The sequence below is a fragment of the Stegostoma tigrinum genome, chromosome 12 (genome assembly GCF_030684315.1).
Source record: "Stegostoma tigrinum isolate sSteTig4 chromosome 12, sSteTig4.hap1, whole genome shotgun sequence".
NCBI lineage: Eukaryota > Metazoa > Chordata > Chondrichthyes > Orectolobiformes > Stegostomatidae > Stegostoma > Stegostoma tigrinum.
Window position 1 is genome coordinate 56,231,244 of NC_081365.1, and position 72,089 is coordinate 56,303,332.

The 72,089-nt window shown below is 40.2% G+C and overlaps 1 protein-coding gene across 1 annotated transcript; it reads right to left on the bottom strand.

The window, feature by feature from the left end:
• Positions 1–27,528: 27,528 nt before the first annotated feature.
• On the bottom strand, positions 27,529–41,311 carry nr0b1 (nuclear receptor subfamily 0, group B, member 1). The gene is made up of 2 exons (XM_048541015.2): positions 40,707–41,311; positions 27,529–27,859 (listed from the first exon to the last, which is right to left on the bottom strand). Exons 1-2 carry the CDS (start codon positions 41,263–41,265, stop codon positions 27,612–27,614), a joined length of 807 nt encoding a protein of 268 aa, XP_048396972.1. The 5' UTR covers positions 41,266–41,311; the 3' UTR covers positions 27,529–27,611.
• Between the last annotated feature and the right edge of the window lie 30,778 nt (positions 41,312–72,089).

Genomic DNA, 72,089 nt, shown 5'->3' on the forward strand with positions numbered 1-72,089 from the left:
TGTACAAATAATATGAGTGGTTGTTGCTGCTCTCAGAATGATGTTATCAAACTATAGAGAAGTTCTGCTTGTAACACAAATGAGTAATGTGGTATTTTAGTGTAGTTCTAGGCAGGACACCACAGATCCCAATGACTGTCAGATCGTATCATTCAGCATATGCCATCAGTTTTTTACAACAATCAAGACGTTGACTATACCCAACCAGCACAAACTTGCTCACAGCATTAGATGTGATTCCACAATTAAGATACATTTGCTCCAAAATCCTGAGCGTGTGAAGAATTATGCTGAAAACCAATATAGGATTGACTGTTGTGCTAACGATATAGCACACATATATGTTCTGGAAGCAGCATTATTCTTATTCTTTGGATACAGAAAGAACACGTACACACACTGCGCCTATTTCAATGTAGCAAAATAAGTGGCAGCCATCGTCTGATTCATTTCTCAGCGTAGTACCATGACTAATCAGAGTCAAAGTATGCTGTTTAAAATTTAGCAGGGCTTAGTAGTTGACTGTTAGTCATCATTAATTGTGCATTCTTCATAAAAATTCCTCTACTAATCAGGGTACACTTGCCAATCAAAACTCTCTCATTTAGTGGAAATATTGTTTCCCCTTTGCTTTGGTATTTCTTGCAAATTGTCCCGACAAGTGTGAGATGAAAAGCTTCAACAAAATATATCTTTTTTCAGTAATATGAGGGATATATTTATTTGGAATGGAGTTTCAGACGTAGCAGCAAACATATTTATTATCTCCTTGGAAACTGATTCTTAAGTTCCCAATAAATTGCTATCAGGCTTCAAAAAAAATGTGTAATGTTTGAATGTATGCCTTTTGTTTGCAAGATTGGACCTTTCTGCACATGAAATTATGTCACATCTTGCAACTGCAAATGAGCAACATTAGAAGCTCAACTCCTTCTACAGTTAATATAACTATTAAAGCACACACATTTGCTTTATCATTTGAAGACTTATAGTTATAGTTATGTATTAAGATTTTTGAAATGACCAACTAGTTAAACAAGCCATTTCACACAGTTTTGCGAATGGTATTATCCACTAATGGGATGCTGCTTTCAATCCACAAAGGATGTTATACCCACCACACAACTGAACAATGAAATCTATTCGAACATATGTCCCATATGTCCCAATGATTGGCTAATCAAATCAACCAGTATGTTCCTTCATTTTAACATAATTGGCAGGGGGGTGGATCATAATCAACCAACATGCACTCATGAAATTCAAAATAAAACCTCTAGAGTTAAATATGTTTCTGTAACTGCTTAACCATTGTGTGTGCACTAATAGTTACACAAAGTGTAAAATGAATTGAGCTCATAATGTTGTCCATTTGCAGTTGTGAGATGTGACATATTTTCATGTGCATAGATGTGCAGTCTTGCAAACAAAAAGCATACATTCAAACATTACACCTTTTTGATATAACAGGGAGCTCATGGAGCCTGTATTCCTGCATAGCTCTCCCCATGACAATGCTTCAAGTAAAGTCAGCTTGTCAATCAATCAGTGTCCTTTTGTATTGTGGTATAGATTGTAGTGATTATTCAAAATTGGACATTCTTGAATTCTGCTGTTGAATGAACATTGTTAATTTTCAGCAAGATGTCTTTCTTTTCTAGACATTCAAGTGTTGTATGGACAAATGACAGTTATAATTGTTTTTAAACTTATTACAACCTAGATTTTTCTGCTAAAGTAACTGTGGGATAATGAATATGTACATGAATAAATGAATTAAGGTTGGAACCAGGTCATTTGTCTTCTCTGTCATTTGATGAGATCACAACTGATCTGATTGCACACCGATTGTCCTCTCCCTATCTTGTTTGAATCCCATATCAGTCAAGAATCAACAGCCTTAAACTATTCATGACCCTATGTCTTATTTGCTTACAGGATAAGAGAATCTGAGACAAATAAATTCTGCTCATCTCTGTTTTAAATGGAAGACTCCTTATCTGTAAACTGTGTTCTCAACTTCTTATCTCTCCTACATGGAGAAATATCATCTCAGCATCCCAAGATAATAAAATGTGAGGCTGGATGAACACAGCAGGCCAAGCAGCATCTCAGGAGCACAAAAGCTGACGTTTCGGGCCTAGACCCTTCATCAGAGAGGGGGATGGGGGGAGGGAACTGGAATAAATAGGGAGAGAGGGGGAGGCGGACCGAAGATGGAGAGTAAAGAAGATAGGTGGAGAGAGTGTAGGTGGGGAGGTAGGGAGGGGATAGGTCAGTCCAGGGAAGACGGACAGGTCAAGGAGGTGGGATGAGGTTAGTAGGTAGCTGGGGGTGCGGCTTGGGGTGGGAGGAAGGGATGGGTGACAGGAAGAACCGGTTAGGGTGGCAGAGGCAGGTTGGACTGGTTTTGGGATGCAGTGGGTGGGGGGGAAGAGCTGGGCTGGTTGTGTGGTGCAGTGGGGGGAGGAGACGAACTGGGCTGGTTTAGGGATGCAGTAGGAGAAGGGGAGATTTTGAAACTGGTGAAGTCCACATTGATACCATATGGCTGCAGGGTTCCCAGGCGGAATATGAGTTGCTGTTCCTGCAACCTTCGGGTGGCATCATTGTAGCACTGCAGGAGGCCCATGATGGACATGTCATCTAGAGAATGGGAGGGGGAGTGGAAATGGTTTGCGACTGGGAGGTGCAGTTGTTTGTTGCGAACCGAGCGGAGGTGTTCTGCAAAGCGGTCCCCAAGCCTCCGCTTGGTTTCCCCAATGTAGAGGAAGCCGCACCGGGTACAGTGGATGCAGTATACCACATTGGCAGATGTGCAGGTGAACCTCTGCTTAATGTGGAATGTCATCTTGGGGCCTGGGATGGGGGTGAGGGAGGAGGTGTGGGGACAAGTGTAGCATTTCCTGCGGTTGCAGGGGAAGGTGCCGGGTGTGGTGGGGTTGGAGGGCAGTGTGGAGCGAACAAGGGAGTCACGGAGAGAGTGGTCTCTCCGGAAAGCTGACAGGGGAGGGGATGGAAAAATGTCTTGGGTGGTGGGGTCGGATTGTAAATGGCGGAAGTGTCGGAGGATAATGCGTTGTATCCGGAGGTTGGTAGGGTGGTGTGTGAGAACGAGGGGGATCCTCTTGGGGCGGTTGTGGCGGGGGCGGGGTGTGAGGGATGTGTTGCGGGAAATACGGGAGACGCGGTCAAGGGCGTTCTCGATCACTGTGGGGGGAAAGTTGCGGTCCTTGAAGAACTTGGACATCTGGGATGTGCGGGAGTGGACTGTCTTATCGTGGGAGCAGATGCGGCGGAGGCGGAGGAATTGGGAATAGGGGATGGAATTTTTGCAGGAGGGTGGGTGGGAGGAGGTGTATTCCAGGTAGCTGTGGGAGTCGGTGGGCTTGAAATGGACATCAGTTACAAGCTGGTTGCCTGAGATGGAGACTGAGAGGTCCAGGAAGGTGAGGGATGTGCTGGAGATGGCCCAGGTGAACTGAAGGTTGGGGTGGAAGGTGTTGGTGAAGTGGATGAACTGTTCGAGCTCCTCTGGGGAGCAAGAGGCGGCGCCGATACAGTCATCAATGTACTGGAGGAAGAGGTGGGGTTTGGGGCCTGTGTAGGTGCGGAAGAGAGACTGTTCCACGTAAACTACAAAGAGGCAGGCATAGCTGGGGCCCATGCGGGTGCCCATGGCCACCCCCTTAGTCTGTAGGAAGTGGGAGGAGTCAAAAGAGAAGTTGTTGAGTGTGAGGACGAGTTCGGCTAGGCGGATGAGAGTGTCGGTGGAGGGGGACTGGTCGGGCCTGCGGGACAGGAAGAAGTGGAGGGCCTTGAGGCCATCTCCATGCGGAATGCAGGTGTACAGGGACTGGACGTCCATGGTGAATATGAGGTGTTGGGGGCCAGGGAATTGGAAGTCCTGGAGGAGGTGGAGGGCGTGGGTGGTGTCACGGACACCTTCCCCTGCAACCGCAGGAAATGCTACACTTGTTCCCACACCTCCTCCCTCACCCCCATCCCAGGCCCCAAGATGACATTCCACATTAAGCAGAGGTTCACCTGCACATCTGCCAATGTGGTATACTGCATCCACTGTACCCGGTGCGGCTTCCTCTACATTGGGGAAACCAAGCGGAGGCTTGGGGACCGCTTTGCAGAACACCTCCGCTCGGTTCGCAACAAACAACTGCACCTCCCAGTCGCAAACCATTTCCACTCCCCCTCCCATTCTCTAGATGACATGTCCATCATGGGCCTCCTGCAGTGCCACAATGATGCCACCCGAAGGTTGCAGGAAAGCAACTCATATTCCGCCTGGGAACCCTGCAGCCATATGGTATCAATGTGGACTTCACCAGTTTCAAAATCTCCCCTTCTCCTACTGCATCCCTAAACCAGCCCAGTTCGTCCCCTCCCCCCACTGCACCACACAACCAGCCCAGCTCTTCCCCCCCACCCACTGCATCCCAAACCTGTCTCTGCCTCCCTAACCGGTTCTTCCTCTCACCCATCCCTTCCTCCCACCCCAAGCCGCACCCCCATCTACCTACTAACCTCATCCCACCTCCTTGACCTGTCCGTCTTCCCTGGACTGACCTATCCCCTCCCTACCTCCCCACCTACACTCTCTCCACCTATCTTCTTTACTCTCCATCTTCGGTCCGCCTCCCCCTCTCTCCCTATTTATTCCAGTTCCCTCCCCCCATCCCCCTCTCTGATGTAGGGTCTAGGCCCGAAACGTCAGCTTTTGTGCTCCTGAGATGCTGCTTGGCCTGCTGTGTTCATCCAGCCTCACATTTTATTATCTTGGAATTCTCCAGCATCTGCAGTTCCCATTATCTCTCATCTCAGCATCCGCCATGTTATGTCATTCTGAATTGTTGATACATTAATAAAGTCACCTCCCATTTCTCCAAATTTGAACAGCCTCAAGTCTAACCTGTACAACCTCGCCTCTGAAAATAATCCCTTTAATCCAGAAATCAGTCGAGTGAACTTCCTTTGAACTGCTGTATTCAAATTATGCCTCTTCTTAAATAAGGATCCCAAAACTATGCACAGCATAGGTTATCTTACCAATGTGCTGCATGATTGTAGGAGAATAACCTTTTTTTTCCTTTCCCTTGCAATAACCACATCATTCTAATTGCCTTATTAATTATTTGCTGTCTTTTCTGGAAGTTTGATATTTTCTGAATACTACCTTTTCTAGACCCAGATAACAGAACATCCAAATCGCTCTGCACCCAGAATTTGGCAATCTTTCTCCATGTAAATAATGTACTATTTTGCTATTCTTCCCATCAAAGTGAAGTTCCCTGCAACCTCCCAATTTATACAAGATTTTTCCACTCAGTTAAACTATCTGTATCCCTTTGCAGACTCCTTGGGCTGAATCTCGCCATATTTTGGCTAAGTGTCACTTTGTCAAGATTCATGAAAGGCTTCTCCCCTTGAATCAGGTCTCTGATGAAGGGTCTAGGCCCGAAACGTCAGCTTTTGTGCTCCTGAGATGCTGCTTGGCCTGCTGTGTTCATCCAGCCTCACATTTTGTTATCTTGGAATTCTCCAGCATCTGCAGTTCCCATTATCTCTCCCCTTGAATCATAACAAGTTTACTCACACAATTGTCACTGAATCACATCAGTAACTACCTACATGCCCATACTTTATCTGTCCTATCCAATGCTTGCCCAAATCTCTCACCAAACCATAACTGGATGTATTTGCCACTGCTGGACTGACACATGAAACGCTGGCATCACTGGCACCATTGCCATTTTGACCATGCATGCACCCAAGCATTGGCAGCCTGGAGTTGCCCTTTACCATTGATGTGGTGGTACAGCAGTCACAAACTAATGTTTCCCATTTTATATGGTGGAACAGCTGACACAATCAGGCATGTATAACTATGTAACCCTTCACATGTAAGCACCGGGCCACTCAACATACCTGTTCTTCGCCACATTCTCTCATGCACTCCTCTAAGTCACTTGCACAACGCAGCTCAGCATCTTATTTTTATTCACTGTTGGACCATCTCATGCAGGGAAGACTTCAAGTGGTTCAAACATTAATCTTTATTAGCCAACCATCAAAAGTGAATAGAAATCAAACAATCAGAAGTTGCATTTGCCTCATGGAGCAGAAATTAACTGTTTGCATGTCGTGCACAAATAATTTCACAAACAATGAATGACCACTGCAGCCAGCACTCATCTACTGGAGCTAGATGTCAATCAAGCCCTATCTGGCTAGTAGCGCACTGCACATCTGTGCTCTGTTATGCATGATGTTCCTCCTGCTCAATTTCCTCATCGTCTTCTTTGGAAGACTGCTCCCCAATGCTGCGACTCTTTATCGAGTTATAATCCAGACTAGGATTGTGCGGCACGCTCTCAAATAATTTCGATAATAGAACAACCTCATTGCTCCCAAAGCAACATTTTATTCATTTTATCTACAATGTCTTCAAAGGAGTGTAAAATGAACTGCCAATTTAATATATCACCCATTCTGTGCCAATAGCCTAAACAACCTTGTATCCCAAGAATCCTCATACAACGTTGTACTTCTCTTGAAAACCTCAAAGCATTGGTGCAAATTCCTGCATCAAGAATTTTGTATAAATGCTTCAATTGCAAACCCAAAAGGATCACTTTTACTTTAGGATTAACCCAAAGGAATGGAAAAGCATTAATGCACACAAAAGATAAATGGTACAAGTGTTTTGTTCTCTTGTGTAGTGTGAGTGTTTGAGCCAAGGCCATCATTTATTGCCCATCCCTAACTCTTCTGAGCAGATGACAGAGAGCCACCTACAATTCAGTGGCCATTTTTCTGAGAGCAGTTAAGATCAACCACATTACTTTGAAGCCATTTGTAGTCCAGACCACCTAACGATGACAGATTTTCTACTCTGAAGGACATTAATGAACTAGATTGGATTTTACAGCAGACTGCTAAGTTCACGAGCATTATCAATGAAACTAGCATTTTATTTCTGATTTATCAATTAACTTAATTTTAATTGGGGGTTACCAGAACATTTGTTTGGGCTTCTGAATTACTAATCCAGTAAAACTATCACCATCCCACGCTAGCAAAATGAATAATCTTGGTAGATCCTTCCTGGTATGTATTATCAGCCCAACTAACACACAAACTATAATGCTAGATCCCTGTTGCATCCACAGCTTTGCTTTTTCTGACAATTAGTTGCCTTTTTATTAGTCACCCATGTTATTCTTATTTTTGAGATAGTAGGAACTGCAGATGCTGGAGAATCTGAGATAACAATGTGTAGAGCTGGATGAACACAGCAGGCCAAGCAGCATCAGAGGAGCAGGAAAGCTGATGTTTCAGGCCTGGACTCTCCTTCAGAAATGCATTTCTGATAATGTACTTCTGAAGAAGGGTCTAGGCCCAAAATATCAGCTTTCCTGCTCCTCTGATGCTGCTTGGCCTGTTGTGTTCATTCAGCTCTACACCTTGTTATCTCTTTATACTCATTATTGTTGCCTTTATGAAACCAGTGAAAGGGTGTTCAGTTGGAATGTATCTTAAAACAATTCATGAAAATCAACACCAGCACAATCTCCCACTGATTCCACTTTTTTCACTAACATTCTGGATTTACAGCAGCATTGATAGAGGGCTTAATGAAGGTCACCAGCTGCCTTCTTCACAAATGAACCAAAAGAAGAAAAAGTAACTTCAAAAAATCCCTGAGAAATGTGATTGTCTTTATTTGAACAATGCTGTGTGTTTGAAAGGGATATGCTGCCCCCTACAGTATTTAAATCAGCATCAAAATACATGTGTCTGATCAATCATGTTCAGCATGGCATTTGTTATTTCTGTTAAATTTTTCATACTATAGAGGCAAGGGGTGTTAGATTTGGTTTGTCAGCACGTAGGGAAAATCATCAGAACCACCTTGATCAAAGTATTGCTTCAGGAAACCTGATGAATGAAACAAATTTCTTCCAATGGCACTAAGACTGAGATAATACAATGCATGTTTATGTCGGTCTTATGAGATTTGAGCTGGGAATTTAGTATTGAAGGAAATAAAGACTGATTTGGCTAATGCTTCTGATGTAGAGGTATCATTGGAATGCCAGTTAACATGTCAGTTATTAAGGGAAGTATGGAGAGTGATTTCAGAGAGATTGATGGCTATTTTTACTTCGAAGTTGGAAGAAAACCTGAACACCAAACCAATCACAATAATAATCATGAAAGTGGTTTGCTTTGCTGAAATGTAATGTAAAGGTGTATGCAGGAAAACCTAGTGTAGCAAGTCACTGCCCTAGATTAAAACATCTATCACTTATAGCCCACATGTTCTGAGTTGTTAGACATAGGACAACATTTTAACATGTGTGTGCTATTCCCAACGGCAGAATGAAGTATGTGTGTGGTATTTTCATTCTCATGCTGGGACCTGGCTTCCATAGATTTCCAACTACAATTTACAGGTACCATTGATAGGCTGGGGCAAATATTCATTGTGGATCAAATAACTATGGGAGGTATGAATTATGCAAAATGTAAGAGTCACAACAACATCATGAACACAGGCCTGTTTGGTTCTTTTGCTTGTGGTTTCATGCCAGTTGCACTCTTAAACAGTGAAAGCCTTTGTAATTTGGAGATGCCACTAGGTATCATCAGAGAGCACTAATGGCCATGGTGTGCAACACTTTTGACACACAGCTGTCCCGTTCCATAGTATATTTGAGTTCATTCACATGATACCAGAGGACATTGGTCACTTCTTTTATATACCTCTTTCTCGCAGTCAATGATATGCCACATATCTTGTCTGTGGATCCCTGGAAATCAGCAGTGGAGAATATATTAGTGCTGCTAGGATTACCATCAAATTCATATCTGCAGGTCTTGCTCCACAATCCCATATATTTCTATGACCACTGATCAGAATAGCTTCAGTTGTGTTTGGCAATGCCTTTCCAACATCTGCAGCTGATTAGTTCTTGATTTGACTGGGAGAGCTGTGGATAATTCAGAGGATTGCTGGAGGATACAGCAGGGTATAGATAGGCAGGAGAATTGGATGGAGAAACGGCAAGTAGAGTTTAATCAAAACAAATGTGAGGTGATGCATTTTGGAAGTCTAATGCAGGAGGGAAGTATATAGTAAATAGCAGTACCCTTAGAAGCATTAACATACAGAGGGATCTAGTGGCACAGATCCACAGTTCCCTGAAAATGGTAGCACTAGCGGATAACTGGTCAAGAAGGTATCTGGTATGTTTGCCTTCATCTGTCAGGGAATGGAGTATAAAAACTGGCAAGTCAGCTGCATAAAACTTGAGTTCAACTACAACTGGAATATTGTGTACAGTTCTGGTCACTACACTACCAGAAGGATGCAGTGGCTATAGCGAGAGAACAGAACTCTGCCCTTCCTTGGATTCTCCTTCAATTCCTCAATCCCCCCAACTCTCTCTACATTCTTGCCCTCATTCGTCACTGACTCGCCCCTCATGGTCTCAACCCTGTATTCAAGCAGGCATCGGCGTCCACCCCTCCTTTGTGCTGCAGAGTTCAATAAGGCATGACTGCACAAAGCCAACTGCTTCCTGGTACCTTTCATTTAGCAAGAACTGGGTTCCAGGGGATTCTCATGCACTGTAAATGTTTACTTGAAAGTAGAACATTCTTCTATAAATGTTTTATACAATTCAGTGTTTGTGCATATGTATTACAAACAGACCCATCACAGACTGGTGTGAAGCTACTAATTTAATCTTTGTATCTCAATCTGTCATCTGGAAAATCTGACATTTTGGCTTCTATTAATTCAGTCATCTTGTTCACCAGCTTTCCAGGCTCTTTCAGACTCTGTACAATTATACCTGAAGTTTGTGATTAGCCATTGGACAGCAATGAACTAAATTAATGTTTGTTTTGATAATTTGATTTAATTTTTCTGTGTATTGGACAATATGAACACCCTGCAATTTTCCAGTGAAATGCTGAGATGAAGGGGTTAGTATTATGAATTAATATGCTGCAGTCGACAGAAGTTTAATTACTCAACATTTCAGATAATCAAAAATTTGCAGACAAGGTTGGGAATGGGGTTGAACTGGGGTGGAGAAATAGAATGGGAAGGACGGAAAAGGACAAATGGCAGGAAAGGCAAGGATGGCATGTCACAGAAACAGAGGCTTCTGGACTGCTTTTCAATTTGTTGATGGGAAATTGGTGTTGCTGGCTCAGCCATCATTTATTGCCTATCACAATTTCCCCTGGAGAAGGTAATGGTGAACTGCCTTTCAATTCTTGGTGTGTAGGGATATCCATAATGCTGTTAGGAAGGGATTTGACCAAGCAACAGTGAAGGAATTGCAATATGTTTCCAAGTCATGCAGCCCTTGTCCTTCTGAATGATAAAGGTGACAGTTTTATAAAGTGCCTGTCAGACCTACAGTGCATTTTGTACCCCTTGCTGCTACTGCATATCAGTGGTGAAAGGAGTGAATGTTTAAGATGGTGGTTGGGTGCCAATCAGCAGACATATCATCAGGATGTTGATGGCAGGTGATTCAGTGATGCTAATGCCATTGCATGTTCAGGGGTGATGGTTAGGTTCTCTCTTCTTCAAGATGGTCATTGCCTGGCACTTGTGTGGAATGAGTGTTACATGCCATTTATCAACCCAAGTCTAAATATTGCTCAGGTACAGCTTGAGGCTAATTGCTTCAATGCCTGACATGTCATTTATGGTGCTGAACATTGCGTAGTCGTTGGCAAACATCCTCATCTCTGGCATTATGTTAGAGAGAAGGTCATTAATGAAAAATCTGAAGATGTTTGGGCCTAGACCACTACCATGAGAAACAAGTGCAAAGATGTCCTGGAATTGAGATGATTGAGCTCCAAAAACCATCACAATTTTCCCTTGTGCTCCATATGACTCCAACCAGCAAAGAGCTTCCCCAATTCCCAATTGCTCTAGTTTTGCCAAAGCTCCTTGTTGTCATGCTTGGTCAAATGTTGCCTTGATGTCAAGGTTAGATACTCTCTCTCTGAAGTTCAGCTTTCCCGATCTTGTTTGGACCAAGGTTGGAATGAATTAGAGCTGAATGACTCAGGCAGACCCCAGTATTGTGTTAGTGAGCAGATTATTCAGATATGAGCAAGTATCATTTGATTATTCTGTCAATAACTCCTTCCGTCACTTTGCTGATGATCACAGGTCGATTTGTAGGGCAGTAATTTTCCCTGTTGGATTTGTCTTGCCTTTGAGTACAGGACACACCTTGGCAATTTTCCACATTGTCAGATAGCTGCTAATGTTTGAGCTACACTGGAACAGCTTGGCTAGGGCCACGGTTAGTTCTGGAGCACAATACTCAGTACAATGGCCAGAATATTTTGAAGACTAGAGCCCTTTGCAGTGGCCAGTACCTTTAGCCATTTCTAGATATCATGTGATGTTAGAGACATCTGGCAGAAGTTGAAATAGACCATTCCTTCAGCACTTCTGGCTGAAGATAGATGCAAATATTTCAGCTTTGTCATTTGTGCTGATATGACAGACACCCCTATCATATTTCTGCAGGTACCGCTTTAGTTGTTTAATTGTCCAACATAATTCACGTCTAAATGTGGCAGGACTGCAGTGGTTTGTTGTGAACTGTTCACTGAATGAGCCTTGAATAGCGCTGACAACAGGTCTGAAGGTGTAGAGTCATGTCTCCAACAACACTAAGAATCAATGGCTACAGTTAAGCAGACAATAGACAGACCAACTAGCTGGGCATAGTGAGGAGAAACCGAAGCTGCAGCACCAATGGGAAAAATGGTCCAGCCACTACCTCTCACACACTGGTGATAAAGGAAAAACACCAGCAGTTGTAGCCATGAGACTAACGTTAAATAAAAGAGGCTGACAAGCCAAGAATTCATGTAATGTAAAAACTATCTGCGTGTGAGGAACACAAAAACACAATTGTCATGGACTCCAAGATAAGGAGACCAGAAATATCTTTCCTTCAGAATTTTATTTGCCTTTGGCACATCTGTCAATTTCTGAAATGCATTGCTGTGATACCACATTCTCTCATCCATGAATATTAAATAATACAGCTAATACTTAGTGGTAGAATAGTGGTGACAAAGGCTTGACTGCTTGTGATTGACAGTCACATAACATTAGGTGCCATAGTATTATGGTTGCAGCAAGATCTATATGTTCAGTACCATTAAATTTCATTGAACATCAGCTATTTTTAATCTATAATAGGTGAACAAATAGAAAATGAAGAAGGAGTGCATGGCGAAAACAATGATCACCTCCTAAATGAATTAGCCATCACGGTCTGAGTAAAATCGTATAACCAGTTAGAAAATTGCCCTCCAGTTTAAAAAAAAACAAAATTAAAGTAGTAATATTTCACAGTCCTCAATAGAAAGTTATGAATGATTGAAACAGTGTCTAGGCTTAGAAAAAATCAAAACACATATCTTTGTGTTGGCTTAGTCAACCAAAACCGAACATGTCCATACAATATATTTCAGAGAAATAAAATTAATTCATCCTTTGACTGTAAATCCTTTGGGATTAACGCTCATCTGAATCAGCTCTTCTCTATCATTGGAAACCCCATACTTTTACTGACCAAATCCTTAGCTTCCACAGCAACCACGCCAACATCCACAAATAAAGCTGCGTTAGGACACTATCTGAATGGGCCACCATTCACTGCAACATGCCAGAACTATGCAGGAAAGAGGAAGAGCACCTCTACAAAATCTTCGCTATGAACGGATATCCCCTCAACTTTATCCGCAGAGGCCTGGTAAATAGGCAACAACAAGAGGACACATTATGTCCTAATACATGGGCCATGCTGCCCTAGATCAGGAACATATCGGAACTGACAATGAGACTCCTACAACTACTAGGGATCGTGGTGGCACACAAGCTCACAACGATATTACAACAAATACTCACAAGGATTAAAAACCCCATGCCCACGACATGCAGAACCAACGTAGCTTACAAAATACTATGCAACGACTGCCAAAAACATTACATGATACACAGACAGGAAGGAAACTAACCATCAGAATACATGAACATTGGATAGCAGCAAAACAACACGACGGACTTTCCCTAATGTCCGTACACTCAGACAATGAAGGCCATCAGTTTAACTGGGACAGGGCGACCACAGTAGCCCAAGCCAAACATACACACGCACAAGAATTCCTAGGGGCATGGTTCTCAACCCATAATGCAATCAACAAACACATAGAATTAGACCTCGTATGCAAACCTATATGGACCAAAACTGGAAATGACACAATTCACCAGAACGGACCAAACAGTATAAATTCCAAGCAGAGTAGAATAACATCGCTTCATCAGAGGCTGCACTGATGATGTCATCTAGCATATTGACAAAATGTCTGAACGAGAACAAGCCAGCTCAGCGAGCAAGTCAACAGCCTCACCATGCTTTTACTCCTAATTAATTAATGGCATTGTTCAATTAAAGATGTATCAAAATAAACAAGGTGGTACTGAAAGAGATATTGATGTGATTTTTGAGTCCAGATTTACTGGCTTGTAGACTAGATTGCTCCTTGTCACACACTCTGGCAAGAATTGCCTAAGGTGTGCAGGGAACAGATGTAGGATATGGGGACAGGCACAATTTAGTTGTCAGGACACAGAACTAAAGGAGCCTCAGCCTTGGTACATACATAAACAAGGGGCCTGCACAAGACTGAATTGCATTAAAAGGGTTCAGAAAGACCATTATCTGACCAGCCAGAGGTATTAAAATGATCATAGTAGGCTGTTGTCAAAAAGATGTCTTCATAATATTACTGAGCTGAATGTGAAATGCCTCTGCTTTCCCTGACACCATTTTCAAATCATTGATCACTTCGAGTCACTGTTCATTTTTTTTCTCTTGATAGCCACCTGAAACATTTCTAGAACTAATTGTTGTATTAATTCAATTTCCAACGGTCAGCTCCAAATTTGTGTCCTGATCTTCCTTTATTCTCTGATCTAAGCCAATCAATCATCCTCCTCCCTCAAAAAACCCCAACCACCTTATCGCATTCTGTTCAACATTTCCCTCCATCCTCCAAAGACTCCAAAAACATAAAGTGGGTTTGGCACTTCAGAGGAATAATGAGTAAGTATTGAACTTTGGCATAACATTTATTCTTTCAATCTATACCACTAAAACAGATTATCTTGTCAGTTATCTTGATGCTGGTTTTAGGACCTTCCTTACTTTAAACATATTTATTGTGATATTTTCCAATAGTGATTACACTTCAATAGACATTCATTGACTGTGAAGTTTTTCAGTGATCCTGAAGACATGAAAGGAGTTGCATAAAAACAAGTTCTCCTTCTTATTGAACATTTAATACTGGTGTCTAAATATTATCCAATAGTCATCTCAAGGTTGCATTTAATTATCTGGGTCCTGCCCTGAGTACTATGTGGCAAATCAACTAGGATATTACGACTGAGGTCTTCCTGAGTATTACATCACATTCTCATTAGTCTGTCAGAATCAGTTATCTGTTCTAATAGTCTCATACATTGCTCATGCATTGCTGTGTAATGATGTGTTAAATTCTCATGAATAATCTTCATATCTGTTTCCATTGTAAATATGCTGCAGGCCACTACTCTTTAATGAGATATTGACAAATCTTTCAAACAGAGCCTCTTGGGATGAAGTATCAATGGTTATTGACTCTAAATGTGAGGCAAACATTGCATTTGTACAAGATCTCTTGAGTTATTATTAATTTCAATGGTTGCAGATCCTAAATGTAATATAACAATCATTCTGCACAGTTTGTAAACCTAGTGATACTGATCATCTAACTAGCTGGCCAGATAACTAGTTGGAGCATTAAAGAAACAACAGCTGTGATTTTATACAGCAGCATTTAAAAACCCATTCAGTGCAGTTGTTTTGAATTTTGATTCTTCTTTCTATTTGCTTCTTGCAACTCTTGTTAGGAAATGTTAGGAATGATATTAATAGTCAGCAAGACTGCTAAGATTTTAAACCCCTACAAAGCTCCACTTGTACTTGAGAGACAAATGTCAAAGTTGGTGAAAATTTTTGAAGAAGTTGAGCAACTATCTCCACTGATGAACAATGCTTGATCCATGTTTGTCCCAGTGATGATGTGATGCAGGTCCTGATGATGTGCAAGATTAGCATCAGAGTTTTGATGCGCTGATGATAGCAATGACACAGTGAGAAGTGTGTGCTCAAGGCAGCTCCTAGATATGAGTACTTTTGGAATAGGTGATGGGAGCATCAAGGGAAGGAAGTATATGCACAGGACTAATTGAATAGTTCTTTCTCAGGCACACGTACAATGGATCAAAAAGCCTTCTTATGTGATGTATGATTCTATGATGCTGACCCAATCTAATAGGCTGAATAAAAACCTAAAGAACTGCAGAAGCTGTAAATCAGGAACAAAAACAGAAGTTGCAGGCAAAGCTCAGCAGGTCTATCAGCATCTGTGAAGAAAAAATCAGAGTCAGCATTTTGGGTCCAGTGACCTTTCTTCAGAACTGAGGATCAAAAGCTTTAGGAAATCTTCTGTTTTTGTTCCCAAAAGGCTGACTTAGAGACCCACTGGCATTCCGGATGAGGAATTGCCTTCGGATGATTCATCACCCAAAAGATGACAAAAGCTAGATGTTGAAAGTGGATCAAAATGTCTCTGGACAAAGGCTTAGGAATTTTTAGAAACTATTGTTCCATGTTAAGATACCAGTCTTAGGAACTGTTCCTCAAAAACCCAAATGTTTGAAGAGCATCCAAATCACCAAGGTGCCACACCATCTGATGATATGCAGCAGTTTCCAGAAGGGATGATAGAGTCTAATACCATCTCTGCAGCACTATCAGAGAGGGCATCTCAATAACATACTGCAACTTGGTGTAAGAGGGAGCTCAACAGAATAGAACAGAAGACAGGGACTTCTCAACCATTAACTTCATGGATTCAAGTTCTAATCTTCTGAGGTATAAATCTTAATGGCTGGGTTACCTGTAAGAGGTTCTAAATTTCCTGACTTTGCTGCTGGTCCTGTTCTTTTACAAACAGTAGACATTATAGAGGGAAGTCACCAAAGTGAAAATATTTTGCATTCTTCCTCATTTTCTGAACATTTCTCAGATTAGGGGAAGATTTTCAAATAAAGCTCATCAATGCCATTTTCACAGCTATGCATTCATACTAACATTTTCAAAATGCATAGCAGTCAATCAACCTTTAGTTAAGACCCTCTATCTGATAATTAATGAAATACAGAACTTCATTTTTAAGATTCCAGCATCAGGTTTCCACAATAGTTTCCACTTACTCTATCTCATCGGTGTTTGGTAGATCCCAGGGCAGAAATATTGGAGTATTGGAAATATTTACAGAGCTGGATTCTCATACAAACATATGAGCAAGTGAATCGGCAGCAGAAGTAGGCCATTGGGGTGGCATGGTGGCTCAGTGGTTAGCACTGATGTCTCACAGTGCCAAGGATCCAGGTTTGATTTTGCCCTCAGGTGACTGTGTGGAGTTTGCACCTTCTCCCTGTGTCTGTGTGGGTTTCCTCCAGGTGCTCCAGTTTCCTCCCACAGTGCAAAGATAAGCAGGTTAGGTGGATTGGCCATACTAAATTGTCCATAGTGTCCAGGGATATACATGTTAAGTGGATTAGTCATGGTAAATGCAGGGTCATAGGGTTGGGTGGTAGATCTGGGAGGGATACTTCTTTGGAGGGTCAGTGTGGATTTGAAGGGCTGAATGGCCTGCTTCCACGCTGTAGGGATCCTATGATTTAACCCCTTGGGCCTGCTCCATCATTCAATTCCCCTTGTGATAGATTATAACATTCTGCCAGCTTTCCTAATTACTTGCTGTACCTATGCAAAAGCAATTTGCAATCCATGAACTAGGGCACCCAGATCTCCCTGCATCTCAGAGCTCTGTCACCACAGATGATATGCTTCTTTTTTTATTATTTCTTCAAAAATGGATAATTTCACATTTTACACATTATACTCCATTTTTCACATCCTTACCTATTCACTTAACCCATCAACATCATTTTGTGTCTTCTTGTGTCTATTCACACCTATTATCCTCCCTACCTTTCCGCCATCATCAAATTTGGTAACCCTACTTTTGTTTCCTTCCCCTAAGTAATTTACAATAATTACAAAATAGTGCACCTAGGAGAAGCCAGGTATGTTAGCAAAGTCTACTGCCCGAGTCGCAACAGTAAGCCTCCTCACAGGGAAATGAACTGCAATGGTGCAATCTGGCACAACTTGTATCAGTAACAGCTTTGATACATTTGTGGACCGAGGATTCTGAGTCACCGCACTGTCTCCAGGGAATCGTTGGAAGCAGTCAGTTGTCTAAATGTTTAACACAGCTGTCATGTTGACAGCCACCAGGACAGGATAGCCACCCACCCTTTTTGTCAAAGCTCTTACTTCAGCAGCTGACATTGTCCATGACAGTGTCCAAGGCTATCCTCAGTTGATGACATCACTGCATCTCATTTATTTGGGGGAAATGGTGTCAAAGATAATAGACTCTGGGACTCCTATAGCACTTGCACATCCTGAGAGTACCTTTACCTGGATGTCTTCATATTGAGGCTGTTTGATATCTTTTAGAGGTTGCTGCTGGTCCTGGACTTGCTGGTTTATTTGGTGCTCCTCAATTTCTCTGCACTTTGTTGCAACCCCAATTACTCTTGATGTGGCTAGATCCATTGGTCATGCTTCGAATTAACCTGTGAGGGGCACATAAGAAATGGAACAGTTTGCCCATACTGTAGACAGTCAGTATTCCCATTACTCATAAATAGCATTTTAGCATACATCTCTGTGCATCAGGATGTGGAAGACTCTGACAGGGTGGACATTGGGCTACTTCTACATGTAGCTTTGACATAAAGGCCTTTTTTCCAATGAGATGCAGCACATGCCATGTCATGCAAGTACAGTTGGAAGTTGTAAGTGCTGTATTATTACACGTACCTTGCTCTCGAATCCCCACATCACTCAAGACTGACAGCACTGCATTAAAGAGCATGTTGCAGAACACTTACACTTCAAGGTGAGAGGAAATTAGTTCTGTGGCTTTCAGCCAAGGTAGATCTTGGATTGCTATTGTGCTTTGTGGCCCCCAGGTGCCTCTTTTATTACTTCTGCTTCACTGAGATGACTATCTTCAATCAGAACTTACGAATGGCATGGTCAAGATTGCTGGTAACCAAGATTTGTATCCAACACAGTTGCACACTACATGCATCACACATTCAGGGTATAACTATTACAAAAGACTTCAACAAGTACTATGAAAACTCCTGATTAATGCATTTTGTCCTTAAAGGTCCTCACTTCAGTTATGAGCAGAGTCTGCTCCTTCCAAAAGAAAAATCACTTACTCTGCCCACTCCAGGTGTGGCTACAGCCATTTCCTTTCTCATATATACATTTATGAGTCAGATGAGTCTGGGCAGCAACTTAGGTTATATGTGGTGCAGTGAGTGATAGATCCAGACTAGGAATTAAAGGGATCCTCAAATGCTCCATGTTCCTTTCTTCCTGGCAGTCCACTCAAGGTCATCAGTGCTCAGCTTCCAAACATTGTCACACACCTCTTTGAATTACGACTTCATCTCTCAATATTCCCTCATAATCTCCAGTTCCACCACTTAGTCATCCCAATAATCATGTTACACTGTCTTCCCAATGAGGCTAGAGTGGTTGTGACAACTAATAAACCACCTCCCCCTCACCCCTGCAAGAGCACATATCCTCCAAAGCACTACGGTCTCCATCCCACTTTATATGTTGAGTTGCCCACTCCTCTGGGGTGAGAGAGAAAATATGGAGGAGCAAGGTTGGAGAAGGTTTAAAGGAAAGCATGAGGGGGATGTGAGGATAAGACTGTGGGGAGGGACAAATAAAGATTAGCTATGAGGAACCAAAACATAATAAGAGAGGAGAAGATGATCGAATGGAGATGGAAAGGAGAAGGAACAAGCTAACAAAGTGTGTAGCTGGATGAACTCAGCAGGCCAAGCAGCATCTCAGGAGAACAAAAGCTGACGTTTCGGGCCTAGACCCTAGACCCAGTTTATCTATGAGAGGAAGTTTCTTAGATCTTGAGTGTATATTGTTGCATATACCTCTGAGTAGGTGATTACTAATTAATTAGCATAAGAACTATCCACTGTGATTGGTGGGGACGTTAACCAAAGATTTTGGAGGAGTCAGAACTAAGAGCAGACTCTCCTAACAGTTATAGCATCATACAGCACAGAGACAGACCCTTTGGTCCAACTCATCCATGCTGACCAGAAATCCCAATCTGACTTAGTCCCATTTACAAGCATTTGGCCCATGTCTCTCTAAACCCTTCCTATTCATGTACCTATCCAGGCGCTATAAAATTGTTTACCATATCCTTGTAAGACGTAAATGCTTGCTAAGATAGAAAAAAAAATAAATCTTGTTTACTACTTAAGACTCTTCAAGTGAAGTCAGAAGGTGGCCTCCCAACCAAGCATATGAGATCACGCCCGACTTCTCATCTGAGGGTCACCAGACCCAAAATATTAACTCTGTTTTTTCCTTCACAGATGCTGACAGACCTGCTGATCTTATCCAGCAACTTCTATTTTTGTTCCTGATTTACAGCATCTGCAGTTCTTTCGGTTTTCATCTCAGCTGAGTGGTTAGGGCAAAGCCATTGCGTCCACAAAACATTCTGGCCATTAACTCTGTTTCATTCTCTGGAAATGTTACCAGGTCTACAGAGCATTTCCAACATTTTCTGGTTTTATTTCTGTAATGTTTTGATTTTGTTTGATGGATTGCTTCAAAAGCAAAACTTAAATATTTTTATTTCTTAAATACTTTGCTTCCTGGATAATTAATTAAAGCGTTCTCTAAAATGATCAGAATTCCTTTTTTTGCAGTTCTATTGACTCAATCCTCAATTTTGTGCTATTTCCCAACAAGGCGATATCATAGCCTTTGGTTCAGTACAATTTGATTTAGAAATAAACCCTTCTCTTCTTTCTTTGTAAGAATACAATTTTCACTTCCAGAATAATATTTTGTATCATAGTTAAACCTTGTGAAGCATGTGATCGGACTGCCTAATGAGGAGAGCAGATTTTTATTCATTGCCTTCAATTTAGAATTCAGTGGGGTCACATATATAACTGGAGGGAAATAATTCTATTTCCTTTTCCATCATTCAATAAAATGCATGCGTAGTCATGTTGAAAGCTCAAATCCATCTTTGTTAAAAATGAAATGTACTTGTTGTAATATTGCCATTGTTTAACATCAAATTAACTGCAAACATTTTCTCACAGTTAACTGTTTGTTTTATTTCCAATATTTACATATCTTTCCTGGAAAAGATGTAAATAATAGCATTTTTTCGCGTTGACTATCCAAATCTATTAAAATTTGAATGTCCCAAGATAGTTTTTCTTTGTTTGCTCTTGTGATGTGGGCAGTGTTGGTAAAGATGCGTTTGTTCCTTACCTTGAATCACTCTGAAATTTATGGTGAGACTTGTTCCTGAACCACTGAAGTTATAATATTAATGATGTCTCACTATCGTATTAGCTAGGGAGTGTCAGGTTTTTGATTGAATGACAGTGAAGAATTGGTGATATATATGGCTTAAAAAGAAAAACTCACATTTCTATAGCACTTTTCGTGACCGCCAGATGTCCCAAAGCACTTCCAACCAATGAAATATTTTTAAAATGCAGTCATTGTTTTAATTGGTAAAACATCATCAATTTGGCACACACAAACTTCCATAAACAGTAATGCAATAATGAGTGATTAGTTGATGGATAAATACTATTCAGGACATAAGAGAAGAAAGATCAAGACAGGATTGTGGAATCTTTAATGTCTACTTGAGAGAGCAAATAGAAATCACATCTGAATGATGAAACCTTCAGCAATCCATCACAATACTGTGCTGGAATCTCAGCCTAGATGTTTGTGCTTCAACCTGGAGTGGAACTTGAACCCGCAGCCTTGTAACTCCAGTTGACAATGCAACCAAGAGAGGCACAACTGATACAGCACTTAGAAGCGAGCTTAGAGGTTTGAAATGAATTGTTTTAGATTTAATGTCATGAACTCATGAGTAGAGTGAAAAGTTTACAAGTCGCCACTTACGGTGCCATCCTAGGTACAAATATAGGTAAGATTCTGGAGTACATAGGTTTCAGAAAAATATTTAGAAAAATAAAGAAATAAGAAGTCCAGCAATACAGACCTTTAAAAGTGCAAAGTCACAGCATTAAATTATAAAAATAAAGAAATAAAGAGTTTAAAATAACTTGCAGAATGTCATTTAAAAAAGAAAGGGAATTTAAAAATAAGGGGACTCCATACAATGTCCACTTAGTCCATTTCACGGCTCTGGGCTCAGACACCCAAACCCCTCGGCTGGAATCCCAGGCTGGACCCACGAGGATGCTGAAGAAAAGTCAGCAGGTGGCACAGACTGACGGAAGCTGCCACAAAGAGATCCCAGACCGAGGCCAGTGAAAACAGCGACCGAAAGAGCTCCCAAGCCACTGCCAAAAGGAATCCCCGGCTGCCACCGAAGCCGTCTGAAGGAATCCCAGGCCAGAAGGAATCCCAGTGACGGTAGATTCCTCAGACTGGTACTTCTGTTCTGTTTGGTGGTGCAAGTTATAAGGAGAATGTGCTGTCATTGGTGACCTTGATGAGTTTCAGTCATACATTGTACAAGTAGTCAATTCTGTAGCTACTCACCCAACACTTGGTGCACCTTTCAGCAAGATACAAAAGGACTTGCTTTTAGCTGATTTAACAGAAATAATTATGAGTTGCAGATTTCTCATGGGAAATTCATGCATTTTATTATTACTTTGACTTCTTCTACAGTACATACAAAGACTGAATATTAAGGGCTCCAGCCTAATATTACATAACTGAAACCAAGGAAATATTAAATATTCTCTGAGCCATCTCTACAGATTTCGCAAAGCTATGGTTAGGTTGGGACTATTACAGGAAACTATAAATGAATAATACAACACGTAACATGAAATATTGAAAGATTATGAAAATTAAAACTATAATCATATTTTAAAGACTTCTAAGATGATGCTCCCTCCTGCGTTTAGGTTAAGAAGCTTTTCAAATTATGTGTTGTTACGACAGTAATCACAGGCATGCATCTGCAATGAAAATTAGAGTTCATTATATTCAATGGTCTAATCCTGTAGTTCAACTGGAATGCTTACTGGCCTGACTAGGCTATTCGGTGTTTGAAAGAAAATGCTCCTCCCAGTTTGGGAGCTGTTTTATCAGACGTCTTTTGTTGGATTCCGAAATGAGCGAACACCCACACTTATTCCTGGGATATGGGATTTGTTGGCATTTATTACCCACTGGTAGTATCCATTGAATTAAAGGCCCTTGAGCTTCTTAAACCACTGCAAACAGGTGAACTACAATCATTTGGGTACCTTTCACAGTCGAGTGATGTGATAGCTCCAGTAGCGTGGTTCCATTCATAAAATACCATCTTTACCACAATAACTTCCTTTTTCTTTGTAAAGTTTGATAGAACAATTGATTTTATGAAATAAAGTGGGCTAAAAGTTAAGAAAAATTGTAGAGCAGATTAATTTGCAAACCTTTGTGTACGACAATACGAAGGTGAGTTGCGTTGTGGATAGTGCGGAGGGCTGTTCTAGGTTACAAAGGGACATTGACAGGATGCAGAGCTGGGCTGACAAGTGGCAGGTGGATTTTAACCCTGAAAAGTGTGAGGTAATTCATTTTGGAAGGACAAACTTGAAAGCAGAATACAGGGTTAGGGGAAAGATTCTTGGCAGTTTGGCAGAGCAGAGGGATCTTGGGGTTCATGTCCATAGTCCCCTTAAGGCTGCCACCTAGGTGGATAGAGTTGTTAAGAAGGCATATAGTGTGTTAGCTTTCATTAATTGAGGGATTGAGTTCAAAAGCCGTGAAGTTATGCTCCAGCTATACAAAACCCTGCTTCGGCCTCATCTGGAGTATTATGTCCAGTTTTGGTCGCCTCATTACAAGAAAGATGTGGAAGCCTTGGAAAAGTTGCAGAGAAGATTTACCAGGATGTTGCCTGGAATGGAGGGAAGGTCTTACGAAGAAAGGTTGAGAGAGAAAGGCCTTTTCTCTTTAGAACAATGAAGGATGAGAGTTGACTTGATAGAGGTGTACAAAATGATCACAGGTATAGATAGCGTGGACAGCCAGAGACTTTTTCCTAGGGTGGAGGTAGCTATTACAAGGGGCCACAGTTTTTAGATGAGTCGAGGTAGATGTAGGGGAGATGTCAGAGGTAGGTTCTTTACTCAGAGTGGTCGGGGCATGGAATGCATTGCTGGAGAGAGTAGTGGAGTCGGCCTCATTAGGGGCATTTAAGTGGCAATTATATAGGCTTATGGATGATAGTATAGGTAGGGGTGGAGATTAGGTAGATCCTAGGTTTAGGTTAAGAATTCAGCATAGCATCTTAGGCCGAAGGGCCTGTATTGTGCTGTATTGCTCAATGTTCTAAATGTATAATAGAAGGGGCTTCAGCATTCTTCTCTCTGTTGTACTGCTGATTGAATTGTTATCTGTTTAATTGTGATACTCCTACGGTTAGATTTATACAGCAAAATTCTTGTGGAGGTTCTTCAATTAATGTCCACAAAACCCATTAAGATAAATGTATATTGACCACAGTAACATCTAAATGATTGTTATTCATGTGAGACAATATGATTTTTCTGTTGAGCAACCCCATGAGCTATATAATAAAGTTAAATTGTCCTGCCAGAACCCGAGGGAGATTCGATCATGGTGCAATGAACTTTTAGTAAAACTGAAAATAAAATGCTTTCTGTTTAAAGAATAAAATTACTTATTTTCCCTCCATAAACAAAATGGCATAAATGCTTTTCCATTCTGAAGGTGTATAGACTGAAGTATGTTATTATGACTGTACATTATTGTAATGAGGCCAGTCAGGTGGACCTCATGGAATGAGTTCCCTGAATGGGCTGTAAATCTCATCCAGTTAGGGATCCCTGGCTGACAGATATAAACAGCAGTGTTGGACATCCTGTTAGCTCTGAGAACTGGCTCTGAGGAAGCCAGACCAATCCAAGTGTTATGCGTGTGAAAAGAAAGGGTGACTTGGTGACTGAATACCAGCTTCAGTGGAGTTATTCCAATGACCTTCATCATTTCTGAACAAGATACCCTCAGGCCATTAATTAGTATTGGACATAAACCTGGAGAAACAATGGCTCATATGATCTCAGATTTCTCAATATCGCTATTCAACAGATGTCTATACATAACATAAGAATATTTTCAAACAAGTATTTTAGCCATCATGCTTAATTCTAAACATAACAAAATTTTTGAATAACATCGTAACAGCTATCCACTGTAGAGTTTTCTTTAAGTATTTCTGACTGGAAGGTGTGGAAAGATGTGTTTAGCTGATTGAACACCTGCCAATTGTTCATGCTAAGGTATGACTGGTTAATCTAGATTTGATAAATCAAGTGTTAAACTTCTGTATAGAGAGAGGAAATCTACACTTCTAAAAAATTACACATGGGCACAGACACAGTGAAGTAAGCAATACATTAACCCCTGTCTGTTTACTGATTTACACTGTTTGTAACAAACTGTGATCATTATCTGCAGCGCTCAGTGTTCTAAATAAATTTCCGATCTTTAAAAACATACTCTAATGGTTCAGATCAAGCTTATTCCCTAGTATAGCGAAAAGCAAACTGCTATAGCTCTGGGAATTTGAAGAAAAATACTGGCCAAATTATATCTGTGGGAGATGGAAGGAAACTTAAAATTTCAGCTGCAATGATTATTTTCCAAATGTTACATGGTCTCTTAAGCCTCCAGAATAGTCAACAGAAAAACCATATTCAGTAAGAGCTGAAACAGGTTTTAACCTTCTTGCATGTGCCAGAAAAAAAACAGCCCAGTACCCATTTGAGGCTGCTGATTGGCTTGCTGAGAAAACCAACTGTACTGAGGGAAACCAGGTTCGCATACAACCTCATGTACAGGCTGCTGCCAAAAGATAACATTTTAACTAAATGTGCAGTTATCACATCACTGTCTCTTTGTGACTTCCAATTACTTCTTCCAAAAAGTTTCCTCCTTCCAAAAAGATCTTCTTCTTGACCAGAACATGTCCTCTTCCAGTAGGTCACACTACCCCATTCCTCCCATCTTCATCATTCTCTTTTACCACTCAATAGAGTAAGTAAATTATTATCTCTTTCGCCTCCCCATTTCGATGCAGTGATCAATTCCTATGCGCACATATTTCTAGAACTTGCCTCATATCAATTGTTTGAGTTTGGCTTAAACAAACTAATCTTGAAATTTGCTGATGACACAAAAAAATGTGTTTGGCCAACAGTAGGGAGAAGTTTTAAAGGATTTCTGAAATACAAACAGGTTCATGGAACGGGCAGATAGTTTGTGTGTGCAATACAATATTGTGTCTAAATGGGTCATAGACACTGTGGAAAACAACAATGTAAAAACACTATGATGGCAGTGACGAACAGCACAACTTGAAGTTCAAATACATAAATACCTGAAATTGTGAATGCGAACACCCGATGCCATAAACTCCTAACCCCAAAATTTTAGCTGTTATATAGAGGGGGATAGGACACAGCAGTAAAGGTGTGAAAGCAATTTTATATGTAACATTGCATAGGGTGTATTTAGAATATTATGTATAGTTTTGAACACCCGTTGTAAATAGCCAAAGTGTAAAGCTTGAATTCACTAAGATGATGCTAGGAATAAGAACCTATACTTATTGCATTTGAGAATTTTATCGACATTGCATTATTGTGAGGAATTAGTGTAACAGCAAACAATGAAGACAGAAGCGAGGAAGAAGTCTACGTGTGGATGGTTGATAGAGCATGGACTGTTTTGCTGGGACAGTGATGATAAACAGATCATTACACTTTTTGATGGAAAATTGCAAAAACATTTGAGGCAAAAATAAAGAGTTTGGGGACAAGAACAGGACAGGTCCAGCAAAACACCAACAAAAACATAGGGACAGTAGTTTTCCTTTTATGCAGCAAATTTCTATATATTTAAAACCATAAAATTAAATTTACAACTTGTATTCATTGACTGCATACGTTTCATTTTCATGTCTTTGCTTCACTCAATTGGTAGCTTTTTAAATCGGTGCAAGTAAAACTCTTGAGAGATGTAAAACACTTGTCAGCATCTGTGTTACTCACTTCCCTCAATTGAAACTTCTTAGGTCCAAACCATGTAGAGATTAGCCAAATAATCTACTCTATGCAATACAGATAGATGTTTCAATGTAATTTGATGCTATTTGTCTATCCAAGTAAATGCAAGAAATTCGATGGCACTAATCAAAGAAAAGCATAGTGTTTTCCTAGTATCCTGATCAATCTTTATCTCATCGTTATTAACACCAAAACACATCAATTAATTGTTTGCCTTGTTGTTGTTGTCTGTGGTACTGGTTTGTGGCTGTTACATTCCTTTACACATTACCACACTTAAGTTCAAAGCAACTTTGATGAGCATGTGATAGAGACAGGAATGGTGTGATATGCTGACAGAAATAAATGATGTAATGTCAGAAGGAGCTCAGGTGGAGCATAAATATTCAAAGATCGACCTGGTGAGTTGAGTGACTTCTTCCTATGCTACGTCTCTCGTGAGTTTTACTTGCACTGATTTAAAATGCTACCAAGTTAGTGAAGCAAAGACATGAAAATGAAACATATACAGTCAATGAACACAAGTTTTAAATTTAATTTTATAGTTTTAAATATATAGAAATTTGCTGCATAAAAGGAAAACTACTGTCCCTATGGTTTTGTTAGCGTTTTGCTAGAGCTGTCCTGTTCTTATCCCCAAACTCTTTATTATGCCTCAAATATTTTTGCAATTTTCCAGCAAAAATTTGATATAATTGGACATCTTAAGAACATGAAATACACAGTTGTCGGTTTCTGACAAAAAAATGAATCAAACACCTTGTCTGAGATGTTGTTATCAACTGTCAACTGTAAACTAACCCCAACACAATCACACTTTCTTTTAGTATTGAGATACAAAGTATAAAGTGTCAAGTTCATAGTCTATTGGGAAAGCCATGAACAAGATAATGGTTGAACGAAACGAAGAGGAGTTTGGTAAATATTATCATACGACATTAAATATTCTCAGACTAAAATAAATTTTAAAAAATGTTATATTGGAAAATTACATAAGTTTATAAGAGCTCAATTGATCTTGATAATGTTCATTTATTCAGAATAAATTTTACATTAAATTTGAGATTAGCAATATACTATATACATTACAAAAATAATGTCTGCAAAAACACAAATAAATTAGTCTATTTTACAACATATTCACATCAACCAATGTCAATATTCAGTATGCGTTCGTTTTCCCTCTAGCTTAAGTTTTGCTGTGGGCACACAGTGTGTCTAGTAACTTGTCTTCTATATTGACATTACCAATGGGTCTGAAAAAGAGTTCAGTAATAACACCTGCTGTGATGGATCGCAGCATGGAAAGCGCAATGATCAGGCTGAAAAAGCGAGTCTGATCTTGTGTATACATGGTTTTCACATATTCATTGAGAGCTTGCCGTGCTTCTTGCTGAAGGCTCTGTATATACTCTGTACAATGCAGTCCCGGGAGCTCTAGAAAAAGAACACAGCAATATTTTGGCACCAGAGAAATGAGGAATCTGCACTAGCATTGATAAGTCACAAACCCGAAATGGGCCTCAACTTACATTGAGCTATTTAAAACGTTCTCATTGCACACCTTTCCATTGTGAAAATTTGAAACAAAAGCATATGTAGCATGCACCCTGTCAAGATTATCTGTAGGTTAATATGTTATATCATCTTAGCATATTTTTAATATAAAGGGAAGGCACTGATACTGAAACACAGAGTGAAAAGAGGAAATTTTATAGAATTCGCTATTAAAAATGACAGATTTTGACTGAATCAAAAATCTATTTATTTTGTTTGGTGAATCAGCATTGACAGATCATGAATTTAAACCTTTTCCAAAGACAGTGAAAGGAAAGGTTCAAAGAAATTTCTCTAAGGGACAGTTGACGGAGCCTGGATCAAGAGATCGTGCCCAGTGCAGAGGACAGAGCATGGCTGTTGGCGGTGAGACGGCAGGGCAGAGGGAAGGGGAGTGACAGATTGAGCCCAGTGCAGGAGAGATCGAGCCCAGCGCTGGGATTGAGAGATCAAGTCCAATGCAGGAGAGAGATTGAGCACTCGTGGGGAAAGCCCAGTGTTGGGTGACTATTGGCCCTGAGGTAAAGAAGGGCTATAATTTGGAACTTTTAACTTTATTTATTTCTTATACTTTATACTGACGAGGGCCATACTGTACAACTTATAACTTATTTCTTTATTTTTCTAATTTTTTAGCTAAGGTTTTGTATCTTGGTACCTCATACCTAAGATGGTGCCATGAATGGTGATTTTGTATACTTTTCACTGTACTCCTGTATCCCTGCACATGTGACAACAAACCTAATTCTAATTTTATGTGTACTAAATGTCTGGATTATTTAATGCTATGACTCTTATATCTTGGTTTCTTATGTTGTTACAGGTAACAAGATAAGCATTGCTACATCAAGCAAAATACCCTGCCAGAAGCAAAATCCATATTACTGCAGGTTAAGTAAAATCATTTCAGTTTCTGAAATGTTAAGTGTGGCGTTGTAAAGAAATGTGGTCATGGACAGTCTGTCTGGCTGAGCAGACACAGCTATCTGCATGTAAGAAAGTGTGTTCTGAAGGCTGGGGTTGACTGCTAGTGTAGGGGCTGAGGATACCACTTCAGGCCTGGAAAGGAACTCAAGTGGAAGCGAACAGATCCAGTGAATACCATCAACTCAAAAGTGCCAAGAAGGAGGTTATGCTGCTAGGGGCCAATGTTGTTTTTGTTTATTTAAAAAAAAGCAAAACTAAGATGTTAATCTCTAGTTTGCTACATGAGCCACAAACAAATTGGCATTGGAAAAGTAAGATCAGAAAGCTAAATATGTGGTTCAAAGACTGGTGTGGGAGCAACAAATTTCATGGGGTACTGACACAAGTTATGAGAAAGACGAAGCATGGAGATGGTCACCTGAGCCTACTGAAATCACACAACTAGAGCTATTGAGTTAAATTAGAGTTAAATGGCAGTGGTGATGGGGCAAGAGATGGTGGGAGGTGGGTCAATATTCACGTGAAGGAAGACTTTGAAAGTGAAAGAAAAGCACAGGATAACCGGATAATTTAATGGCATGGTCACAATAACCAGAGTGTGACGGGAATACTTTGAATTTACAAACATAAGAGTGCATAAACAAATATGGTCTGAGTCAGAAAAGTGGCTTTACATTAACAGAGGAAAGCAGTATTTGGTTGAAAGGAGATTTAGAAATCTAAGTGGACAAGAAAAGTACACTGATGTGGATAAAGTTGAGTGGGCCAGAAAGGGACGGAGAATTTATCAGTAGTTTGTGTACCACAGATTAAGATCCTTGGAAAAAAAGGTACTGAAAAGATAACATTGAGTCACTTTATCAAAAGGTGTGGAGCATCCTCAATAAATTAGATAAGCTTGTAGCATGAATGGAGGTAAATGAGTTAGGTATAGATACATGGTTGCAAGGTGACAAAAGTTAGGAAATAAATATTCCTTTAGGACAGATAACATTTCAATAGGACAGGGCAGAAAAGGAGGGATGGTGTTCCTGAAAATAAAAGATGACACAAAGACATTTATGAGGAAGGATCTTAACTCAAAGTCAGAAAGTAGAATCAGGATATAGGTGGAGATTGGCAACAGCAAGGGTCAGAAAACGTGAACAGTTTATAGGGCCATTAGCAACAATGGTCAGAGTACGGGCAAGAAATTATTGGAGCTTTTAACAAAGATACTGTAATATTTATGTGGGACATTTATCTTCATGAAGATCTGATCAATCTAGTTGATAAATATGGTTTTGAAGATGTTTGTAACGTAATTTTGTGACAGTTTCCTGGAAAATATGTTGTGGAGAGAACAGGGGATACAGATATTTTATGTCTAGTCTGTGTAACAATGCGGCATTAATTGGTAACATCATAGCGAAAGATCCATTATAACCTAGAGATCAAAATACAGTTGAATTTCCCACCACATTTGAAAATAACATATTCAATCACAAACAAGAATCCTCAAATTAAACAAAGCAAATTAATAAGACCTGTCTAAGGTTAATTGGATTAAAATAGATTTTAAAATGAGAGTAAATAACAGTAGTAAACATTTCCAAATTTGAAAATGTTCATAGAAAACACTATTTAAAAACAAAAGCTCTGACTTAGATCCATCTGAGGCTTATTGAGGGGGTTGCTCAGGGTGATATGAGGTATGAAGGTGAGGTTCATAATGTTGCAAGGAATAGCAGTAAAAGAATAACGATAAATCAAAGGATAGTTGGTTAAAAAGTGAAACAATAGAATAAGAAACACACAATCCAAGAATATTAAAAAATAAATTGCAGCTTTCACAAATATATTAAAAAGGAAGAGAGTCGCTACATTAAATCCCTTAGAAGTAGAGACAGAGAAAAAAAAAGATCATGGCCACTGAGGAAATGTCACAGCAAACAGAAATTTTTTGACTGTCCTCACAGTAAAAAAAAAGTTACAAATTCTAAATCACGGTTAAACTAGGCGGTAATAAGAGTGGAAAGGTTGTGGTAACCAAATCAAGAAAAAAGTACTGCAGAAACTCATGGGACTAAAAACTGATAAATTCTTAGGATGTGATGGGTTTGGTTCTTAAAGGGAAACCTGCTGACACAGTGGATATGCTTGCTATGTTTTTCCAAAATTTCCTAGATTCTCAAATCATCTCAGCAGATTAGAAACCAGCAAATGTAACACTACTATTTTAGAAAGGAGGAAGAGAGAAAGCAACAAATAACAGACCACTAAGCAAGGCATAATGTATGGGTATGTGCTGGAATCTATTATTAAGGAAGTCTTAACAATGTGCTTAAGAAAGTACAAAATGCAACAAGTCAAGTTTATGAAAGGAAATGTTTTTGGCAAGTTTATGATTTTTGAGCATGCAAACAGGAGGATGGATATAAGCAAATCAATGGATGCAGTTGAAACTACAGACTTAGATTTCTAAAAGGCATTCAACAATGTGCCACACAAAAAAGTTAATAAAGAGTTGGTGAGTTGGTGATAATGTAATAGCATGGGGACAGGAGGCAGAAGGTGGCAAATTTTCAAAAAGGCAGTCTGTAACTGGAGAAAACCTGGAAAGCTGAGTCCTGGAGACTCAGTTAGTTACCATTTATATTAATAATTTAGATCAAATGGCAGACCATAATGTATTTAAGTTCGTTGATGATACAAAGCCAGCTGAAAATGCAAGCTTTGGTAAGTATACAAAGCAGCTGCAAAGAGAAATAGATGTGTCAAATGAATGGGAAACAAGATTGCATGGAGTGTAATTGGTGAAAACGTGAGGTTATTCACTTTGGTTCTAAAAGGGGAATGCTTTTAAAAGTCATGAAACTAACAAATCTTAATTTTCAGAGAAACTTGTGTGTGGTCAAACAATGGATACCAATATTACCAAACAATTAACATGCCAGCACAGCAACAAATTAGGAAATGAAACTACGTGCTGGCCTTCACTCCAAGGGGCCTGGAGCACAAGAGTAAAGGGGTCTTGCTACAATTTATATGGTCTTAAATGAGACCACAATAAGAATGCTGTGTGCAATTTTGGTCTCCATATTTAGGGAGCCATATCATTGCATTGGAAGCAGTATAGCGTAAATACATTAGATCATTTCCGGGGATAACACGTTCCTGAGGGGGGAGGTTGAGAAATATTGACCTATATTCTCCACAGTTCTGAATAATAAGAAGCCTTCTAATTAAAATGTTCAAGAATATGAAGAGGATTGACAGGACTATGGAATCTTAACAAGCAGAAAGTTTCAGGACAAGGAGTCAAAGGTTCTATAGAATGCTCTACCACAGATTATGAAAGCACTATTGTATAATATTTCCAACACTGTGATATGGAGCATTCTGGTCTCTGAAGAAATCAAAGGAAGTCATCAAACAAGGATAATCCGTAGACTCTTTCCTCATATGACAGCCTGCATACTCTAGGTATCAATCTAATAAATTAGTTCTGAACTGCTTCTAATGCATTTAGATCTTTTCTTTTGATCATTTTGATCCCTATTTTGGCAGTATTTGAGATGTGGTCTCTTCAATGCCCTTATTAATGGTGCATATCATCCCTCTTATACATGGTTCTCTCATAATAAAATATAACATTCAATTGGCTTTCTTAATCACTTGCTGTACTGGCGTATCAACTTTTTGTTACAGGTGCACGAGAGCACCTAAATTGCTCTGCACCTTGGAATGCTGCTATGGATTGTCATTTAAGTAAGGCTCTGCATTTTAATTCTTTCTGCCAAAATGAACAACCTCACATTTTCCCACATTATTCTTCCATCTGTCAGACATTTGCCCACTTATCAACCTGTCTATATCCATCTATACATTGCTTTACAACATGCTTCCCTACCTACCTGCAAATTTCATTCCTGTGACTTTGTTCACTTTATCTATGTAATGGATACACACTATAAAAATGCGTATTCATTTTCATTGATGCCCTGGCACAGAACCCTGTGGGATTCTATTCTCTATCTGTCACATTCTCCCAATCAGAAAACTAGGCATTTATGAATATTCTGTTTTCTGTCAGCCAGCCAATCCTCCATCCAAGTTATTATACCACCCACTACACCACAAATGCCTCCTTTGTGCAGTAGCCATTTATGTAGCATTTTGTTAAATGTCTTCTGAAAGTCCAAGTACAGTACATGCATATGCATCTCTATATCTTCAACACTTGAACTCCTATAAATTGGTCAAGTATGATTTCACTTCCACAAAGCCAGACTGACTCTTTTCAATATCTGCAGTTTTCGTTAGTTGTCAGCTATAATTTCTTTTTGATGATAAAACATGTCCCCTTTCCCAGGTCACAAGTCCAGCCAGCATCCTATATTTTACTGTTTTCTGCTTCTCTCTCTTCTTGAATGCCGGAGTTACATTTTTTTCCAGACTGAGAGAACTTTTTTTCAGTCTAGCAGATTTTAGAAAATTAACACCAATAATCTCCTATGTCTATCAGGATCCAGAGGCTTATCAGCCTACAGCTCCAATAGTTTATTTAGCATTGCACCCCTAGTAACTGTAAAGCAGAGATGGTGGGTCTTCCTTTTAAGTATATTCCTACTACAAAGAAATAAAAATGCTGAGCATTCTGAAGTATCTCCTTAAACGTCTTCCATTGAATTTCTTTTGATCTAACCCTAGCCTAATACCTTAACTTTCATGATGACATAATTGCCCTTTGTTTAAGTTTAAAATACTAGACTTAGACCCAACTTCCTCCCTTTCAAATGAATATAAAATGCAATCACAACTGGTTGTTGCTTCCAATGGGTACCTCTATTTTGCGGTAATTAATTAATCCCTTCACATTAAATAATATCAAGCCTATCATCATAGATCATCATCATAGAATCCCTACAGTATGGAAACAGGCCCTTTGGCCCAAGAGGTCCACACTGACCTTCAGAGCATCCCACCCAGACCCATGCATCCCACCCAGACCCAATTACAGACTTGGCTTGTTTCTACAGATCCAGTCATAGAGTTACAGAGATGTACAGCATAGAAACAGGCCCTTTGGTCCAACTCGTCCATGTCGACCAGATATCCTAACTTAATGTAGTCTCATTTTCCAGCATTTGGCCCATATCCGTCTAAATCCTTCATATTCATATACCCCATCCAGATACCTTTAAATGTATAACCGTTTTTGGTTGCTTCCAGAACATTCTACTCTAGGAACTATCTTGAAAGTATTCTATGAACTTGTTGTTCAGGCTACCATTATCAATCTGATTTTTCCAGTTTACATATAGATTAAAACCATAGGGTCATACAGCATGGCAAAAAAAAGCCCTTCAGTCCAACCAGTCTACGCTGACCATGTTCAAAAACTAAACTAGTCTGCACTTGGCCTCTATCCTTCCAAACCTTTCCTATTCATAAACTTATCCAAATGTTTTTTAAATGTTCTAACTGTACCTGTATCTACCACTTTCTCTGGCAATTCATTCAACATGCAAACCATTCTGTGTAAAAAGGTTACCCCTTATGCCCTTTTTAAATCTTTCTCCTGTCACCTTAAAAATATGTCCCCCTGTTTTGAACTCCCTCACCATAGGGAAAAGACCCTTGTCATTCACCTTATCTATAGCCCTCATGGTTTTATAAACCTCAGCACAGACAACCCTCAACCTCTTACACTCCAGTGAAAAGAAGTCCCAGCCTTTTCAGTATACTTTTATATTTCAAACTACCCATTCCCGGCAACATACTGGTGAATGTTTTCAGAACCCTCTTCAGTAAAACAAAATCCTTGCCATAACAGGACTACCAGAACTGCACACAGTGCTCCAAAAGAGGTCTCACCAACATCCCGTACAATCTCAACATGATTATCATTGTCCCTTTATCACAATCACATAACACGGCATCTCATATCCTTCATCTAATATTGCGGTTACTGTAATGAGTCTGTAGATCATTCCTACCAGTGACTTCTTTTCCCTATTATTCCTTGCTTCACCTAAATTAATTCTACAAACTGATCTCCTGAACCAAGGTCATTTGTAACAATTGCACCAATGCCATCTTGATCATCAGCAATACCCCTTCACCTTGACTGAGCTTCATTTTCAACTTGACGGTCAGGTATGCCTCAATATTCAGGATTCAATTCTGTAATGGTCATAGATCAGATTTATTTCATGTAATCAGCATGATTAACTTGTTCACATTTTTTATACCATGCATGCTCAGGTACAGAGATTTTAGTTTTGTCCTTTTGTTATCTTTGTAACACATTGTCCTGGGTGTTGCTCTGTTTTTGTGTTTTTTTTAAACTCTGGCGGTCCCTTCCTGTAACTTTCTGATTTTTATTTCCCACATTTCTATTTTACTCATCTGCCTATGATTTCCTCCATCTACACTGGCTTCAGTTTCTAATGATGGCTAATCTTCACTAGTTTTATATGCCTCCTGCTAAATGGTATAAGGTTCAGATCCAGATTATTCCCTTGTAATTCTGTTCTTCAATCCGGTGCCTAGCCTTGTCATACTGTCTATTCAGAAACTACTTCTCAGTTCTACGCATGTCATTTGTACCCACGTAGATGATGGCAACTGGCTTAAATCTCCTTCTCAATTCAAGTTTGATTTCAGCCTTCAGCAGACATTCGAAAAACTGGTACCATGTAGGTATCAAAGCCTGCACACCCACGCTCTCAGCTAAAAGAAGAAAATGTCTGTCTCCTCATTATATTCTTTATCGTTATTCCATTGATTTTTGCTGTACCCTGGTGCTATAGTCAATTTGCTCATCACCAGTGCAGGTGTCACTCTTATCCAAAAAGGATGAAATATCCACAAATCAGTGGAAAATGGCTGAGTACCCTGTACTGCTGCACTCTGGGTATCTTTATCTACCTCAGTAACAGTCATACATTCCTTTCCCTCAATGCAAATTAAATCAGAAGACCTTATTCTAAAAGGTATGATCACCTCATTGTATAAAATATCAAGGTAACTTTCCCTCCCTCAGACATCACAGTGTCTGCTGTTTGGCATCCAGTTCATTTGACCTGAGCCAAAGCTTTTTGAGCTGTAAACACTTACTGCAGATATAATTATCTTAGATCACACTAGGACCCAGAATCACCCAACTTTACTTTCTCAATCCCATTAATCTAAGCCAATGAAATCCTTAATTTCCCTCATTCCCTGAATGACTAAAACCAAATATGACAAAAAAGTGCATGTATTGTTAAGCATGATCTTTGAAGAGTGATGGAAGTGTGGTCCTTTATTGGTTCATATTTCATTCACAACTGATACTGAGGATAAACAAGATACCTATGAATGCAACATGCATCAAATGCAACTGTGACTGTAGTCCAAAATATAGCATTCTCTGTTAAAGTCAAAAACTGTGCAAGAAGGCACAAATGTATTACAATAAACAAGGAGTTGACAGAGGCAGGTATGCAAAACATACAATATTTTGCAACATCCACGAATTTGTCTACTGACATTTAGTTTCACAGAATTGCACTGGCTCTGTTTTTTTTTAAGGGCTAGTGTATACCAAGTCATACTGCTATCACACGAAACACCATGTATAATTTACTTACATCTGGTAAAAGAAAATTTATAGTGCCTTTTTACTATAATATATTGAATATAAAACAGAGATGGGTGTGATTACTTTGTGGACTTCACTGTCATTGTATTAGTGCTTCTGAATACATTTTCTGGGGTGGAATTATACCAAAAATTGTTGGCGATACCAAACAGAGGGTCCAGTCAACTGTGAAAAAAAGTACAAAAGATTACAGGAGAACAAAAAAAAGTCCTTGTCGGTAACAGATGCAGTGAAATGTGAAACAGGAGAATTTAAAAGAAAATGAAAATAAGTGGACCAAAATTTCATTATATCAGCAAAGTGATTTAGACATCCAGATGTAAGAACATTTAAATTCAGAATGCAGATACATAAGGCCATAAAAGGAAGATGGCTTTTTGGATTTTAATCCTGGACATTGACTATAAAGGAAGGTAAGTGACATTTATTTTATCCACGACATTGCTTAGTCCATAACGGGGTACTTCAAGCATTTTGGGTTCTATGATTCTATGAGTTCTCATCAAGCCATATCAGATGTATGGAAAGAATATAACAAAACAAAATACCAGAATGACACCAACGAACAAGACGTTATTGTTAATGTGAAAGGCTGAAAAGAAGTAACCTTTTTTACTGCATGAAAAGGAAATAATTAACTGAAGTTTTCAAAATGTGAGACAGGAGAAGTAGAGAAAGTTGGCAAATTAGAAAGTAGGTGGACATAGATTGAGGGTTATTATAAGAAGAATGAAGGTGATGGGAAGGGTGCCAATTTAAAGAAGAGATATTTCACACAGAAGATTAATACATCATGGAATGAGTTAAATCAAGGGTCGATTGACACAAAAATTATGAGGGGAGTTAAAAAGGGATGAAAAATAATTTAAAATTAAAGGATCTGTGGGAAGGACAGGAAAATGAAATTAGAGCAGGAGCTAACACAACGGCTTCTTTGTACGTAATACATTATTTGATTTTGAGCAATCTGATCACTAAATGCCCAACTGCAATCCATTCCCATTCAGAACATATGTTCATCAATCAATATTCGCTCGAGGACATTTTTGTGGACTATTCATCTACATCTGAAAGTTCTTTATTGTTTTTATGTGAACGCACAGGAAGGAACCAACTTGAGCTTGGTCTGGGTTGTTATATAGCCATATGACTGTGCAGCTTCCATGGAATATATCCTCACTGGCTATGGGGCCCCAACGTGGTCCTGAGCCTGCATTTGCTGGAAACCAGCAAGCATCATCTTCAAGTTGCCTCCATATTTGCCATCTTGTTAGTTTAAACAGGTGAGTCTACAATGCTGCCAAGCCAAGCAGAGAACAGCTATCAGGAGCCATAGCAGCCAGTCTAAGAGAAGTGGTATTACTGATGGAGGTCAGAAATCAGGAGGGAAACCTCAGCTTGGAGATGGCCTCATTGATCAATATAGAATGATTGTACTGGAGACTCCTGATGCACGCAATGCACCTCAGGATCAAACAGAGCTAATTGTGTCAATTCATTCATGCAAGCCAGACACTGAGCCATAAAACATCTAGTTTGTCCCAGACAGCCTCAGAAAGACTTTGCACAGCAAGCTGGAGGTTTTTGTTAGTGATGGGAGTGAGGGCACAGGCACCGACCCGGCTTTGTCAAATTCCACAAAATCGTCCCCAGTTGGGACTTTACACATCCTGGTTGGCTGTCCATCAGTGTGGAATGAATGTTTCCCAGGGAAAGTTCCACTTGGCAGGAATGAGTCAGAGTTTCCCCAAAGCTCATCCCTATTTTTCCAGTCCACTGTCAAGGATGTTCCAGCCCACTGTGTCCACATTAAGATGATATGTGATTTGGAGGGAATCTTGCAACTGACAGCACTCCTGTGAAACTGCTGCTTTTCTCAGCCTTGGAATTACAGGTACAAAGGAAAGCTATCAAAGTAATCTTGATGAGATGCTGCATTGCAAACTGTGGGTAAATACTGCAGCTACACTGTATCATTGATGGAGAAAGTGAGTATGGGGCCAACAATGAAACAAACTGGTCTTTCTTGCTTTTATTCATTTTATGGCTGCAATAGGGTACTCCAATATTCTCCTGACTTAATCCAATAGAATTTCAATGGTACATTTTAAGAAGTCAAAGGTGAGCTGCTCATCACACAGGGCTATGCCTTAGAAATAGTTGTGAGGTGAATTCTTTCCTGAAGGGAGCAGAGACTCATTCACTCTCATCTGCTACTGGATATGTCTGACTAGCCTTGAGAAAGCCCAGTGTGGACTAACTGCTTTAGAAAGATTGTTATGCTGAACTTTTACCTTTACTTATTTATACTTCTAATTTATACCTAAGTTTTTTTTAATCTAGGAATCTTTGTCCTTCTGATGATACCAGAAGTGGCAACTTTGTACACTTTTGTTGTATCCCTGTACATTTGCTAATAAACCTAATTCTAATTCTAGCCAGATCAAAACCAAATGTACACTGATATAGAGAGTAACGTTTCAATTTCAGAAAGACAGGGATTTAAAAAACTGCAATGAAATGTCAACAGTTTATTTGCTATTCTGAAGCTTCTGATATTTCTTTTTGACACATTAACTTTGGGACAGAATATTTTGGCATGGCAAGAGTTTGGCATTCAATGCTACACTTATCCAGCAAATTACAGGGTCTCTGATTAGGAGCAGCTGTATCAGGTTCCTGCCAGGGTCAAGGACTTAGAAATGATTATTCAGCCTGAGTGCTTTCTTGTCATTTTAAGTGCTAGCAGTGCCCTCAGCAAATACAGGCACATCACTGGAACCATAACACGGAGAACCTCTCTCATAGCATTTCAAATGTTTCAACTTTATAAACTTTGGATGCATTAGAGGAACTTTTCAATTAGTTCTGGAGAATAAGTGTTAGAAGTGTTGCTGACGAACCCCTTAAATGTTTTAAATAAGCTTTAAATTTGTGGTTGTCAAATGCATCAGGAGTCTCCAGTACAATCATTCTATATTGGTCAATGAGGCCATCTCCAAGCTGAGGTTTCCCTCCTGATTTCTGACCTCCATCAGTAATACCACTTCTCTTAGGCTAGCTGCTATGGCTCCAGATAGCTGTTCTCTGCTTGACTCTATGGAGCCAAACCCTAGTCCAGACTATCACCACCTAATCTGGACTGGCAACTAAGGGCATTGTCACCCTAATTGAACGTGCTGTTCTCTCTGTGTGTTGTTAAATCGAGCTGTCTCTGCTAGATGCTCACTGTTTCTATGGATGCAAAAGACATCACGATACTTTTTGGAAAAGAGGCAGAAAGTTGCCCTGGCCAATGCGAATCCCACTAAAACAGACTAGCCGGTGATTCAATGTGAGGCTGGATGAACACAGCTGGCCAAGCAGCATCTCAGGAGCACAAAAGCTGATGATTCGGGCCTAGACCCTTTATCAGAGAGGGGTCTGAAGAAGGGTCTAGGCCCGAAACGTCAGCTTTTGTGCTCCTGAGATGCTGCTTGGCCTGCTGTGTTCATCCAGCCTCACATTTTATTATCTTGGAATTCTCCAGCATCTGCAGTTCCCATTATCACTAGCCGGTGATTCATCTCATCGCTGGTTACCTACTTCACTGTAAAATGCATTGGAACACCATGAAGATGTGTGAGGTAGGCAAGGCAAGGGTTTCGCTGACGCTCCTTGGAGTTGCTGATAACAAAGTGTGAAACTGGATGAACACAGCAGGCCCGAAACGTCAGCTTTTGTGCTCCTGAGATGCTGCTTGGCCTGCTGTGTTCATCCAGCCTCACATTTTATTATCTTGGATTCTCCAGCATCTGCAGTTCCCATTATCTCTCCTTGGAGTTGTGTTGAGACTGGAGCTTCACTCCCCACTTATGCCGAAATCAGTGGAAATGTGGGAGAGGAAGGAGGGTCACACACCAGTATCTCCGGCATACACTTTCGTCCTGATCTCACATTATTCCCGACACTGGACAGCCAGTACATAATAACATCTGCATTGCAATCCGAGGAATAAAAAGGCGTAAGAAACTATTTAAGGCACGAACGGCGTCTGAAATAAATGGAAGCGCAAGACATTAAACAAAACCATGGCAATTATTTCGGTGGCTGTGCTGAAACATGTTTTTATTGGGGTGATTAAACATTTGACCTGAAGCATGCCTGAACGTATCAGTGAAATTCACTCACCTGGATTAAACAGAAGAATCCCTTTCAAATAGGCATACTCCTTGGGGCTAATGTCCAGGCTCCAGCACTTCATCAGGAACCTCTGAATGGTCTGGATCTCCGCCGCCGACAGTAAACGCTGGTGCCCCGTCGCCTCCTGGATGTTCGGGAGCCCGTTGGTTAAAAGCGTGTGCAAAATACTGGGCTCTGAGGTTTCCACCGTCTCGAAATCGACTTTGTCCTGTGCTAGTCCCAGGACCAGCAGAGGTGCCCAGCACCTTCGGACTAGCTTCAGCTGGTCATCACAGGGCAGCGCCTGGAAACACGGCACGTTCTTTACAAAGCTCAGCGTCTTGGCCAGCACAACCGACGCTGCTGTGCAGGTGATGTGAGGGCACTTGAGCACCACTTTCCGCCTGGTTTTACAGGGACAGCCCTGTCCCAGAGCTCCCGAGCTCGCAGCAGGCTCCTGCTGCCCGAGGGGGAGCTCCTGACCATCGTTTTTCAGCAGCTTGTACAGGATACTGCTCAGCCCCCTGTCGTTCTTACAGCGACACAGATCCGCGCAGGCTGAAGACATCGCTGACAGCCGCTTGCTTCGCTCACTCAGTCTGTCACAAACGTGAAGCTTCCTCCGGCTGCCTGCTCGTTTATAACAGCTTCCAGAGCAGGTCCCACCCACTGGCAGCGGCAGCGGCCGCAGGGGGCGCCCGCTTACTGGAGCGATGTAGTCTCTGTGCTGGCCTCGCCCCCTGCGCACCCACTGGGATCAGACTGTTCTCTCTACATCCAGCTGCACCTTCTGGGATCAAACTGTCCTCTCTACAGCTTATTGCACCCTCTGGGATCAGACTGTCCTCTCTACACCTTACTGCATCCTCTGGGATCAGACTGCCCTCTCTACACCTTACTGCACCCTCTGAGGTCAGACTGTCCCAGGTACACCCTTTGAGGATGGTGGGACGAGGGAAGAGTGGTGATAGGAGGTGAGAGATGTTGAAAATGCATTAGCAGTTTGGTCCACAACAGAGGAAATGATACAGGTGGAGAGAGAAATTTGGCCCTACAATCAGATTTTGGGAGCTAGGTAGAAATTTAGCAAATGGGTTCTCAAAATGATTATTATACCCCACCTACGTTCCTTCTGATGTTTCGTTTTCCTTCCACTCAGGCTTCTGAGGTCTAGGCTCAGCAGCGATTTCCAAAACTAGAACTCAATGTATAAGCACACTGACCAGCATGCATTCGTCTTATGCACCTTAGAAGGAACATTGCTCTTATTGCTACCCACAGGCATGTTAGCATAACTTTCCTGGTTATGAAGGTTTCAGAGAAGACAGGAAGGGAGGTAAGAAATGAGGCGGCTAACTTCTGATTTTTTCAAATGTAATTGCATCTGTGGGGAGGGTGATATGTTACAAAGTTAGTAATGCTCTATGAATTGACGTAAGGTCCGAAAAATATATACTCGCAATCGACAGATGGAGACAGGGAATAACGTAGAGGCCGATCTTGGAGAAGTGCAACAGCAATAGGGTTGTAATAATATTTTTAACTTTCCAAGTATTAACTGAAATAATTTTAGAATGAAAGGAATTGAGGGAACAGAAATTTTGACGTACATTTTTTACCAGTATGTAGGAGGTTCAATGAGAGAGGTCATAATTCCGTGCTGGGCTTCCGGAAATGAATCTGGCAGGTATTTTGGTGTTTGTGGTCGTATTTCAATCATTTTAACATAGTTATGGAAAATAATAAGAGTACTCTAAATCGAGCCAAGATCAATTTCACACCCTTGGAAATGGATAAATAACCATTGCAAGAAGAAATTTGAGTAATTGAGCAGAAGTGGACTGGAAACAACAATCTGAAGATTAATTAATATTTGAGCAATGTGTGGTATTCAAAGGGGAATTCAAGAGGTTCAGAATTAAAGGTTTCCACAAAGAAAACAAAAAGTGGGAAGACCAAATCTGATGCCTTTGGATATTAAGGAGTTCACAGAGCGAAGCGAATGCAAAAATGAGAGCTCATGTCAAACACTGAGAACTCGATTTTACAGACAGCTAAGAGGAGCATAGCATCCTTGCAAGTAGATAAGAGACCATTGCAGAAGAAGGGTACACCGGCTTGCTCAAATTGCCATGGAGAAAAGATAACCATCATTTTCCCAATCTTCACATGATATAGATGTGGTATTAGAGGTATGAAAAAAAAACTACAAATGCTATTGATATCTTTGATCACCCTCTTCAAATATGCTATTGCAACCCTCTAGATTAGGTGAGATTAGAACCCAGGCCTCCTAGCTCAGAAATAGTGACACTAGCATTATGTTGTACATTTGTTTAAAAAATTTTGAGGAACAGAACAAATAATTACAGGCTAGTTAGGCTAACCTCAGGATAAACTGTCACTTAGAAGGGTTCAGAATAATCAAGGATAGTCGGCATGGATTTGTTGAGGGAAAATCTTTTGTGATTAATATGATGGAATTTTAGGGCAGTAACAAAAAGCTTTGATGAGAGTGTGATCTACATAGCAAGGCTTTTGACGTGGTCCACATGGCAGACTAGTTAAAACAAAACTTAAAGGCCCATTGGATGCAGGGAATGTAGGAAGCAGGACAAAGAGGCAGGAAACAAAGGTTAATTGTTGATGTGAGTTTCTGTGACTGGAAGGCAGTTTTCACTGGGTTTGGCACTGCTGTATCTCCTGCTTTATATTTAACATTCTGGAAATCTGACGGCATGATAAACTGTACAGATGACACAAGAAGTGTCCACATGATTGATCACAAGAAAGATAGCAACTGACTGCAGGAAAATTTCAGAAGACTGGCCAAGTAAGCAGACAAGTGGCAAATGTGTTTCATCCTGGTGGAATGTGAATTTATGAATTTGTGGAAGCCAAATAAGGAAAAAGGAACACACAAAAACATGGGCAAGACCAAGGGCCCAAGTAGAGTTGGTCAATTAATGCTGCTTAGGTAACAATGCTAATATCTCATGAACGAATAAAGGAAAGGGTACTGGAAGTGAGGGATCTTGCAATGAATGTCCAGAGATCCCTGGGGTTAGCAGGACAGGTCAGTAAGATAGCTAGAAAGTCATGTGGAATCATTTCATTAATTGCCTGAGCTAAAGATTCAAGAGCAGGGAGATTTTGCTGGAACCCTGTAAATCATTCATTAGGCAATAACTGAGGTACTATGTGTAGTTCTAGTCACCTCACTGCAGAAAGGGTATAATTGCACTACAGAGGCTACAGAGGGGATTTAAAAGAACGTCACCAGGATTGGAAAAATGCAGCATTGAAGAAAAAAAATAGATAGAATGGGATTGTTCTCCTTGAGCCTGCGGGGCGATTTGATTGAGGTATACAAAATTGTGAGACAGCGGATTGGGCGGATCAGAAAGTCTTATTTATTTTATCAGAAAAGGCAGCAACTGGAGGGCTTAGATTTTAAGTGATGAGTAGAAAAATTAAAGTGTCTAAATCTTCAGTATGTGAAAAACTAATTTAGCCAAATTTAAGTTGTAATTTGTAATTAGCATTAAAGTAAAATCTGTACTTTAAAATTCTGTAGTTGTGAGCTTTGAGAAGATTTATATTCCAGGGATGCATTGAAAGAGCACCCTGATTAAGAATCAGCTGAAACATTAACTGAGTGAGCTAGGTGCCAGCTCTGCACTGGGTAGCCCAATTTCAGGAAGGGATTATAAAGCATATTAGCTCTCTTGTATGTACAATGACTGTAATACCTATTTTGACAGCTGCCGGTTACACGTGAAAATCATCTGGCCCAATGTGTGGTTGGATGTATTTTAAGTGTCCATAGTTTTTGAGATGTATTCACACTAAAAGATCCCTGTTGCTCTTATTTTCTACTTATATGAGGTTGAACATTGCATCAGAGAAACAGACGATTTGACCTCAATTTTCAGCTAGTATGTTTATCCAAACATACTATCTACTCCAATACCACTGTCCTGCTGGGGGTCTTTTGTCAATTAAGTAATCAGAAGAATTAATGGTTTCCATTTTAACAATGGCTAGAATTCAGGATAATAACCACCATCTCATGAAATTATTGAGTCATTTACAGCACAGAAGGAAACCTATCAAGCCACTGAATCTATGTCAAATCTCTAGGAAGCAATCCAGCCTCATTCCCCACTCAATCTCTTTATCCCTGCAGTTTAATGTCTGTTCAAATAACATTTAATTTACTTTCAATATCATTGATTATTTCCACTTCCATCAGCCTTGTGGGCAGCATGGTCATTACCACTCACTGAATAAGAAGTTGCTCCTTGTATTCTCCTTGCATTTCTTGCACGAATCCTTAAATCTGTGTCCCCTGGTTGTTAGTAATATCAGAACACATTATCCTTGTTGATGTTTTCCAAAACCTGTGACAATCTTGAACATCTCGATCAAATCTCCCTTTGGATCTCCTTGGGCCCAAAGAGAAGAACTTCAGCTTTTCCACCCTGAAATTGTCATGAAAATCCCCCAGAACTTTCATTACTTGTTCTCAAGCATCTTATATTCTCAAAATGTGCCAACATGAGGGCCAATTTTCCAGTGAGCCAAACCTTTGTAAATGTTCAGCCTATTTTCCTTGCTTTTGTATGCAAAGTTAGAAACACATTATCCCAAATGCCTTCTTAACCACCCTCTCACTGTGTCCTTGCACCTTCTTGGATCAACTTACATACACCACCAGGTCCTTCTCTCCTACATACTCTTTAGAACCATACCATTAAGTCAATGTTGACTATCCCTATTCTTTCTGCCAAATACATCATCCACACTTCTCTATATTCAATTTTATCTGCCACTTGTGTGCCACTCTTCAATCCTATCCATTTAATGTTGCAGAAAACTCATATCGTCCTCCATCTTTGCCACCCCTCCACATTTGATGTTATCAGTATATTTTAATACTCTCCTCTGTACTCCAAGGACTAATTACTTTATAAATTGCAAAAAACAAAATTGTAGTTCTAGCACTAACCTTTGGGAGCAACACTGTCTACCAATCTCCAGTCAGAATAAAAAGCAACCTTTCAGCACAACTTACTGTTTTCTGTCATTAAGCCAAGTTTTTAACTGATTGGATATCAACCCAGAGCCATTCTTCCAAAAAACTTCAGTTTTCTTAATGAGCTTTTTCTGTAATAATCTGTTGAATGTTTTCTTAATATCTATGCAGAAAATATCAACCAGGTCCCCTACATTGACCTTGTCTGTTATCTCATCAAAAAAAAAGCTCAATTCAATTTTCTTTTTTAAATTTTCTTAATTCTTGTTGCAATTATCTTACATTTTGCATTCTTGTTGCTGTATTACCAAACAATAAATAAATCACTCTTTGCCATACCATGACACCGCACGGCACTAAAGGCCTCTTTCAGGACATCCCTTAGCTATAATGATATATTTCCCAACTTCGGTCTTCCATCTCTAGCAATACTCAAGGGAATTAATGTTGCATTTCAATTACTTATTCTCTATCTTGTAATTGTATGCTCAGTATTGCACACGGGACTTCAAATGTAGCCTAATGGAGAGCTTGTGCAGAAACAAAATTACTTTAAGGAAAAAGAAACAGAACTGCAGATACTGGAAATCAGAAACACAAACAGAAATTGCTGGAAGCACTCAGCAGGTCTGGCTGCATCTGTAGAGAGAAAGCAGAGCTAGGGTCAGTGACCCTTCTTCATAACAGCATTGAATTTTCTTTCATGGAATGAACTCTGCTGTCTCAAATTGAAATGCTAAATGAGAAAAAAAATTAACCAATTTCTGTACTCTTGAGTACTGAGTCAACTATGCATTCTCAGGTAGTTTGTATGTTGTGCAGATTTAACTTCTCATGCACATTAATCCAATATTTCATGGCAACATTTTGATATACATTTATCAACGTTTACCCCAAGATTAATCGGCAAAAATCTTACTCTGAAAATGGACTTTTAATTATTTATTATTTGTTTGTTTTACTTTGCAGATAATTGTAAACAAACATTGTAAACAAACGTTGCATAGTTCTAAAGAAGGATCACCGGACCCAACATGTTAACTGCTTTTTTCATCACAAATGCTGCCAGACCTGCTGAGCTTTCCCAGCAACATTGTTTTTGTTGTTGTTGTAAACAAACTTTTTTTAAATTCAATCTTAATGTTATTTGTTATTAACCCAATAAATGCAATGCCACCATGATCTTTTCTGCATTCTGTTCTGAATTGTTGCCTCATAAACACTCAAAGAATTTGGATTGTTTAAATCATATGTTCATTGTAATTTCTATTGTTTTTTCCATTACTTCAAATATGTCTTCTACTATTTGAAGAATCTAAAGGAAAACTGTATACAATTAAATTTGGACTATACTTTTGCTATCTCTAATTATAAATCTTATTTGCTCTTTTATATGTCAGCCTGGGTTACTGGGATATCACTTCGGACAGAAGTCTGAATTTTCCAGTTTTGATGCTATATGTTGATTGACTGATTGATGGTTGTCACATGTACCGAGATACAGTGAATAGTATTATTTTGTGTACTACACAGGCAGATTGTACCCTACAAAGTGCATCAGGGTAACAGAAAAGAATCCAGAATATAGTGTTACAGCCACAGAGAAGGTGCAGAGAGAGAGAAATCAGAATTAACATTAGAGAGGCCCATTCAAAAGATTGATAATGGTGGGAAAGAAACTGTTCTTGAAACTGTTTATATGTTGGATTCAAACTTTTAAACCTTTTGCCTGACAGAAGAGGGTGGAGAATAACCATCATAGGAGGGGTCCTTGATTATGTTGGTTGCATTCCTGAGGCAGCAAGAAGTATAGATGAAGTCAGTGGATGGAAGGTTGGTTTGCGTGATGGACTAGACTGTGTTCACAGCTCTCTGTAGTTTCTTATGGTCTTGGGAAGAGCAGTTTCCATACCATGGTGTGATGCATACAGATAGGATGGTATACCTTGAGTCCTGAGGAAGCAGAGATGTTGTCATACTTTCTTGACCGTTGTATCGATGTAGGTGGTCCAGGACTGATTGTTGTTGATCATCACTCCCAGAAACTTGATACTCTTGACCATCACCACCTCAGCACCATTGATATACACAGGGGGATGCCCTCCACTCCACTTGCTGAAGTCAATGACCAAGTCCTTCATTTTGCTAATGTTGATAGAGAGGTTGTTGTCTTTACACCAAACCACCAAGCACTCTATCGCTTTCCTGTACTCTATCTCATCAATGTTTGAGATCCGACCAACAATGGTGGTGTCATCAGCACACTTGTAAATGGAGTTGGAGCGGAATTTGACCACACAGTCATGAGTGTATAAAAAGTGTAGTTCGGGGCTGAGTACGCAGCCTTGTGGGGCATTGGTGTTGAGGCTTATTGTAAAGGAGATGTTGCCATTTATTCCTACTGATTGCGGTCCATGGGTCAGAAAGTTCTGAATCCAGTTATACAGGGGGCCTCCAAGACCTAGATCTTTGGAGTTTAGAGGTGAGTTTGTTTGGGATTATGGTGTTGAAGGTGGAACCGCAGTCAATAAGTAGGAGCCTGATGTAGATATCCTTATTATCCAGATGTCCCTGGGATGAGTATAGGGCCAGGAAGATGGTGTCTGCTATGGACCTGTTTCTGGAGTTATGTGAGCCTTGGCCTCCCAAAGCACTTCATAATTATGAAGGTCAGAAGCACCAGGTCAGTGATGCACATTGCATGATTTTTTTTGGCACTAGGATGATGGTGGTCTTCTTGAAGTAGATGGAGACTTCAGATCATAGTAAGGAGAGGTTAAAACTGTCTGCAAATACTCTGGCCAGCTGCTCCACATAGGATCTGAGTGCATGGCCAGGAACTCCACCCGGACCAGTCGCTTTCCATGGGTTTACACTCAAGAAGTTATAGTCCCCAAGCTTGAGATGCATTGACACATTAGTATTGTGAAAACCTTGTTTTTTATTTCTTTGTATTTTTGATTTTGGAAATAAATGGGTAAAGAACTGGTTTAAAAGCCAGGGATTGCAGCACCTCTTAAAATCAAATAACACAACTCTCACTGTTTACATAGCTGCTTGGTCAGGCAGTAGTGGAAACTTGGTTACAGACAAGCTGGATCCAAAGGGCTACATAATAATAGTAATTCAACCTGCAACAAGTAGATAATTGATCTGTGGACTAGTGACCAATTATGAATGACCAGTGGGCTTCTGCCTGCTAACATCTATGTAATTAGCTCACAGGTAGCTGCACAGCTGGTAAATATTTGGAAGAAGATATCCAGTTTATTTTTCATTCAGCAATTGCTGTAAGCTGTGGCTCTTCATTAATAAGCCAGAAGCTTTATAAGCGTGAAACAGCCACTCTGTACCATCTGCGAGTAAGTGAAGTTAACTGGAGAATGTGCAAACTCCATACACACAGTCACCAAGGCTAGAATTAAACCTAGGTCCCTGGTGCTGTGTAGCAGTAATGCTAACCACTGAGCTACTGTGCCGCCCTAGAAATGTAGCAATAAAACTATTTATTTGTGATAAAAATCCATTTTTGCTAAGTACAGAAACCTGACCTGTGTACTGTCTGTCTGAGTGTAAAAGAGAGTTAAACTGGAGAATTCTGCATACTTTTCTCAAGTCTTTAACTTTGTTTTGACTCCAGAAATAGAAGGGCTTGATTCCCAATGCACTTCTCCAGTCAGGCAAAGCAATATAAGACAGGAAAGTGGGGAGAAAAAGGCACATTAGTTGAGTACTTGCATAAAATATTTACATATATATATTGAAGAGCAGGTGTGCATGCTGGAATGGATAGAGATAGAGGAAGCTGATGTACTGAAAATTTTGTCAAACATTAAGATTGACAAGTCGCCAGGCCCGGATCAGATTTGTCCTCGGCTGCTTTGGGAAGCGAGAAATGCAATTGCTTCGCCACTTGCGAAGATCTTTGCATCCTCGCTCTCCACTGGAGTCGTACCTGAGGACTGGAGAGAGGCAAATGTAATTCCTCTCTTCAAGAAAGGAAATAGGGAAATCCCCGGCAATTATAGACCGGTAAGTCTCACGTCTGTCGTCTGCAAGGTGTTAGAAAGGATTCTGAGGGATAAGATTTATGACCATCTGGAAGAGCATGGCTTGATCAAATACAGTCAACACGGCTTTGTGAGGGGTAGGTCATGCCTTACAAACCTTATCGAGTTTTTTGAGGATGTGACTAGTAAGGTTGATGAGGGTCAAGCTGTGGATGTGGTGTATATGGACTTCAGTAAGGCATTTGATAAGGTTCCCCATGGAAGGCTCATTCAGAAGGTCAGGAGGAATGGGATACAGGGGAACTTAGCTGCTTGGATACAGAATTGGCTGGCCAACAGAAGACAGCGAGTGGTAGTAGAAGGAAAATATTCTGCCTGGAAGTCAGTGGTGAGTGGGGTTCCACAGGGCTCTGTCCTTGGGCCTCTACTGTTTGTAATTTTTATTAATGACTTGGACGAGGGAATTGAAGGATGGGTCAGCAAGTTTGCAGACGACACAAAGGTCGGAGGTGTCGTTGACAGTGTAGAGGGCTGTTGTAGGCTGCAGCGGGACATTGACAGGATGCAGAGATGGGCTGAGAGGTGGCAGATGGAGTTCAACCTGGATAAATGCGAGGTGATGCATTTTGGAAGGTCGAATTTGAAAACTGAGTACAGGATTAAGGATAGGATTCTTGGCAGCGTGGAGGAACAGAGGGATCTTGGTGTGCAGATACATAGATCCCTTAAAATGGCCACCCAAGTGGACAGGGTTGTTAAGAAAGCATATGGTGTTTTGGCTTTCATTAACAGGGGGATTGAGTTTAAGAGTCGTGAGATCTTGTTGCAGCTCTATAAAACTTTGGTTAGACCGCACTTGGAATACTGCGTCCAGTTCTGGGCGCCCTATTATAGGAAAGATGTGGATGCTTTGGAGAGGGTTCAGAGGAGGTTTACCAGGATGCTGCCTGGACTGGAGGGCTTATCTTATGAAGAGAGGTTGACTGAGCTCGGTCTCTTTTCATTGGAGAAAAGGAGGAGGAGAGGGGACCTAATTGAGGTATACAAGATAATGAGAGGCATAGATAGAGTCGATAGCCAGAGACTATTTCCCAGGGCAGAAATGGCTAGCACGAGGGGTCATAGTTTTAAGCTGGTTGGTGGAAAGTATAGAGGGGATGTCAGAGGCAGGTTCTTTACGCAGAGAGTTGTGAGAGCATGGAATGCGTTGCCAGCAGCAGTTGTGGAAGCAAGGTCATTGGGGTCATTTAAGAGACTGCTGGACATGCATATGGTCACAGAAATTTGAGGGTGCATCCATGAGGATCAATGGTCGGCACAACATTGTGGGCTGAAGGGCCTGTTCTGTGCTGTACTGTTCTATGTTCTATATTGTTGAACAGGTCCTAGAACTCAGAGAAAGTTTTGAGAAACTATTACGTCAACTATATTTAAGAAAAGGGAAAGGGAGTGGACCATGCGAAACAGAAATTGGTGTCATAGGTTCAGTTCTCGGGGGGGGTCACACGTATGATCCGGAGTTCCTAAGGAAGGTATTGGGCCCTAAGACCAAAAGGCATTAGAATTGGACTGACTGATGGGCAAGAATTGGCTTAGTATTGCCTTATGAGCCATCAAGGTGAAAAGACAAATGCAGACTGTGGCCATTGTAATAACCTTAGTTCCGACCTGCTACAATTGTGGCAAGGACATATGACAAAAGACTGTCGATATGGAGAGCAAAACTAAAATCTAAAGCGTGCACTTGCCATAATTGGGGTAAAGCTGGACTCACAACGTGGAAGTGATGGGATGGTGGTAGAAGAACCATCAAGGAAGCGCAAACGATGCCTGTGCATGTCAGGCAGATGCCAAAGGATCCGCTGAACCAAAAATATGCAGGAGTAGCCCCCAAGCAGTCAGGACAAACGCAACCTGAGGATGTTGTGGTTGGTTGGCTGGCCAAGCTGATTTTTTGTTGTTCTTGGCGAGCCAACCAACCACAACATCCACAACCCAAGCTACAAATCTACTCCAAAACCTTAGCATCCCGAGAATACTTTGGTAACTGCAAGCAAATGCAGGATTTTTTTTTAAAAAAACTTCGTGCTGCTTGTAACTTCCAGTCCTGTTTTTGTTTTCGTCTATTTAATATAAATACACTTAACTTTGTTTCTCTGTTCTAGTTTTCTTGCCATGAGACCCTCTTTACATGCAGGGAAATATCAATCTTTCAAAGCCAATCACTTGTCAACATTTGCTTCATTAACCCTAACAGTGAAGTCACATTGTACTGATATAATAAAGCTATTCAGAAGTCAGTTCCAGTTCTGTGATTGAAATTCTTTATAATGAAATTGTGTGATATCTTTCAAATTTAGAAAATGCATTGCTTTTGTGTGTCTTATTCACATTTCATGTCTTTCCAATGTTGTTCTCTCTATTATTATGATTGTAGCTCCCCTTTTAAATTATTTTTAATTCATGTCCTTCGTTTTGTTCTTACTTATATCTTTATTCAGCACATACTCTATTATCTCCTGAAAAGCATTCAATTCCTTCTCAGTCTTACCCATTTTAATTTATTTTCCAAATTTATTCATTGATTTTCACCCTCAGAATTTCAGATTAATTCTCTTTGTGCATTCCCCTAATCAACCTTGCCACATCTTAAAACAATTTGTGGTGTTTTCCAATCAAGGCACACGTAATTCCCTACCATGGAACAATGTGAAAATTCTACTTTTTCTGTCCTCCTCCATGAGGTTGCTTTTGCTTTTCAAAAAATTGCTTAATCCATTCATTGAAAATGTCATTAAGCTTTTCTAGGATTTCTGGGATTGACCCTTTTATTGGTACCATCTGATTTATTCAAATAATTCTTCTTGCATGTCACCTTGACCTGTTGACCATTAGCAATTCACAATTACTAGTACCCTCTGTAGCATTTCATGTTGGAACACCAATCCAAAATTGAAATTAATTTATAGTAAATGGGAAAAAATCAAATTAAATGAAAATACTTTGGCAATTAAAATTATTTCTGTTGAATATTTATTGTCTTTCCCAAAGAATCCAACTGTCCTTGAACCCAAAAGTAATTCAAGGATTTATTTGTCATTACCGATACCACCTTTCTGTTCATAGTTTCTCAAGCTCCTCTTTTCCATATTCTCAATGAAATATTGCAGACTTTAGAATAGGTCACCATCTTCCCATGATCTTTTTCCAGATTTTCGAAACGTTCAGCTCAATACCATGAACTGTTGCCAAGGTAGGACTATTGACTTCTGCAGAAGATTATACTTTGCAATCAACAGTTACATTGCCCAATCATGATGTTAAGCTGGTTAAACAGCAGAAATGAATTATATCTGTACCAAAGACCTATTCGATGCAATGTTTTGTTTAACCAACTGGAACAGCCTCTGTTTGAAATGCACTCAGTTTATCTGTTTCTGTTCTATGCTGGATCCAGTAATATGTTACTCTTCTTACAAAATATCATAGTTATGTGATTTATATTTTGCTAAACAAATTTGCAACTTAAGAATTACTTAGTAGGATCATATTACTAGAAACACACTTATATCATTTTGAATTTCATTACATCATGACTAGGAAACATGTTAGAAAATGGAATATTTCTCTTGCAGATATTCAGACAATGTAATGTTTTTTTACATATGCAACTGATTAAATAAAACTAGATGGGAAGCATATACTGTCAGAAAGGAAGGCTTGCATTTATATCGTAACTTTCAGGAGCTCAAGATGTTGCAGAGAACCAACAAAACACTTCTGAATTGTATTTTTAGTTCAAATGTCTTTCGTGTTACACCTTATTGAATTCCTTTTGGAAATCCAAAATCATGTACACTTACTCGTTCCCCTTTATTTAACTTGCCTGTTACATCCTCAAAGAGCACAAATACACTTTTAAACAAAATTTTCCTGTCTAAAGACCATGTTGCCTCAGTCTGATTGTATTATAATTTCCTATATGCACTTCTACTATCACCTTAATAATGGTTTTAGCATTTTCCCAAAAACAGATGTTCGTCTAACTGTGATAACAAGGTGTAGAGCTGGATGAACACAGCAGGCCAAGCAGCATCAGAGGAGCAGGAAGACTGACGCTTCGGGCCTAGAGAAGGGTCTAGGCCTGAAACGTCAGCCTTCCTGCTCCTCTGATGCTGCTTGGCCTGCTGTGTTCATCCAGCTCTACATCTTGTTATCTCAGATTCTCCAGCATCTGTAGTTCCTACTATCCCTTCATCTAACTGTGTTTGCTTTGCTTTCTGTCTCCTTCTTTTCTGAAATACAGGTGCAATGTTGTGGTTTCCAACTGACTGGGACTATTCCTGAATGCAAGGCATTTTGCAATATCATAAGAATGCATTCATCTTTGCAGTCGCTTCTTTCAAGGTGCCACCATGAAAAACGTCAGGTCTAAGAGACTTGTCATTGTCAGCCTTTAGTCCAACTTTTTTTCCTAGTACTTTTTCTGGACTGATTGTGATTACATTGTTACATTTGTCCTCTGCTTTTCTAACTGTTCTTGGAACAGTTTTTGTGCCTTCTATTGTAAAGAGAGATACAAAATCCTTGTTCAATCTCTCTGCCGTTATCTTGTTTCTCTTAGTAATTCCTTGGCCTCACCTTCTAAAGGACCAACATTCACTTTCATTATTATTGTCTGTTTAATATACTCATTGAAGTTTGTGCTGTTGTAAATGATGTTCATTGTCTGTAAAGAAGCAGTCCACTTTCTACTGTCCTGCGATTGGAAGGGACATTGCTCTGCATTCTACTATGTTGCTGATCTTGTGAATTGAATTCCTGTTATTTTAAAGCTGCATTGTGTTTAGCAGAATCCACAGTGAAACTACAGACTCTGGGACTGTGAGTAATGTTTTATGTCATTTGAAATCCTCAGTGGAAAATCAAAAGTTTATTTGAATAATGTCACATTAAAATCAACGGTATCAAGATTGCCTTTAAGAAAATTTGTTGTGATGTTGCTTTAACTGAGCAGCTTCCTGACCAAGGTCAATATGAGCAGGAGCATTTAGATGAAGTAACAGTCTGTTGATTGTACAAATGTAATAAAAAGTATACAAAATACTTTGAAAACAAAGATTTTCATGTATATATTTCATGTTTTGACTTTATGTTGATCTAAAACGCATGAACTTTAATAGTTAGATGCTGACTATCACTACGCTACATTAATTCTGCTTTGTGTTTGGTGACGTATGGCATCACATTTGTTTTTCAAATATTAAAATGTGCTCACTTTTGGAAATAGCTTAAAGAAGTATAGTACCAAAGAAAACATCCCTTTGTTTGCATACTGTTTTGTCTATAAACCCTAGTTGAAAGCGTGTTCAGATGAGCAATCTGGATTTCTGAATCCTACCAAAATCTTACAGGAGTTTAAATATTTTGAACATACAAATATTGCCAACTTTATTTTGTGAGCATTTAAATTTGAAGTGGCCTTGTGTGTGAGCACACTCTCGGGCTGGACAACAGCTGTCTAAGCCAGACAGTAGAAGCCATGCTGAACTCTTATTTTTTCATCGTGGAGTGGAGTGGGCAGTGTATTTTCTATTTTCTCAACGAGATGATTCATTGTTGCCCAATATTTTGATTCCTTGGTGTTCTAGAAGCAAAGGTATTCCTAGACAATCATCACAAACCAGTGAAATCAGTCAGTAGATGGCATACGAAGCCACGAAAAGCAATTGGATCTTTTAGTCAGTAAGGCAAATGGGTGCATTTTTTTGTGTTCCAGTCACATTTCTGCTTTTTCAACTTGCAGTTGTGTATCCCCTCTTCATTGTACTGTTGGCGACACTGCCTCAATCACATTGAATAGGCATGCTGGGACTCCTTTCTCAAACTCTTCATATAGCCCCATAACATCTTGTATCAGTTAGGAAGCCAGATGGTGCCTCAGCTTCTGTGAATTCAAACACTCATTGGTGCATCATGGTGATAAGTATTTGAGTATCAATGATTAGGCCTGTAGAGAAATTAGGAAATTAGGTGTAAATTTGATTCTTCAGCCGTTTCAAAATTTAAGCTAGTTGATGAGATGTAGAGCAGAGGTTATCGTATTTCCTTGCAAGGTGGAAGAAAGGAGCAGATGATACTACCATGTTCGGGCAATACTTTGTGTCCTTTACAGTCAGTTAAAAAGGGCGCTAGCAGAACTCAAAGAGCAGACCACCCACCCCTTTACTAACAGAGAAATATGTATAGTGACGTTGAAGATATGCAGGAGACATATGTAAATGCTAACAGCTATTTCTACTCAAATAAATAATGATGGACAAGACATTATTGTGATATTATTATTTCGCTGAGGGATTATTCTGAATGGACCTTTGGGGCAGTTGGAAATGAGGAGGGAAAGTACGGAATGTTAAAGTCAGTCTGAATGATTAACCTCCCTGACTATCTAGGCAGAGAAGGGAAAGTGCTGAGAGATAACAACGTAGTAATGTATCAAGCTAAGAAACAAACAACATCTGTTATCATTGTGGCTTAGAATAGACTCCTTGGGCAGTATTTCCATGTAAAAGGCAATGAAATCTTTCCAAACAAAATGTGCCTCTTGGTTTGAGTATTGAGAGCTCTTTCCCTTGAATGCATTGAAGTAGCTGTACTTTCTATCATCTAATCTTTGACAGTGGCTAATATTAACAGTAACCCATGATGGTGACATCTAAACTGTTTCCAGGTACAGAACTAATCCAAATTATGATGATAGGTAATTTTTCTATATTATTTCATAGCATCACATTGAACCAATAGCTTACGACATGCTCCATAGGCACCAACCACATGTACCAATGTGCACGGACATTGGCATCTGACTTGTGCCAGCCTCTAAGAATCTTCTGACGCATCTCTGATAGGATGTTTATGCACTTTATTGCCATACGTCAGGCTACACTGGCAATTATCATTGTAATACTGCCACTAGAATACTGTGTGCTCAGGGACATGCCTGCGGCTTATGGACTAGACTAGGCTGCATCTCCAGTCTGTTGGCCTGCTGCAATAGCTCTCACTTATTCTGAACCAACCTGCAAGCTCACAGCATCCCCGCTTGCATTGCTTTGCCTTTTGGCTCTCTGTCCCCTTGGCCAGAGATACTGTGTTCATGCGCCTTTTGCCTTGCCTTATTGTGTAGCTGTCAACAAGCCTCAACAAAGTCAAACAAGATAGTCTTTGGTCAAGGGGGCTTCACACTGTTGGTCAAGGGCAGGCTCTGATATCGATCCAGATCAGTCAGTCATGTAGGGCCATTAGCCTCACAAAGTCCTCCACATAAAAGGGTGAGAACCTGAATGTTAAATATCCCACTTGTCTGTTCCTGACCTTTTATGGGCAGCTGTCCTCCTGGAATGAGAGAAAGGCAGGTACTTTTTAAAAAATTCATTCACAGGATGAGGGGGTCGCCGGCTAGGCAGCATTTATTGCCTGACCCTAATTGGTCAGATGGCAGTTCAGAGCCAATCACATTGTTGTGGGTCTGGAGTCACATGTAGGCCAGACCAAGTAAGGATGGCAGTTCCCTTCCCTAAACAGCATTAGTGAACCAGATGGTTTTCCCCAACAATTGACAATGGATTCATGGTCAGCATTCGACTCTCATTTCCAGATAGTTATTGAATTGAATTTCCACCATCTGCTGTGGTGGGATTTGAACCCGGATCCCTAGAACATGATCTGGATATCTGGATTAACAGTCCAGCAATAATACCACTAAGCCATCATCTCCCCAGAGGTGGTACCAGAGGTATTCAAGGAGATAAAAGTGGGTGGCATAGCTGTTACTTTTGATGTGTCCAGAGCGAGTGAGTAGGCGATGCAGAGGGAAGGCAGGATTAGTGGGGTTGGGGTTGGGGTGTATGAGGGTAAGTCAGGAAGCATTTGTGGTTACTAAGGACATTGGAGGAGCATCAACTTTGGTGGAAAGTGCAGGGATTTAACAACAGAGGACGACACTTAGGGTGGCAGGATACAGAAGGTTATTGACCATCTTCCTACATTGGCATACATTCCTCCAGATGACTGAGCCCAGTTTAACTTAAATGGCAACCTTGAAGCAGGCTGGCATGATCCATTGTCATGGACTTCACCGCTGGTCCTGATTTCCTGCCTGTCACCATTCCATCCAACAGGAGCTTCAAGTTCCTGCGCACACAATTGGGTGCCAAATTTCACTTGTCTGCCATGTCCAGGGCAGTTGCCAGGAAATGAGCAGCAAAGCTCTGATCTGTAAGTTCTTGCCTGGGTACACAATGGGCTTTTAAAGGTGGTGCCAGCATGAGGGATGTCTGTTAATGCCAGGATATTCAGAGAGGGATGAGTTGTTTTAGGAATGGTTACTAAATGCAAGAAGAAATGATAACACAATAAATACAATTTAGGAATAAGAAGTGATTTGAAAAAAAATGATAAAAGATATACAATCAGTCTCTGGCTCTTTTGTGAAGTGCAAGTAGTGGAAAATTAACGCGTGAGCAGTCAAATTTGAGATTCGTGACTTTGCAAGCTAGCAGAAACTTGTTTGACCTGTTTCCTTTTCAACTGACTTGTTAGCTAGCTAAAATAGCCCCTCATTGAGGCTTTAAATATATAAGTCAGCTGCCTAGCTCCTTGGATCAGAAAGCCTCTCTGACTTTCCTGTGCAGTCAATAAATTGCCTCAACATTAGGACTGTATCATAGAGACAATTTGGCATGACTGTGCAGGATTCAGCTATCCCTGACCATGATGACCTCATAAAATCATAAGAAGTAGCTTGATTCTCTTAATGAGATTCTTCCAATGAGTATCTTCCTGACCCATTCATGACCTTGTTTTTACTGGGTCTTGTTCATTTTATTTCATATATTCTGACTTGAGAATGCATTTCACCTTGAGTCCTTGCTTGCAATGGTCAATGTTAACAAGATTATTTTTTGCTCGCTTAACCCTTTGCTCCTACAAAGATTGAGCGAGCAAGTTGCTGGCTTGATTTAATCCCATAGTTTCTCAGCAGCAGCCTGGGTAAAATGAAAGTTTTGCTTCACTACCAGGAACATGAGCAGTGAAAACAGAGTGGTGATCTCAATCATTTCACATTAGAGTTTCCCCTCCAAAGTGACTCACAGCTTAACAGACATATATAACTGCAATTATAGTAAACAGATAGAAATTAATCAGTTTAATTTGTCATTTCAGGTTTTTCCATCCATGAGACTGCTTTGCCAGTCATCAATGAGGCAATAGCAGCCATCAGGTGGCCTGTTCCATTTTAGAACTTACAACATAGAACATAGAACAGTACAGCACAGAACAGGCCCTTCAGCCCACAATGTTGTGCCGACCATTGATCCTCATGTATGCACCCTCAAATTTCTGTGACCATGTGCATGTCCAGCAGTCTCTTAAATGACCCCAATGACCTTGCTTCCACAACTGCTGCTGGCAATGCATTCCATGCTCTCACAACTCTCTGTGTAAAGAACCCGCCTCTGACATCCCCTCTATACTTTCCTCCAACCAGCTTAAAACTATGACCCCTCGTGCTAGCCATTTCTGCCCTGGGAAATAGTCTCTGGCTATCAACTCTATCTATGCCTCTCATTATCTTGTATACCTCAATTAGGTCCCCTCTCCTCCTCTTTTTCTCCAATGAAAAGAGACCGAGCTCAGTCAACCTCTCTTCATAAGATAAGCCCTCCAGTCCAGGCAGCATCCTGGTAAACCTCCTCTGAACCCTCTCCAAAGCATCCACATCTTTCCTATAATAGGGCAATCAGAACTGGACGCAGTATTCCAAGTGCGGTCTAACCAAAGTTTTATAGAGCTGCAACAAGATCTCACGACTCTTATCTCAATCCCCCTGTTAATGAAAGCCAAAACACCATATGCTTTCTTAACAACCCTGTCCACTTGGGTGGCCATTTTAAGGGATCTATGTATCTGCACACCAAGATCCCTCTGTTCCTCCACACTGCCAAGAATCCTATCCTTAATCCTGTACTCAGCTTTCAAATTCCACCTTCCAAAATGCATCACCTCGCAGTTATCCAGGTTGAACTCCATCTGCCACCTCTCAGCCCATCTCTGCATCCTGTCAATGTCCCGCTGCAGCCTACAACAGCCCTCTACAATGTCAACGACACCTCCGACCTTTGTGTCACCTGCAAACTTGCTGACCCATCCTTCAATCCCCTCATCCAAGTCATTAATAAAAATTACAAACAGTAGAGGACCAAGGACAAAGCCCTGTGGAACCCCACTCACCACTGACTTCCAGGCAGAATATTTTCCTTCTACTACCACTCGCTGTCTTCTGTTGGCCAGCCAATTCTGTATCCAGGCAGCTAAGTTCCCCTGTATCCCATTCCTCCTGACCTTCTGAATGAGCCTACCATGGGGAACCTTATCAAATGCCTTACTGAAGTCCATATACACCACATCCACAGCTCGACCCTCATCAACCTTTCTAGTCACATCCTCAAAGAACTCGATAAGGTTTGTGAGGCATGACCTGCCCCTCACAAACCCGAGTTGACTGCATTTGATCAAGCCATGCTCTTCCAGATGGTCATAAATCCTATCCCTCAGAATCCTTTCTAACACCTTGCAGACGACAGACGTGAGACTTACCGGTCTGTAATTGCCGGGGATTTCCCTATTTCCTTTCTTGAAGAGAGGAATTACATTTGCCTCTCTCCAGTCCTCAGGTACGACTCCAGTGGAGAGCGAGGATGCAAAGATCTTCACAAGTGGCGAAGCAATTGCATTTCTCGCTTCCCAAAGCAGCCGAGGACAAATCTGGTCCGGGCCTGGCGACTTGTCAAACTTAATGTTTGACAAAATTTTCAGCACATCAGCTTCCTCTATCTCTATCCATTCTGGCATGCACACCTGCTCTTCAAAGGTTTCATTCACTACAAAGTTCGTTTCTTTCGTAAAGACAGAAGCAAAAAACTCATTAAGGGCTTCCCCTACCTCCTCAGACTCCACACACAAGTTCCCTATGCTATCCCTGATCGGCCCTACTCTTTCTTTGACCATTCTCTTATTCCTCACATAAGTGTAAAATGCCTTTGTGTTTTCCCTAATTCATTCTGCCAAGCCTTTCTTGTGCCGCCTCCTGGCTCTCCTCAGACCATTTTTGAGCTCCTTCCTTGCCTGCGAGTAATCCTCTCTAGCTGAACTTGACCCTAGCTTCCTCCACCTTATGTAAGCTACCTTCTTCCTTTTCACAAGAAGCTCCACCGCTCTCGTCATCCAAGGTTCCTTTATCTTACCCCTTCTTGCCTGTCTCAGAGAGACATATTTACTCATCACTCACAACAACTGTTCCTTAAACAGTCTCCACATGTCTATAGTGCCTTTACCATGGAACAATTGCTCCTAGTCCATGCTTCCTAACTTGTGTCTAATCGCGTCATAGTTTCCTCTTCCCCAATTAAATATCCTCCCATTTTGCCTAATCCTCTCCTTCTCCATAGCTATGTAGAATGTGAGGCAGTTATGGTCACTATCACCAAAATGCTCTCCCACCACAAGATCTGATACCTGCCCCGGCTCGTTCCCGAGCACCAAGTCTAGAATGGCCTCTCCCCTCGTCGGCCTGTCAACGTACTGCGTTAGGAAACCCTCCTGAACACACCTTACAAAAACAGCTCCATTCAAATCTTCTGCTCGAAGGAGGTTCCAATCAATATTAGGAAAGTTAAAGTCACCCATTACAACAACCCTACTACGTCCGCACTTTTCCAAAATCTGTCGACCTATGCTTTCTTCAATCTCCCTGCTGCTATTGGGGGGCCTGTAGTAAACCCCTAATGAGGTGACTACTCCCTTGCTGTTCCTAATTTCCACCCACACTGACTCAGTAGGCAGATCTTCCTCGACAATGGAAGCTTCTGTAGCTGTGATACCCTCTCTGATTAGTAGTGCTACACCCCCTCCTCTTTTTCCCCCCTCCCTATTCTTTTTAACTGTTCTAAACCCTGGAACATTTTGAAAGGGAACAACCAACAAAATTTCAAAGGGCTTGCCTGCTTATGGTGATAAGTCAATTTTAATATGAAGTTAGGGCCCTTTGTTGCCAGGAAACCATATGGTGTGTTAAAGTGGCAGGCAACTAGAAGAGAAGGGTCTTTTTTAAGGACAGAAAAAAAGACCCTCAGCTCCCTGTTGTCTGCACTTTAACTCATCACCCTGAACCTTGGCCAACATCTCTGTCACAGGCTTATTGCAATGCTCCAACAAAGCTTAATGCAAGCTGGACGAACAGTACCTCATTTTCCACTTCAGGGCCTGAAGATCTTTTTCCAGCAATTTCTGGTTTTGTTTGAGATCTCCTACGCTCTGGTATGTCCCACTGCATAGTACGACACTATCATTGATTAACGAAAGAGTCCCTTAACTTTTCCTAACCTCCCCTTCTAAACATCCATGCAGTCTTTAATAATCAAGCCCCGATTTTGTCACCCAGCAGTCATGTCTTTGTAATGGCTATCATATTATATTTATCTTTTAACACTCTTAGCTTATCTGTATAATTTCAAAGCCTACATACATTCAGATATGTGGCTTTTAGTTTTGTTTCTTTATTAATTTTGTGATGTTTATCCTTATCCGCTACTGTGCTCTTAAATTGCCCTCTCTATCCTCATACCTACAAATGTTTATTATTTCCTACATGAATACCTTTCTATATTGCCTTGGTTCTGTATTTTGATTTAGCATGCCTTCCTAATTTTGATCCCTTGCCGACACTATTAGCCACTCAGTTCCAGGACCATTAGACATGGGCAACAATGATGGCCTTGCCAGCATTGCCCATTTCTTATGAAAAAATAAAGAAAATATTGTTAGAAGGTCAGATAATTGCATCAGGGGTCATGGGGTTGGATTAATAACGATGGTCAGGTCCAGAGGATGGTTGGGTCAGATCGGAGTGTCAACTGTTCAGTCTAGTTGTAGTGGTAGTTAGGCAGTCAGGCCAGGGATTATCCAGGGAATGCCTGGAAGTGGGAATAGTTGGAGGGTCATTTGCACAGTTACTAAGGTGTTAGATCAGGTTATAGTCTTTGTAATATTTTCTTGCTAAGTATCAACATTGGTACAGAAATATTGTCTGAAATTTCCAACTCTAAACCATATTCAGAGACATTCGTAGTGGGTCTTGATGAGCCTGTGTAATGCCCATCAGAGGTTTGTACTTCTCAGGCATGTCCAATGTAGGCTCACATTGTCAGTACTTACACAGGGGCCTGACGTACATCTTCCATCATGATGCAACTGCTGGCGATCCAGAGACTGGAACATTTGGCCCATTATGTTTTCCAGTGAAAAGTCTTGAACAGTTTCCAAGGAGACAGAACACATGTTTGATAAAGCTCAGAATTTTTTTCTATGTGCCAGTGTTTTCACATTTGGTAAGAGCCATTAATTAGGATCCATGTGTCTGTATGAATAATTAGGACATAGATATGGATGTGTCATTACATACCTATCCCATTGATTGTGTTGTTTGTCCCATCAGAGAAAGTAGCATTTTTATTGTCTTCCTGCTGTTTTTTTTCCATGGACATATTGGTGAGAATATGAAATTGGAATATCACAAAGGTGTGTATCATTTAAATGGTGGGGCTAGTTATGGGTGAATTCTTTGTGAAGCTGGTGCAGAACTATCTATGAAGATCAGAAGACCATGATCTATAATTGGTGTCATTTTTGTGCTTCTGAATAAGATACTTTGCAATATTTTTAAATATGTATTGTGAAGAACATCTTATTACATTTCTGTTTACTATTCCTTCCCTCTTTGTAGACAATAGACTCCTCCTCAACTTGCTTGCAACCTAATGAACAGAGAGTTTCCTCTAACCTGAAGGTAACAAAAATGTACTGATTAGTGCTGTTTGTCACTACCAACTGCACCATGACTGATTGTTATTGACTTTTATTGCATTGCCACTATTACTTGTAGCCTTGACAGTTCTGTGACCCATCTGCTGTTTAGAAATTACGTATTATCAGAAAAAAAATCACGGATAATGCTGGAAGACAATAGCAATATAATTCAAGAACCTTCTTATAGATTGACAAATAGGAGACTTCAGTCCGCACATCATTGTTGTCAAGTAAAGGTATAAACAATGCGTGTTAATGAAAATAGGCTGCAAATGGAGCTGACTTGCTTACTTTGTTTATCTTCTTGAAGGTGCTTTCACGATGAATTAATAATACACTCAGGGTCACACTACTATGGCTAGATTGGCACGAAGTTGGATCAAAAAAATTGGCTCCATATTGGGCATACTTTCTTCTTTTATTGCAAAAATATACTTTATTCACACCAAAGGAAATCTTTATGTACATGCACAGTTAATAAAGCAGTTCAGATCTATGCAGTCTTTACATACAGAGAAGGAAACAAACATTGGGGATTGACTTTCTCCATACCTACAACTAATCTGAAGGCATTTGTTAATTATGCTAGGAACTATTTACATGTATCTAATGCATCGGAAGGGTTCGATAACTGAATGGACCCCTCTTGCACTGTGGCAGAAAGACAGCGCTCTTTCCTCATTCTGCCTTGGCAGTAAGTGCCCCAAGCTCAATAAATAGCACTGGACCCTGGAATGCCCGTGTCTACAACAGTCACTTGGCATTAACTCTGTCAACTGGAAAGCCAGCAAGTCTTAGGAAGACCAGAGAGCATCTCTCACTGAGTTGGTGGTCCTCCAGGTACAGTTGATGTTTGCCTCTGTGTTCATCCCAGGAAACAGCCGTAAAGCACAGAGATTTACATTTAGGAGCTAGCTCTGAGCGAACTGAGTCAGTGGCTTGTACTATCCACATGTAAATAAAAGGTGACTTAGTGACGGGATACTCGCCTTCATGGACTTAGTTCACATCTATCATGCATTCATTCATTCATTCATTCTTTTCTCTAAGAAGCAGAAAGTAATAGCTTGAGCCTTTGCTTAAATACTGAGCACGTCACCTGTCTTATACTGAATGACTGGTGCATGGTATGAGGTGTCACATTGCCAGTTCATGGCCACATAAATTTTCTTTGGCATTTTATGGAAGAAGAATACAATATTCTCCCATTGTCGTGACTGACTGACTCGTCATAAATCCTGCTCCTGTGATGCTGCTTGGCCTGCTGTGTTCATCCAGCTCTATACCTTGTTATCTTAGATTTCCAGCATCTGCAGTTCCTACTGTCTCTGAGTCATAAATCTTTGTGGTGTTCAGCACTTGGCATTATGCAAATTATTTTCCATGATAGCCTGTAAAGCAACAATGACAACATTTCATTGATTTTTCATTCACTTTATTATTGGCATCTAATTTCAAGGTTTTATTTCTTCTTTTCTGATCTTAGTTTATGTTTACTTCCACATTTTATTGCAAATTGATGCAGAATTTCTGGTGAGACACAGCATAATGTTTGTTTTCTTTTAAACCAGATTTTCCAGAAAAATTCTTCCCAATTTCCTGAAAAAATTGCATGTGTATTCAGCAACAAGCATAAGAACAAGCAGAAGCAGAGAAGCTGTAACAAATGCCAGACCTTGCAACCCTTCAGGTGCCCAAATAAAAGCTTGTTAAATAAAGACTTTTTGATTTGACAGTAGTGATAAAGTTGCTTTTGAGCATAGTTTACATTTATATGTTTGCTAATTGTAAATTTGGTTGCATTGTATAAAAGGTCTACTAATTGTTACTTCAGCTTCCTTGTCTTTCATCGGACTAACAGCCTTGCAGGAATCAGTTTGTGACCTGATCATATTGTTGATCATCAAGAACAGTTTCTAATTAGGAGCAGTCATTGGTTCAATGCAAATTTTGACCTTGAGGTGCCTCTTAGACCTTGCTTCTTGCCTTTACTCTGCTTCTTCTCTTAATTATGCAAAAATGGAAATCCTAATCAGAAGGCTATTGCAATATTCAACCTTCTGAATGGATTGAGAGAGATGGAGAATCCAGAATTAATTGTCTTCACTCACAGAAATCAAGATAACAGAAACAGCAAAAAACTGAGGATTTTAGTAACAGAAAAGTGGAAAGAAAAATCTGCAAGATTTTGTCTCCTATATAGCTATGAAATTCCAAAGCTTCAATTATTCTCTCTGGCTGAAAACCTTCTGACAGCTCTAAATCAAGTGTTGACAATGTGAACAAATGCACCATGATTTTACATTCCAAGTGGAGCCAGCTTGAAAATTAGCATAAATCCAAACGATTTCATTGTAAATATTTTGAATGATGGCTGAGAGGACCTTTGATAAATGAACCTTTTCCTGGCTTTGCTAGGGTCACACAAATGCCCCAGCAAATAGTAGACCACATGATCAAAGGGAGAACACACTCAATAATTCCATTAAACTTTTGCACTACAACACCACGGATATTTGCTCCAGTGCTATATCTAATATAGCACTGATGTTCAATGACAATTTTGTACTACTGAAGTTTTAGTTTGAATTTCTGTGAAAATTTGATCAATCTCTTTCGATAACATTGTAAAATCTTGAACCTTTACCACAAGTTACTCTTTGGCCCAAGTTTGAGTCTACTGGTTCAACAAAAAGGCCTGAATTATCAGTGCAACGTGAAATTTAATCATAAACCGCAAATAAACATCATTGGTTAACTGATAATTTTAGCTGCTCTTTGTACTTTGGTTTTCTCAAGGTGGCAAGCTGTTGGTCATGGCTGTATCATTTGGATAATCACTAGTATTCACACATGAAAGCTGACATCCTGTCCATGAGACTTCTGCCCTTGTTCCAGTAAGAATGTGTAATAAATAAGGTAACATCTTATAAATAACCTACCCATAATTGACAATATAATTCAAAGTCAAGCTGCCCTTCAAACAATACATACAATTAATGTCAGTGAAATGAGGCATCGACATCTGTGAATTAGCAACTGAAAGTATTTATTGCTGTAATGTACAATGACAGAATTCACTTATATGAGGAGGACAGATTGTCAAACAGGGCCTGTCATTCCAAACTTTAATCATAATTTAAGAGTATTTCAGATACTGTGCACTGATTCTGTTCAAGGTTGCTGTGCTGTTGGAATCTGCCTCAGTTTGAAATACACAAACGCAGTCTATCAGCATTTTCAAACATTTCTGTCAGAACCAGCAAACTCAAAAATCAGAGATGATAAATTATCATTGTGATAACAATTTTGTCAATTTTAAAACAGCAGTATTCTTAATTTTCTCTACATGCCAGTGTAAGAAGAGCTACAATTCAGCACACAAAAACATGTAGCTATTTCTTTAAGTTGATAGATTGCAAAAGAATTAAATCCTCAATGTGAACCTAATTCAGTGTGGCTGTGTTTGAGCCAAATAATCATTTTGTACCTGATTTAATTCCTTAGGATGCATAGCATTGTGCATGTGCGAAATGGAAGTGAGACTCAAACCTACAATGTTTCTGCTGGGAATTCAGGTTAAAATCGGCAATTTCAAGATTAATACAGAACTAAAAGTGTGAGATAACATGGAGTAAAATAGTAAAATAGAAAGTATGAACATACTCTTACGGTTTTTAGAGAAAGAATTAAAAATATACTTGAAAAGGAAGCATTTATGGCAATGGGCAAAGAGCGAGGGAGTTAGACTATTTGGATAACATTTTCACACAGTTGGCATAAAGATCCAAATAGCCTGCTTGTGTGCCATGATAATCCTTGGTGTTATACATTGACAGGCATTCTGTATCAGAAATTTTTTCGATCAATTTTGGCAAACTTCATGGAGGGTTTCTCTTCATAAATCTATGCTGTTCTCTGACATTTCCTTCATTACCTATGCACCATGATTCACTCTGCTTATGTTATTTTCCCTCTTGCCAAAGGCATAAACAAAAGGATCTATGAAACATCCATGTCCGTTTCTTATTTGCACTCAGTATTGAGCTTTCATACATTCCTGAACATCTCATTGAATTATGACATCTTATCCCAAAATTACCTGATGAGGCCCAGCCCTATAGCTTAGTCATACCATCATCATGCTGTCCTGTTGGGCAATGGTATCGGACAATGATTAGTCCTCCCACAGTAATCCATGTCCTCTAATGCCTGGACTTCCCTGGACTGACCTATCCCCTCCCTACCTCCCCACCTATACTCTCCTCTCCACCTATCTTCTTTACTCTCCATCTTCGGTCCGCCTCCCCCTCTCTCCATATTTATTCCAGAACCCTCTCCCCATCCCCCTCTCTGATGAAGGGTCTAGGCTCGAAACGTCAGCTTTTGTGCTCCTGAGATGCTGCTTGGCCTGCTGTGTTCATCCAGCTTCACACTGTGTTATCTTGGAGTCTACAGCATCTGCAGTTCCCATTATCACCTCTAATGCACCATTGGCTTCCCTTTTTTATATACTGAGCTTCCCTTTGTCATCATTATTGTCCCTTCTTAATCCGAGCATCCTGACTCCGATTGACAGGACTGAGTTCACCAATTTCCATACCACAGCACTGGCCCCTAATAAGTTAGTCCCTGACTTTCATTGAGATTCCCAACAGGACACACCATGACCCATTGCCGTGACAAATGGGGATGTACAGCCCTATTTGATGACTGACCAGACTCCTGATTGACCTTTGTGCTGTTCCCTGATAGATTTCTCATGGCTCTCAGGCTGGTCACATTGGATCTGCAAAACTGATTGGTGACCAATCCCAGAACTTCTTTTTTGATTCACTCATGGGATGTGGCTTTGCTGACTAGCCAGCATTTACTGCCTGTACCTAGTTGCCCTTGAGAAGATGGTAGGGAGCTGCCTTTTTGAGCCACTTCAGTCCACATGCTGTAGGTTTATCCATATTACCCTAAAGTGGGAATTCCAGGATATTGACCCAGGGACCGTGAAAAAAACTACATTACATTTCCAACTCAGGATGATGGGTGGCTTGAAGATGGTGGCGTTCCCATGTATCTATTGCCTGTGTCCTTCTAAATGGATGCAGTAATGGGCTTGGAAGATATTGCCTAAGGATCGTTGGTGAATTTCTGCAGTGCATCTTGTCGATTGTGACACTGCTGCTACTGAATGTCGGTGGTCAAGGGAATGGATACTTGTGATATGGTGCCAATCAAGCAGGCTGCTTTGTCCTGGATGATGGAAATCTTCTTGAGTGTTTTTGGAATTACACTCATCCAGGCAAGTGAAGATTATTCCATCACACTCCTGACTTATACCTTGTAAATGCTGGATAGGTTCTGGAGAGTCAGGAAGTGAGTTATTCATTGTAGTATTCCTAGCCTCTGACTTGATCTCGTAGCCACTTTGTTTTTTTTAACAAGTCCAGTTGAGTTTCTAGTCAGTGGTGACCCCTAAGATATTGATAGAGGGGGATTCAGGGATTGTAATGCCATTGAATGTGAAAGGATGGTGGATAACCTGCCTCTCATTCAAAATGGTTGTTGTCTGGTATTTTTGTGGTTATGAATGTTATTGCAGAATGATTTGGACAACGCAACAGCTGACTGTTCCATGTCCTAGCCTCTGGACTGATACCAGATACTGCCCTTGACTTACTGAGTTGGGTCCCCCTGACTGAAGCATCAGTCCCTCAGCCTGACTGAGGACTACGCCCCTTAGTCTTTGAGACTTGGCCATTTTGTTAAAGCTTGTGCAGTGAGTTTTTAAACTCCGTTGAAACATCCTACTGGTATGAGATTGACATAGCACAGTGCTGAACAGTAACATATCCACACTGTTGACTGATAACTGCTGTCAACAATTTTGTCTGCATTATAAGGCAAGACAATATAGAAGCATTGTGAGACTCCAAGCTCTAGATAAGAGGGCAAAACACAAAAAGACAAAACAGGGCAAGGTAAGATGAGAATACTGTGAACAATACAGTCGGTGCAAGCTGAATGAACTTGGAGTGCAGGTGAGGACCCCCGAGATGCACATATGTCCAATCTGTGAGACGGCTGCTTGTATCTGTGTGTAAAGACCCCTTGTAGTAAAGTTCGTTGAAAGATGCTGGTGCACCCCAAAGTGCAGCATTGATGTTCAGGACTGTATTATAAGTAAGTCAGAGATATACAATGAGGGAGTGGCAAGGTAGATACATGTGAGATGTCAATGCCCATGAATGGGGATGTGGACGGTCATAAGCCATTGAGCATGCCTTGAGATGCAAGGGACAGTTGTCTGAGATGGAGGGCAGAGAAGCAACTAACACGCTGGAATCTACTCTATCTGCTCTGACTTTCTCTTGAGAATTGACACTATCCAGTTTCCGTCCATTAGATGGACCAATGGAAAATTGCACATGAATAAAGTAAAATTGTGTAATAATGGCAATGCATACTCATGGATTCAAATAGGCTGCTTACCAGTCACTCTCAAAATTCTCATCTCACCATTTAAAGTTTGGTTGGAGAATCAGACTTTACTTCTCAACATCAATAATCTCATTTCTGCTCAACTCACTCATTTTTCTCCAGTTGGCTCATCAGTGCCCATGCCATTTCAGGGGCTAGAAAGATTCCATCCAACAATTCAGAAAGATACAATAGATTAAAATTAAAGGAGTAAAAAAGCTGCTGACTGATGGAAGCTTCAGTCATTAGTTTTACTTTGCCCTGATCTTATGAGGTGATTTAACTGAAAGGACTAGTAATTGGAACACCCTGCCACACCAACAGTGTAGCCTGAGGTATGAAGCGGGCTGAAAGAAAAATTCCGCTTAAATCTCTTAAAATGTCACTTTTGAATTGCAGGACCACTCCTAACCAGAATTAATTTCTTCCTCTTAAACAGGATCTTTAATAAGCCCAGACTAGGACGTACACTGCCCTCAGTAAAGGTCTTTCTCACTGGTGAATACAAGAAGCTGCTGCTTACTTTAAAGCACTATCTAATTATCAGCCTTAAAGCGCAGAAACTTGGTGAATTTGTATTCTGCCATAAATTCCATCACCCTCTGCAGGAAAAGTCAAGAAATTGTGTGAAGATGATCATCCAAAGTTCAACTTTAAGACCGTGGAGTAGTCGAAGGTTTAATGGATGACTATTTTAAATATCAAGTAATTTTTTGGCAATAACCCTTACAACTTTTTAATGCAACAGTTGAGTGAAATTTGATGCTACATCACTATAAGCACCAATGGAAATATTTGAAATATTCAGTAACTTTTTGGCATTAAATTTACAGCTTTTTAATGCAACAGTTCACTGAAAGTTGATGCTAAACTACTATAAGCACCATTGGGAATATTTAGATAAGGCTTAAAAAAGACACAGGGATGATAATATGCAATTAGCCAATTGTTTCATTACAGTGCACAAGCAAACTTTATGCTTTCTGCTTATTACAATTTTTGAAGTCTGCAGCCAATGCAAAATATACTGTTAAGTAGCTGCAGTGTATGTAAGGGACACAAAGCATTCCTAAAATGTTGCATCCTGAATTGGTGATTCATTATGATCACTTTATGATTTTCTGAGCATCCTTCTATATTATCCTCAGTAATAACTCGTAGCAATTTCCCTTTGCAGATGCTTTCATCATATGTCATCATGATTGGGTCAGTTGCATTTGAGGATACCAGTGGAAGTAAGGGTAGAAATTGCGAAGAGACTGCATTTCCAGTGTTTCTTAGAGACAGTGCCAGAAATTGGAACTGTGCTTGTGACCTTTGTTCAAAAAGAAGTGTGAGGCTACGGCCTGCAACTACAGGCCCTTCCAGTTCAACCATAATGATAGAAAGGCATTTGGAAGTATTAATTCACGGCAAGATTAATAGTTGGATGTGGATTAATTAAGAACCGCTATAATAGACTTTTAAAGGCAAATCATGCCAAACTAACTGGATTGAGCTTCTGATAAAGGAACAGAGAGGGTTGAAGAGGGTACTGGATTTAATGTGGCATACACAAGCTTCCAAAAAGTATTTGATACAGTGCCATGTGACTGAATTGTTCGAAAATTTAAAGTTATGGAATAAAAGTGTCTGTAGCATCATGGATGTGATGTTGACTAAATGACAGGAAACAGAAGGTAAATGTTTATTTTGAAATATTGAGTCTGAACCAGTGTTCTGTAAAAGTTCACCATAACTTGCTTGCCTTTGCATTCAATGTTTCTGTTCATTAACCTCATGATTCTGTCTGCTTATTAATTGCCGTCTCAACTGACACAACTACCTTCAATGTGTTGTGCACTTTGCTCTTGCACCTTTACATTTTGATCCTTTATTTTATATTACATCTTCTCAGATTTTTCAATGTCAATATAATTTGGTGAGAAGTATGTTATCTTTAAT

Excerpts from the sequence above, each read along its gene's own strand:
- nr0b1 (XM_048541015.2), bottom strand. The coding sequence starts at position 41,265 with ATGTCTTCAGCCTGCGCGGATCTGTGTCGCTGTAAGAACGACAGGGGG. Across the intron at positions 27,860-40,706 it reads GATTCTTCTGTTTAATCCAG|AGCTCCCGGGACTGCATTGT; the intron begins GTGAGTGAATTT and ends TTCTTTTTCTAG.